At 51.8% G+C, this 68146-nt stretch overlaps 6 protein-coding genes across 8 annotated transcripts in view; 4 read left to right on the forward strand and 2 right to left on the reverse strand.

Annotated features, from left to right (window-relative positions):
* Positions 1-650: 650 nt before the first annotated feature.
* CHPF2 (chondroitin polymerizing factor 2) lies at positions 651-6023 on the reverse strand. The gene is made up of 4 exons (XM_030446465.1): positions 5367-6023; positions 4182-4746; positions 3055-3237; positions 651-2161 (listed from the first exon to the last, which is right to left on the reverse strand). Exons 1-4 carry the CDS (start codon positions 5639-5641, stop codon positions 899-901), a joined length of 2286 nt encoding a protein of 761 aa, XP_030302325.1. The 5' UTR covers positions 5642-6023; the 3' UTR covers positions 651-898.
* A 285-nt stretch (positions 6024-6308) lies between these two features.
* Positions 6309-16369, forward strand: LOC103525554 (ATP-binding cassette sub-family F member 2). The gene is given in 16 exon segments (XM_008490514.2): positions 6309-6376; positions 6611-6779; positions 9103-9315; positions 9941-10123; positions 10455-10626; positions 10764-10859; positions 11903-12005; positions 12089-12184; positions 12292-12359; positions 12361-12409; positions 12961-13050; positions 13287-13397; positions 13662-13724; positions 14151-14279; positions 14765-14968; positions 15763-16369. Coding segments are annotated over 15 exon segments (1869 nt in total). The 5' UTR covers positions 6309-6376; positions 6611-6625; the 3' UTR covers positions 15901-16369.
* A 4047-nt stretch (positions 16370-20416) lies between these two features.
* LOC103525566 (late histone H2B.L4-like) lies at positions 20417-21460 on the forward strand. Its single transcript, XM_030445051.1, has 2 exons — positions 20417-20536; positions 21224-21460. The coding sequence occupies exons 1-2, from the start codon at positions 20417-20419 to the stop codon at positions 21458-21460; spliced, it is 357 nt and encodes a 118-aa protein (XP_030300911.1).
* A 10132-nt stretch (positions 21461-31592) lies between these two features.
* ASB10 (ankyrin repeat and SOCS box containing 10) lies at positions 31593-42204 on the forward strand. Of its 2 annotated transcripts, none has more exons than XM_008490513.2 (5): positions 31593-32012; positions 36438-36705; positions 37314-37818; positions 38994-39107; positions 39334-42204. In XM_008490513.2, the coding sequence occupies exons 1-5, from the start codon at positions 31703-31705 to the stop codon at positions 39517-39519; spliced, it is 1383 nt and encodes a 460-aa protein (XP_008488735.2). In that variant the 5' UTR covers positions 31593-31702; the 3' UTR covers positions 39520-42204. The 2 variants fall into 2 exon arrangements, with proteins under 2 accessions (XP_008488735.2, XP_030301244.1); XM_030445384.1 differs by lacking the exon at positions 31593-32012 and adding an exon at positions 34540-35265.
* Positions 42205-50998: 8794 nt separating this feature from the next.
* Positions 50999-57132, forward strand: GBX1 (gastrulation brain homeobox 1). The gene is made up of 2 exons (XM_030445671.1): positions 50999-51458; positions 56514-57132. Exons 1-2 carry the CDS (start codon positions 50999-51001, stop codon positions 57032-57034), a joined length of 981 nt encoding a protein of 326 aa, XP_030301531.1. The 3' UTR covers positions 57035-57132.
* A 6779-nt stretch (positions 57133-63911) lies between these two features.
* The window catches only part of AGAP3 (ArfGAP with GTPase domain, ankyrin repeat and PH domain 3), a 120779-nt gene continuing 116544 nt past the window's right edge, over positions 63912-68146 (reverse strand). For both annotated transcript variants that reach the window (XM_030444850.1, XM_030444851.1), the window contains exons 14-18: positions 67833-67987; positions 67247-67337; positions 66703-66925; positions 65397-65652; positions 63912-65163 (exon numbers count right to left, since the gene is read on the reverse strand). In XM_030444850.1, coding sequence (XP_030300710.1) covers positions 64939-65163; positions 65397-65652; positions 66703-66925; positions 67247-67337; positions 67833-67987 — 950 coding nt within the window. In that variant the 3' untranslated portion in view covers positions 63912-64938. The remainder of the gene's footprint in view (positions 65164-65396; positions 65653-66702; positions 66926-67246; positions 67338-67832; positions 67988-68146) is intronic.

Raw genomic sequence — 68146 nt, forward strand, 5'->3', positions numbered from 1 at the left:
GGTTCCAAAACCATGTGTAACAAAGTGGTGTAGAGCCAAAGGCCACAAAGTATGGCACAACCAGTTTCTGTCCCTCAGAACAGTTGCACAGGCTCACTCCTCCTACAGGCGCAGGATTTACCAGGTTATCAGATGGAAGCTGTTAACTCTGCTGGCTGTGCAGCCAGTCTGATGGGAAGGGACATATCTGTTGTTTTAACAGAACTGCATCACTGCAAGGTAGCTCCTGGGGACCTTCACCCAGTTCCTGGTTACTACCTAGGGCACACAGCAGTTGTGTGTCACACCATGCTGCTGAGCCAAGCACAAGTGAGCTCAGTGCACCCCTAAGGGAATTTTCTGTTCCAAGATCACACCCCCAAAGGGATGTTCTGCAGCTGTGGAGGAGCCAAAGACAGCAAAGTAAAAGAGCATTGAATAGCTTTGTCCAGCAGCAAACTAAAGCAGCAGCTTGTGCCTCTCTGAAAAAGAAATGCATGAAGACACAAACACACAGGAGGGTGCAACACCTGGAAGGAGCATGGTCAAAGTAACTGTTCCAGTACACAGCTCATACTCACCCTCTCTGCACTGCTACAGATTGCTTCACATCCCTCACCCCAGAGGTTCTAAGCTTACAAGGAACCACATAAGTAACCACATGGATCTGCCTGGAAAAAAACTTTTATTTATTTTAAAACACACAAAAAAACAACTCCAGAAAAAAAAACCCAAAAAACAAATAAACAAAACCAAAATCCAGCCTCTCTCCATAATCCAGGCCTGTGCCTCAGAGCAGGGCTGGGGAAGTCTTCCTTCTCCCTTGACCTCACATGCCCTTCGCCCATGGCAAGGCTGGGAAGGGGATGCAAAGTGCCGAGTGTTAAGGTGCTGAGAAGCTCTTGGTGTTTCCAGTCTCTCAAGTGCTGTTGGCCTGCTCCTGCTCGAAGAGGGCCATGGCTAGATGGGAGCGGGACGCCAGCCCTTCCAAGTTACTGAGTACACAGCGGTGGTACAGCTCCTCGCTGAGCCGGGGGTTGCAGCTCCTCAGGGCATACTTCTGCACCAACCCAGGCTCCACAGCCCTGAAGAGGTGCAGGCCAGAGTAGTGCAGGAAGACATCAAACACCTCCATGCTCTCAAGGACCTCATCTCGGTCCAGGATATCAGCTGCCAACTTGGTTCGTGCTGTCATGTAGTCAGAGTTGTAGAAGCAGGCCTCAGCAAAGGAATGTCTGTCAAAATGTCCATCCCGCAGGAAATCAGTGCCAGAGGATGCAGTCTGCTCCCCCCGGTACACCAAGGCAGGGTTGAACTCCTGGAAATGGACTGGGAAGAAGACCTGCCAATTGCTGATGGTGTTCATGCGGCAGCGGTTCAGGAACTCCATGTTGATTTCTGTCCAGACACTGGCCAAGAAGAACAGTGTGTCCACAGGGTGCTTCTTTGAGACTATATCCATGAGTTTCACCTGTGACGGCACCTCAGTTTTCACACTAATCCAGGGGATTTTAACTTCTGCATAGCGCTTCTCCAGCTCTCCTACCATAGCTTTGACTCCAGCAAAAACATCCACCTGACTGACTCGCTGGGCATCATAGGGATGGTAGATGAAAAGCAGAGTCAGCAAAGCATTATCACGTGTGTCCAGTGTGTTCATAGCAAACATATCCAGGAAGTTGGCCACAAAATCCAGGTCCTGAACTGTCAGGGGCAGTACCAGTTGCACCCGAGTGGCCTCTGTCACATACGGCATGGGAATAATTTCCACTTTACTCAGGGGACGCACCAAGCTCACCCGCTTGGCCAGAACGTGATTGTGGCCTTTCTGGGTGACGGCCTCCAGCAGCAGGTCCAGGGTGTACTCCATGCCCCGGGTGGGGTCGAAGCGCCGGTAGCCATTGAGCAGTTGCTGCTTGCTGAAGCGGAGGAGGGGTTGGTACCGGCGGTTCAGCTGCTCCACTGCTGACTCAATGATCTCATTAACATCAGCCTTGCTGGCCCCAGAGAGTTCACACTTCGGGGAGCCATCAGGACAGGAGAAAAGGTGCTGCTCAGTGAAGTAGTCCCAGCTAATGACCTCAAAACGTGACTTTGGAAGGAAAGGGGCATTGATGCCCACAGGCCAAGTCAAGCCTGCCTCACCTGTGGGGGTCAGGGACGTCAGGTTCCTGATCTGCATCTGTGCAAAGAGAGAGCACACACTGACCCCACCACCTGCTCCAGGGGGTCCAGGCCATCTCCCAACCGGGCCTACTTAGAACTGTATCTTGGTAGTATGACACCAGCAGTTTTGGGTAACACAGTGTTAGAAACACTATTTCTGAGACAGAGGACTATGTCCTAACATGAGCCCGCAGCCCAGAAACACAACCGAGTCCTGGGCTGTACCGAAAGAAGTGTGGCCAGCAGGGAGAGGGGGTGATTTTTCCCCCTGTGCTCTGCTCTTCTGAGACCTCTCCTGGAGCAGTGTTGAGTTCTGGAGCCTTAAAATAAGTAGTAAATGGAGCTGTTCGAGACAGTCCAGAGGAGGCCCTGGAGCTGCTGGGAGGGCTGGAGCAGCTCTGTTCTGGAGCCAGGCTGAAAGACTTGGGGGTGTCTAGCCTGGAGAAGAGACAGCTGCGATGGGGAGACCTTAGAGCACCTTCCAGTGCCTGAAGGGGCTCCTGGAAAGCTGGGGAGGGACTTTGGACAAGGGCATGGAGGGATGGGATGAGGAGGAAGGGTTTCCAGCTGCAAGAGGAGAGATAGAGATGGGAGGCAGAAATTCCTTGGTGTGAGGGTAGTGAGCTCCTGGCCCAGGCTGCCCCGAGAAGCTGTGGCTGCCCTATCCCTGGCAGTGTTGAAGGCCAGGTTGGATGTGGCTTAGAGCAACCACAGGAGGGATAGTAGCAGTTAGCCCTGCCCATGCAGGGGGATTGAAGCTAGATGATCTTCAAGGTCCCTGCAAAACTAAACCATTCTATGACATCGTGTCTGGCTCACTCATCTACAGACAGCAGGAATCACCTTCCTTCGCTGGAAAGAAAACATGTTTGATGGAGGAGTTCCTGCTGATATCCCCCCACCACATACCTGGAGGTCCTGGATCTCCTGGTAGGCTTTGTCCAGCTGGATCCTGCTGAAGTGCTTGTGCAGCCGGTACATCAGGGTCGTGTCAGACACAGGATGCACAGCAAGAGCTGTTTGGAACTCCTCCTCTTCCTCCTTCTCTGGCTCAGTATTTTTGGCCAATTCGTAGGTGCGATAGTGCTGGCCCTGAAAAAGACAGGATACAGAGAAACTGGGAAGAAACTGAAGCTCCCAGAGAACCCTTCTCTCACATGCATTTGTCCCTCTTTCTATGCTGACTGCAGTACTCAAAGACTGTCCCCTCCCACCAGCCCATGTGCACATCCACTTGCTCCTTGTACCAATGTGCCCTTCACCCGATCTCCAAAATCCTGTGGATCAGAACCTGCTACTAGGCTGAAAGTTAAACACTCTCTGTGCTCTCTCTCCCCCAGCATCTCAGCCTTGTGGTAGTTAAGGTTTGCAGTGTGGTAGTTTAGGTTTGAAATGTGACAGTTAAGGTTTGGCGGCCGGAAGATATCGTGCTGTACGGAAAGTTGAGATAAGGCTTCCCTCCTGACAACCAATAGGTACGGGTCCCTAACACAAGCAGACGGAAATGACGATGTAAACCTAGGCTATAAAATGCGGTGTAACATAAACAATAAACGCCATGTGCCGTCCATCATATTGATGTCTGTGAGCTGATGGCCCGGACAACCTGGGGTTGGTTGCTGAGTCGTTCTTGAACCAGGTCGCCACGCCTCGTCGGAGGCAGCACAGCCTGGATCATGGGCTGCTCCCCAGTGCTGCCACAACACACAGCCCACTCCTCTGGAGCTCACAGAGAAGCCCTTTACTATGCAGCAAATAAGAGGATGAGTTCTGTCGGGCTCAGCTCACAGAAAACCTTGTGAAGGGAGAATCACAGAATCACAGAATGTCAGGTTGGAAGAAACCTCAACGATCAGCTGGTCCAACCCTACTAGTACTATAGTTTATATGAGAGTTCTCAGCACCCCAAACTTAGACTTCAAACTTTTTAGAGTGGGGGAATGCACCATTTACCCTGGGAGACCATTCAAATGTGTGACTGTCCTCAGAGTGAAAAATTTTCCTCTGTGTCCAATGGGAATCTCGGGAGGTGGTACCTGGATCTGAGACACGCAAGTGATGCCCAGAAAGTCAATGATGCAACGTCCCAGCCACTCATCTGGCCGCACGCTGAGGATTTCATTGCGACAGCTGTCCAGGTGTGGATGGAGCTTCAGCAAGAGGCTGCGGGACAACAGGTACCCAAACCCCCCATGACAGTAACGGGCCTGCTCGTCCCCCCCAATAAACTCCTCGGCTCGTCCTAGGTAAACATCTTGATTAATACTGAGATGGGTCACCAGAGCCTTGACCTGCTCAGCCTGGGCATAGGTGTCATCCTGCATGATGTAGAACCAGTCATAGTCAGACCCAAAGTGCTGGTGGATGTAGTGCACAGTCTCGTACATGAGCCAGATGGGCCGCTCGTCACCGTGGGCCACCAGCACCATGCCATGAGGCACCTTGGCACTGCGCAGCCCCGTGAAGTACAGCAGGCGGGGGAAGTGGTGGGCCACAGTCTTGTTCACTGCCACAGCCAAGCTGTTGAGGGTGGCCTTAGAGGTCAGCACAGCCACGAACAGGCGTTCATGGAATCCCAGCTCTGTCTGGATGTAGCGAGTTCTGCAAAGAACAGGGCCAGGTGAGAAACAGCTGGGTAGTAAAAAACAAAGGGTTGCAGTAACTTGGAAGAAGCCTCTGCCTGCTGGAGTTTACCAGCAGTTAAACAGTAAAGCCTTAAGGTGACACTTCAGTGAAGACTGACTAGCAAAAAAATCCCACCTTGTAAAAACACCCTTCCTTCCAGGAAACTACAACCCCACATAACTGATCTGGGATAGGAAACTATGCTTATACAGGCAAAACAAATAAAACCACAAGAGATAACTACTTGCAAGCTGCATACATCATTAATAGTTCCTGACAATTTTCCTAATGAGCACACAAGCTAATAAAGTTTTGAGGAACAATTCAATGTAGTCTGTTAGACATGAGCAGTAGAAGAACAAATATTCTCAATATTCTTGGGCAGTTTTATTGCCTTTAAAAAACAAAAGTTAACTTCTGGTTCACTTGTCTTGCAGCCCCTCAAGGTAACGATCTTGGTGTTGCATCACGGTGTCACCACAGCGCGTGTGCAAGCAGCACATTGCCCCGTGCACCCATTTACCTCACCGGAGATTCAGCGCACCAAGCGCCCCACACACACGCGGTTGTTGCCCCCTGGAGGGAGCACGTGTTACCTGAGCACTTTTTTGTAAGGCTTGTTGGGGTCCCGGTAGTATGGAACGATCCGAGGCCTGAAGTCTTCCTGGCCCGGGCCCGGCATCCCCTCCGCCGCCTCGGGCCGTGCTCCACCGGGAAGGGCCGCGGCCCGGCCCGACGCCCCCAGGCACTGCTCGTCCCCGCTGCCCTGGCTCCAAGAGGCGCGGAGAAGGCTCAGACTACAACCCAGGGACAGCCCCAGCAGCAGTGGCAGCGCGGGCCGCAGCGCGGCCACCAGCGCAGCCAAGCGCATGGCGGCGGCACCGGCCGGGATCCAGCCGTGGGCGGGCCGGTCCGCTCCGGTGCGAGCGGCTGCAGTAAGGCCCCTAAGCGCGGGGAGGGCTCGCGGAACCGCTCCGGTGATCGGAAATCCGGTGGCCGCGGGGCATGGCCGGCGCAGGGAGGGCAGCGGCAGGCGGCCGATAGAGCGCGGCAACTCCCGCCGGGGCGCACGCGTCAGCGGCCCCGCAGCTCTCCCACCTGCGGCTCTGCTACGCGCAGCCCGGGGGCGGCCCGGAGCTGGGCGCCGGAGTACCGGGGGGACACAGCGGCTATCGCCCGCCCGCCCCGCCGGTGCCACCTCAGCTTCGGCCGCCGCATCGCCGCCCGCGCGCGCTTGCGCTTCCGCTTCCGCCTCCCGCGGTGGCACTGGGACCGGCCGTTCTACCCTAGGGCGCCGTCGCCTCTATGGTACCGATGACGTCACGTGCAGCAACCCCCGCCTCCCTCCGAGAGCGAGGCGCGGGGTGGGCGGGGTCTGGACCCAGCGGCGCGCGGTGCAAGCCGGAAGGCGCAGTACCAGCAGCCGGCGGCGCGCGGCCGCCCCCGCGCGGCGAAGAGGGAGCACGGACTCCACTTCCCAGCGCCGCGCGGGCGCCTGGCGCGACTGACGCTACGCGCTCTGATTGGCCGCCGCTCCTGGGGGGCGGGCCGTGCGCACGCGGTAGCAGCTGTCCTGCTGCGAGAGAAGGAACGCGCCGAGCAGCCGGTGCGGGCCTGGCCGGGCCGGACGGCGGGGGTGGGGCAGGAGAAGCGGGCCGGGCTGGGTTGGGTTAGGCAGCGCGGGCGAGCGGAAAGCCCTTCCTCCCTCGGTTGGGCTCGCCGGTGCCGCGTGCTCCGGGGCGGGCGGTGCACGGGGCCGTCGAGGCGGGAACTGGGGCGGGGCGAGGCGGTGCGGGCCGATCGGCGCGGCCTAACGGCGCCTGTCGTACCCCCGCCGCAGCCCCTCCGCCGCGCCATGCCCTCGGACCTGGCCAAGAAGAAGGCGGCCAAGAAGAAGGAGGCGGCCAAGGCCCGACAGCGGCCACGCCGGGCCGCAGAGGAAAACGGCGATGGCGGGACGGAGCCGCAGGAGGTCCGGCCGCCGGAGGCCAACGGAATGCTGGTTCCAGGTGAGAGGCTGCCCAACCGTGTTGCCCGTCCCGCTGCGCCGGCGGGTGCTGGGTCGTGTCTCTGTGCCCCGCGGAGGTGGCAGCCCGGCAGCCCCGCGCCTCCCCCCAGGGCTTGTGCACAAGGTCTTAAACCGGGAGATGTGCTCTTCCTTCGGTGAGACCCCGTGGGCAGGGACCAGCGGCCGGTAGCGTCAGTGTCGCTGGCTTTGCCCCACAGGACTCTACGCACTCCGGCGGCGCTCTGAGGTGAGGGGCGGGCGGAGTCCTCGGCCCCTGGATGGGAGTGCTGGTGGTGCGTTTTCAAACAGATCCTGACCTATCTGCTCTTACCCGATGCCCAGACCTGATGGTTTTGTAGGGGTTTTTTGTCAGTTTTTTCGTTTTCCTGCTGCAGGAGCCCCTGTAGTGTCTGAACTCTTAACTGTTGTCTCGGCTTGTCCCTTCCCTGGGGCACACACGGTGTGCGGGGACTGAGAGCCCGGTTACCTTGATGAGGCAGACTTTGTCAACAAAGAGCTGTTGAGCGCCCCAGAGCAGGCAGGCGAGGTAAAGCCTACAGAGTGAAGAGGTATTTTTTGTCCTTACTGCAGCCCACCCGGTAACCCCGGTTGTTGGACACAGACCTCCGGGCGAGCTCACGGTGCTGTCGGCGGCTCTCGGTGTCTGGCAGAGACTCGGGGCAACTTCAGGGAGGCGGGGACGAGGTGACGGGGCTGCTCTTCCCGATGCTCCCAGGAACGCTGCTGGCGGACGAACTGGGCCCACAGACCAGGCCCTGCCGGTGACCGATCGCGGCCCGGTCCCGACGAAGGGGGCAGCCCCGGCACTGGTCGCAGACCCGGACGGCTGTGGGCGGGGTCTCTGCGCCCGCTGGACAGAGCCAGCCAATGGCCGCGAGTTCCTGGGGTCATTTGCATACCGTCCTCCTATTGGCGGAAGCTGTGGGGGGTGGGGATTACGCGTGCTTGTGCTCCCGGGACGGGCTGTGGGGCTTCCCGGGAGCTCTCGAACCGGGCTGGGCACTGGCGGGGTGGTGCAGGCAGGGCAGGTTTTGTGGGTCGGCACGTTCCTCTTTGCCGATGTTCGGTGAGGTGATCCCCTGATCGGCTCCGCTTTGAACCGCTCTGTTTGTGAGTGTCAGGTTTCTGTGCGGCTCGTGCCAGTGTCCCTGGCAGTGTTTGTTCCTCCTGGGCTGCGGCACCTGACTTGTAGCGGCTGGGTGAGCTGGAGGTCTTGAGCCTGGAGCAGAGGAGGATGAGGGGAGACCTTGTGGCTCTCTGCAACCCCCTGAGAGGAGGTTGGAGCCAGGGGGGGTCGGGCTCTGCTCCCAAGGAACAAGGGATGGGACAAGAGGAACTTTGGGCACAACTCAAGTTGTGCCAGGGGAGGTTTAGGTTGGAGCTGGGGGACAATTTCTCCCTGGAAAGGGTTGTCAGGGCCTGGCCCAGGCTGCCCAGGGCAGGGCTGGAGTCCCCATCATCCCGGGAGGGGTTTCAAAGAGGTGGTGCCGAAGCACATGGGGCAATGGTGGCTTTGGCACAGCTGGGTTAATAGTTGAATGATCTCGAAGGTCTTTTCCAACCAAAATTAATTCCATGATAATGATTTTTCTGAGTGAGTGATTTGCCAGGCGCAGCAGGTGTTCACAGACAGGGTGATAACTCTCTCAGGCCTAAACATGAACAATCTGAACATCAGGCCTCTGCTCTGAGGCATCTGTTTATCAGATCTACAATGCCATTTCTTTCTTCAAATGGCAGTGTCACACTGAAAAGTAATAACTGGACTGTAACTCAGGGATGCAACAGGAGATTATGACAGGGAAGATTTGCGTATACTGTAGGAGGAAAGGAAGAGGTGGGATTCAAGTGGACATACTAGGTTCTCAAAAAATTTGTAAGGCCTGTTACAGTGCTGCTGCTGCTTTCTTCATCTTGGCTTTCACTTAATTTATTTTCTAGCCGAGTTTTCTTTTGCCCAGCCCTTTCCTTAAGCTTTCAAGCAGTACTCTGTAAGATTTATTCCCATGCCAGTCCTTACAGCAGTGAGGGTTTGTCCCTTCATGCTTGGGTAATAATCTAGCTTGTTATGGCTGCTCACTTAGCATATTTTGTTTAGAGAGCAGGTTGAAATTCCTGTTAGACCATGTATATCCATCTGCTAAGCTGAAAAGCTGTGTTGTTGCCTCTGGAGTTCTTCAACCTGTCTGCAGAAATGGAGACACACAAGTTGTCTTTGTGACCATGGGCCACTTTGTACAGGGTCTGGTGGCTTCCCTTGTGTTTGAAAAACAGTAATGTTTCTGGTCTGTTGCTGTGTTTAGAGGTGGATGCTCTTACAAAGGAGCTGGAGGACTTCGAATTAAAGAAAGCTGCTGCCCGTGCTGTGACAGGAGTGCTGGCTTCCCATCCTAACAGCACTGATGTGCACATCATCAACCTCTCTCTGACCTTCCATGGCCAGGAGCTGCTGAGTGATACAAAACTTGAACTGAACTCTGGGAGACGATATGGCCTGATTGGACTCAATGGGATAGGTAAGCTGTGGGGCAGTGACATGGGCTTCTTGGAGCTGGGTGAAGATCTTGTCCTGAGAAGCTGGGCAGATGCTGGAAATCAGAAAGGTGGCTGGTAGACAGACATGGCTGGGACACAGCAGTTCCTGTTCCCTTGTGTCCCCACCCAGGAAGAGGGATTGTTAGGATCAAAGTATGATGTTGCTTTCTAGTTTTTGACTGTGCATTTGAATTTTTTTCTGTGGAGACCTGGGAGAGATGTCTGTAATCTGTGCATCTGTTTGATTCCTGTTTGCAGCATTTGTTTAGCAGTTTCTGTAAACACTGGTGCTGTTGGTCAAAGAATTTGCACATAGCGGAGGAGTAGGGAGTGGGGGGTTTGGCCTGAATGGGGCAACAACTGTACAATCCCTGGAGAATCCATGGAGAGGTGCAGGGTATGGGTGGGAGGGCAGACTGTGGCAGTGAGGCAGTAGGCTCTGCTGAGTCTCTTAAGTCCTATGGCCTCTTGGGCAAGAAATTCCCAAGGATTTTCTGGTTTGGGGGGAGAGAATTAACGGGATCTGACTGCATCTCATGCATATCTCTGTGACATTGTATCTCGCTGTATCCAACAGTTAATTGTGGAGTGTCTGTCTGCACACAGGGAAATCCATGCTTTTGTCAGCTATTGGGAAACGAGAAGTGCCCATCCCAGAGCATATTGACATCTACCACCTGACCCGAGAGATGCCTCCCAGTGACAAGACCCCTCTGCAGTGTGTGATGGAGGTGGACACAGAGAGGGCCATGCTGGAACGAGAGGCGGAACGCCTGGCTCATGAAGATGGTAAAGCTTCTTGGAGTCCCTGTGGACAAGGGGCATTTCCTCCATTTCCCTTCCCACCAAAAAAAAGATCTTCTTTGGGTTCCTTGGCAGAGTTGTTGCATGTTAAGGCATCTGTTTCCCCCAGCTACCCTGGAGTAGTTGAAGAGTCTTGTGGGATTACACTTCTTTGAGTGAAATTTTTCCCTGCAACTTTTTAGGAATTGTCTCAGGCTTAGGAATGGAGGGGGATAACGGTGGCAAAGCAGATGTACTGTGAGTTTTCCCAGCTGTACAGAGGTGCAGCTGAGAACCCTTTAGGGTCAGGAGTGCTGACAGGCAGGCTCTCTTTCAGCGGAGTGTGAGAAACTGTTGGAGTTATATGAACGCCTGGAGGAGCTGGATGCTGACAAGGCAGAAGCACGGGCCTCACGTATCCTTCATGGCTTGGGGTTCACGCCAGCCATGCAGAGGAAGAAGCTGAAGGACTTTAGTGGTGGCTGGCGAATGAGGGTGGCTCTTGCTAGGTGAGTGGTGCGCTTCCTGCTGCCTCCTGGGAGAATGCCTGACTCTGCAGAGCCACATACACAGTTCTAAGAACTCGGAGCAGAGATGAGAGGCTTTGAGTTACCTGCATTCACGGTCATCTCCCCTCTCCTTCCAGAGCCCTCTTCATTCGGCCTTTCATGCTGCTGCTAGATGAGCCCACAAACCACCTTGACCTGGATGCCTGTGTGTGGTTGGAAGAAGAGCTAAAAACGTAAGCATGAAGGAGTTTGCTGCTGCTATGTGTTCTGGTTTTCTGCTGTAACATCTTGTCAGCATGTGAGCACATGCCACAGGAATAACTCTATAGTTCTTTTGGCTTCATAACAATATTACAGTACAGTGACATCTTGTGCTTGCTGCTACGCCTGTCTACAGAAGGTTCTTGATGCAAGGAGCAATGAGTTCAAGACAAGTCCCTGTCTCTACCTCACTGAAGAAATGAGAAATTATGCTTTGAACTCCCTGGTTGAAGCTACTTCCTTGAAAGCCAGGAGCAGCCCTGGCAGTGTGTGTACTGACGCTGTGTGCTGTACCAGTAGCGTGAGCTTCCTAAACATGGCTTCCAGCTCATCTTTGTGCCTACTGTTCCTCTGCTTTTACAGAACTATAGTATCTGTGTGAGCCAGTATCATTTTCTAGTATGTGGGGTGACTGGTTTTCATAAGCAAAGGTAAAATGTCAAGGCTTAGGGCAGAAAGTTTAGAACAGTTGAGTTCTCTGGGTGGTGCATTAAAAGGACAGTATTGTATGATGAGCTTCTCATTTGCAAAGGCTGAACCTTTTGCACACTTGCTTTAGAAGTCACATATTTTCACAAAGTAATTTGAACCTATCTCTTTTGGGGAGGCTTTAATCAGTCATTTCACAGATTGGGAGCTGAGCCAAAGCATAGTGTACTGAGCAGATATCAGTCTGTGCCAAGGTTAACGTAAGCAGCAAAGACTGAAAGTTAGAACTGTGGTGCCAGAGGAGTAAGTAGCTCTGGTCATGTGGCACACGAGTAGCTCTTGACTCTTTGTAAGATGAGTGAGACTGTCTTATGGTGAAGAGTTTGCAGTATTTTCTTACTGCAGCTGGCTGTAGCTGCTTTACTTCAAATTTCTCAATGCATCTACAAAATGCTGCAACCTTTTTGTTCTTAATCTGACTGTAGACAGAGAGATCTGGTGCATGTAAATCCTATTTCACTATCAGGACCAATGAGCAAGAGTTCTTTTCTTAGCTTAATCTCAAACAATTTATGTGGTGCTGCAGGTTCAAACGGATCCTTGTGCTGATATCCCACTCCCAAGACTTCTTGAATGGTGTCTGCACTAACATAATCCACATGCACAACCGCAAACTGAAGTACTACACAGTGAGTAAATGGTGCTCTATGTGGCCAATAAAAACCAAGAGCTGTTCGTGAGTGTGCCTGATGTTCTGTGGGTCTCTTTCTAGGGAAATTATGATCAGTATGTAAAAACTCGTTTGGAATTAGAAGAAAATCAAATGAAGCGGTTCCACTGGGAGCAAGATCAGATTGCCCATATGAAGGTACCTGCATAGCTGCATGAACATCTTTCGACCCCTGCAGGTGGGCACCCCTGCCCCTCCTTACCCTTGTTACTGTGGTTTTCAGCTCACTCTGTGTCTTGTTGCAGAATTACATCGCGAGGTTTGGTCATGGTAGTGCAAAGCTAGCCAGGCAAGCTCAGAGCAAGGAGAAGACCTTCAAAAATGATGGCATCTGGCTTGACAGAGAGAGTTGTGAATGATAAGGTAGGATAAGACATGTGCATGCACCTAGAGATCAGTACTGGAAACATGGGCTAGATAAGCAGAATGATCTTTAGCTGACAGCAGGTGTGGCTGGTGCGTCTGGGAACAGTGGTGTATCCCTCCTGGTGCCATGGAGGGCTCTACTGGAAATAGTGTAATGCTGAAGAGTTGAAAGAGGAGGAGTAATTTTCTAGGGATGAGAAGGGGATTTGGCATATCAGTAAGCCTAATTTGCAGATGCAGAAATGAGAAATTATTGTCTTAAGGGTTGGAGAAGATAAGCGAGGATGTTCAGAGTAACTCCTACGTGTTTGAAGAGTGTAAGTCCACACTTGCTTCAAGGGGAAAGGAGTGGGGACTTGTTAGCCAGCAGATGAACTTGCAAGCAAATAATGAGAATAAATCTGTGAGTAGCTAGACAGGCTCATAAAAAGTCACATTCTGGTGCCTTGGTCTACAGATGATGTTTGTAGTGAGGCATGGTTGTACCAGAATTACTGCATTGTCTTGTGCTCTAGGTTGTCTAACAAGTGGATATTCTTTGTTAACAGACTTTGTCATTCTATTTCCCACCCTGTGGGAAAATCCCCCCTCCTGTCATCATGGTGCAGAATGTCAGCTTCAAATACACCAAGGATGGGGTGAGTAAGGAGCGTGTGGGCGGGTTACATGGAGATTTCTTGTATCCCTGCCTTGCTTGGGAGCTCAGCTTTCAGCTGAGCTTTCTGATCAGGCTGCAGTGTTTGACTAGTGGACCAACCTTCTTGGCACTGTTAATGTTGAGTCTGCTGAGGTCAAGAGCTTTACAGATGAAGCATGGAGGTTCTGGGTAGTAGTGGAAGAGTGTAATACATATCATGGCTTTTGTGCTTTGCAGCCATGGATCTATAATAACCTGGAGTTTGGGATTGACCTGGATACCCGAGTAGCTCTTGTTGGACCCAATGGAGCTGGCAAGTCAACACTTCTGAAACTGCTCACAGGAGAGGTATGATGTGCTCCCTACGTTGGCTGCCCTGCTCTGGACCTTTATTCTTGTGGTAGTCTTCAACAAAACTGCATTTAATTGCCAGAGCACCCCAGTCAGGCCTTGGAAATCCTAAGGTCCTGCTGCAACAGAGGGCTTTTTAAATCGTATTCTCTATTCAGGCTGTCTCCTCTGTGCCACAGTGGAGATGGCTGGACTCTGAATTTCTGGTATACATCAAAAGGAGGGATGTTCTGGTGAAATGCTTCTGTCTTCCATTTCTAGCTGCTTCCCACAGATGGGATGATTCGCAAGCACTCGCATGTGAAGATTGGTAGATACCACCAGGTACTCCCTACAGCGGCCACTGGGGATGTGAAATGCTGAGGAATGAGGAATCTTGCACTCTCTAACTGCTTCTAGGCCCCTTTCACCACTGCCCTTCTTTGTCTGGAAGTCTTCTGTTGTCTGAATGGGCTCTCACAAATGTTCAGCCTGAAAAGGGGCTCCATGTGATCTTTTCTGTGTAATCCCTCACCTTTTATGAGGGAGGGGTTTTCTTGTGCTTGGTGCTAAGTTTTGAAGCAGCAATCCTGCTCTTGAAATGGAGGCTCTTTTCATAACAGTTCAGCACAGTGGCTGCATTTAAGTGGGCTTTTTGGCTCTTGTGTTATGCTGCTCAGCTGGTACCAGAGGGACTTAAGGGGGGAAAGTACTTTTGGCCATGAACTGGATGGTCAGCACAGCCTGAAGCTGACTTTTCTTCTCTGGCAGCACTTGCAAGAGCAGTTGGACTTAGACCTCTCACCCCTGGAGTACATGCTGAAATGCTACCCAGAGATCAAGGAGAAGGAGGAGATGAGAAAAATCATTGGCAGATATGGTCTGACAGGGAAGCAGCAGGTGAGTGTGAGCTGTTGAGGTTTGTTTTCTGCTCATTAGGGAGGTTGAGCTGCTGCAGTTTCTGTTTCTTTACTGATGTCTGACAGTGTGGTAGCACACCACAGCATCAAAATGCTTTTTTCAAGTCCACCTTTGAAATTGGAGGAAAAAACCCACAACCATTCAAGGCTCATAGGAATTTTGCTTGCATTGCAGCAATGTGTGGGTTAGAATAGGTGATCTCCTCAGAATCTGAGTGAAGAGATGCCAAGTTGTTTCATAGTGCTAGGTCTGAGTACATTTTAATAGTAACTTGAACTAGGTTGTTTATCTCTCATTTTTGAGATGAATACCAGGCAGAAGCTTAGTCTAGGTGTAAGACTGGCTAAATATTATTCTCTTTTGACATGTAGCTGTTGGAAAGATGTGAGATGTGATACTTTGTGTTTGGGATGGCTGGCTGTAAGTTTCCCTGCAGAGCTGCAGGCAGTGTCTGTTTTTGCCAGGTGAGCCCCATTAGGAACCTCTCAGACGGGCAAAAGTGCCGCGTGTGCTTTGCATGGCTGGCCTGGCAGAACCCTCACATGCTGTTCCTGGATGAGCCCACCAACCACTTGGACATAGAAACTATAGATGCTCTGGCAGATGCTATCAATGACTTTGAAGGAGGAATGATGCTTGTCAGCCATGACTTCAGACTCATCCAACAGGTAAGAAAAGTAATGAGTTTTGTCAGAGCACCTCTATAACACTTTCTGTAATCAAAACAAGGTGTTTTGAACTGACTGGCTCTTACTCTTCTCCAAAAGATGTGTGAGTCAAAAAAACCCAAATCACTTACATGGACACGATTCCTTTGTCATGTTCACTTGATGCAGACTGAACTAGTCTAGGAAAATATTAGGTACTTGAAAGAAAAAAACCCAAACCAAAAACCAAACCAAGCAAAAAACCAAACAGAAACCAAAACCCTAGAAGTGAAGAATAACTTGAATGGAGATCATGACACACTGTGGAGGCCTTAACTAGGTTTTTTTTAATGATACTGGGGTAGTTCTAGCACAGATTTTTTTTAATCACTCAGTCTGCACAGGCAAAGGAAATCGGACCATGTACACACAAATAGCCAAGTGCTGATTTACCAGCTGTAGCTTTATGTGCACACTGAGGTATAATTGTATTTTTTAGTGTGTTGTACCCAAGCAGTTAAGATCAAAAACTACCTTTTTTTTAAAATTCCCAAGTTAGCAGGAAAGGTTTTCCTTGTTAGTGTACAAAAAATTGATGTTGGAAGATAAAGGATTCTAATATCCTGTATAAATTATACAGAAAACACCAAGTAAGATATTTCACTGCAGGTGTTTTTCTTTGGAAGTTGAGGTGTGAAAGTTATTAAACTCTTTTCTTACTACACTTCAGAGAGTAGCTTTTGGTCAATTTTATAATTTTGTTGCAATTGTAGAATGCAGCACTGTAAACCTCTTCTCCTCGTGATTGCGTTCAGGTTGCACAGGAGATTTGGGTCTGTGAGAAGCAAACCATCACAAAGTGGCAAGGTGACATCCTTGCCTACAAGGAACATCTGAAGTCAAAGCTTGTGGATGAGGATCCACAGCTCACCAAGAAGACCCACAACGTGTGAGCTGAGGAACAGTCGGTCAGGTTCTCTGGATGGAGGCTGGTGGCCGAAGTGACTCACCCATCTGCCGACTGGAACAGGACTCTGCTGCTATCTCTGTGGCTGTGTTCTAGGATTGCTGCAATACTGCTTCCCCTTGGTTTGCCTTGCACCTCTGTATCTGGACAGATCTCTTATCTCCTGATCTGGCTGCATTTGGACAACTGTTTCCCTATTTAGATGATGTCCCAACAGTGCCAGGCCCTGGAATCTCATGGTCTGGGGTCATGGGAATGGTAGTTAGGATGTCCAAGCTGCAGTGATACAGAAGTGGAGACCCCAGCCCAGCTTCTCCCGCCTCTTCCCAATTTCTGCTTCAGTTTAGATACTTCACTTCAAACTCCTCTGGCCTTGGTTTGTTTTTAACTATTATTTAACAGTATAATTAACAGATCTGCCTGAGAATCCATCAGTCAATAAAGAGGGAAGAACAGTCCTGTGTGTGTGAGCTGTCATTGTTACTGGGGCATGCTGGGGCAAATGGGCTAATGCTGAGCCTTGAGTCAGGATGCAGAGCCCCTTCTTGTGGGGTGAAGGTTCAGTTCTTCAGTGCTACCAAAGTTATAACCAGAACTTGTGGGACAGTTGGACTCTATCATCTCTAGAGGTCCCTTCTAACTCCTGACAGTTCTGTGATTATGTGTTACACAAGGTGGTGAGTACAGAGCTCTGAAGGTACAGAGCAGTGAGTAGGATCCTCACACCTCAAACCTGCTCATCCACAGAGGTAACTGGGTTTTCCAGCTAGTAACAGGAGGGGGAGCAAGCCACCTGTGCTTCTCAGTTGTTCACAGAGACAACTTGAAAGAATTGGAAGTTAGATATAAAATAGCAGTGTGTGGTCTCTACAGCAGAGTGGCTCAGGTGTATTCTTTGCCCTTCACCTTGAAGGATTCAGTAATGAGACTCAATTCTTGATTTTTGGACTGTGAATTAGGTACCTGTGCCTTTTGTATTTAACTAAACAAGACTAATCAACTAATGATAGCGTCTATTTTTGTTCTTAATAGTGTTTGTTTGTTTTGAAATGTTGGTGTTTAAACCTCACCCTGTGCCACAGAAGCTTGAACAAAATACATCTTTCATGTATTTTTAAATTAGTTAAAAGGTAGCAAATCAAACCAAGTAGCTTCGTATGATCATGTTATTTTAATTCGGACGCATGAGGAATGGCTGCACTGGCCACGTGAAAGGTTCATGTAGCCCAGTAATGTGTTCTATCAGTAAATGTTGACAGGCAAATTGAAGAATAGGACAATTATGTAGTAGTTGTACTCTTGGAGTACTTTCTTAGATGTCAACTGTGGCTCTGACTTAGGGTGGAGTGTTTTTTTTCTCCAAGTTGTGACTTTTGCTATAGAACTGCTGTGTATTGCCCATAAGACAGATGTCACAATGGGAGCTGCTCCCAGGAGTGCAAGAACAATCAAGTTTTTCAGTGTTTTTAGCAATGATTTGAGGGGGGGGGGAGTATTTTCTGATAAAATAATGAAAATTTGTTTAAATGCTGTTCAAATTCTGCAGAAAATTCTCAAGTGCGTTGAAAAGTGACTTAAATTAGTATCTCACAGTGTGGTACTCAGAAGTTAACAATGATGGAGGAAAGGCAATCAGCACATAAGTAATTATTGCAAAGGCTGATTGGTGTCACAAAAATTGAAACAAAACTAGATGAATGCATCTCTCTTCAGGTTTTTAAAATGGTGGTGAGTTGGAAAGGATTGCACTGGTGGTGTCCTGCCTGGGGCTAGAGCTGTTCATTCTGCTCTTCCTTATTTTGCAACGATAAGGCAACAACTCTTAGCGCTGCAGTTCAGATCTGTGTAGTTAAGAGACATGGTGGAAATAATAAATGTAGGATATGATCTTACACTGAGTTTTTTGGGAATGGTAAATACTGAGAAGGGCATGAGAACACTGGGATCACAGTCAGTAGAGAATTGATTTAAACCTGTTTTGTGGCAACAGTTTACTAGACTGCTGGGAAGCAGCTGTGGCAGGCCCATGTCCTGGAGGGAGACAACCATGAGCTGAGGCTGTAGCATTTTGAACTGCTTCAGTTAAGGCTTTCCTGGATATGCACAACAGCAAAACTTGAATCTAGGGAAATTATGAGAATTTCTCCTTAGTTGCTAGGATGGTCTGTGTTCTGCACTGTGTCTGCTGCTTGTAGTGTAGAAGTGAGGAGGTTGACTCTGACATAGCTACAGCCAGAAATGGCAGATACTATGTCAAGAGGAGGTTGTGGGATTCCCTTTGTGTTGCAGCACAACAAATGTAGCACAAGGATGAGTCAATCCCAGCACACAGCTTTCACAATGGACAGCCTCCAGCACATGCCATCTAGGGAAGCAGCTGGTAATTCCCCAAATCTGGGAGTTCAGATTTGACTTTATAGCTCAGTAGATGAGCCTCCACCCTCACTATGTAATGGTTCCCTGTGCTTAATGCTGAGAGGCCTGCACTTCTCCTTGTCCAACAAAAGGCTTCTGACTAAGCATTTGGTCAGAAAAACAAATTGTGAGTGTACACCTGCTGGTGCAGAGCACAGCTGCAGCTGTGGAGAGATACAGTGGCCAACAGCTCCTTTACCATGAGGGAGCCTTTGTGTGCTGTGGCCAGTGGAAGGGGTAAAACACCTCAGTTGCAGCAAACAACCACTGCAACACAGAGATCTCAGCTCCCTCCACCTCTAAACTAGCAGGTGGGTGGAATGTACAAAAGAGGGGAAAGCCCTGGGATGTTCCCTATCAATGCCTGGTGTTGCTTACTCCTTACAGCCAGTATGAATTGTCCACTAACACCTCTTGACGTTGTTAAGAAATCACAGATACCATTCCTGTTTACCAGGATAATCCTACTACCCCATACCTTCAATGCCCAAGCCATCACATATATGCTGACATCACAATTCCAGCCTGTCCCACCTGATCACCAACAGTTCATTTCTGGGGTGCAAGATCTCTGTGATACTTAGACCCCATTTGTCATGGTGACACTTGTTTGCAGTAGGGGTGGCTGCTCAGGAACCTCCCCCTGAGGGCAGGCCCAGAATAAAACTAAATTAATCAAAACGCTCTTGGCTGTACACTGGTAGAACTGGAGAAAGTCCAAGGGAGAGCTATGAGAATGATGAAGGGACTTGAGCATCTCTCCTGTGAAGAAAGACAGAGAACTAAGGCTGTTTAGCCTTGAGAAAAGAAGGCTGAGAGGGAATCTACTGAATGTCTATAAATATCTGAGGTGTGGGTGTCAAGTGGAAGTGGTACCCAGGAACAGGACAAGAAACCATGATTTGAAGCTAGAACATAGGAAGTTCTACCGCAAAATGAGGAGAAACTTCTTGCCTGTGAAGGTGAGGAAGGCTGTTCAGAGGGGTTCTGGAGTCTCCTTCTCTGGAGACCTTCCAAACCTGCCTGAATGCATTCCTGTGTGGCCTGCCCTGGTGATCCTGCTCTGGCAGGGGCGTTGGACTGGCTGATCTCTAGAGGTCTCTTCCAACCCCCGACATTGTATGATTCTGTGAACAACTGATGTGTCAGTCTCCCAAACTAAGTCCTTGCACGGTGTGATTTGCTAAGGACATGTCAGCATGTGTGTCCCTTGAGCAGGAGGCCCTGCCTGGCAGCACAGATACCAGCCTTCCCTTCCCCAAAGGTACATGCAAGTTTTGCCCTTTCATGAAGGATCTGTTGTGCTTGCTGAGTAAGGCTTAATTTTCTATCAAAATGACATAAAACTTCCTGGTTTGTTCACTTCTCTGTTGTGTTGCAGCATGTTTTTTTTCCTTGTTTAACTTAATTCCTGCATTATAATTACCATCAGAATTGTGATCCAATGATTGTTTCCAAGACAGATGGAAGACGTGCTCAGGGTGTCAGCCCTTCCACTGCCTCCCTTCTGTCCTCAGAGGCCCTGTTGTGTGCAGCTAGCAGGACTCCTAAGAGTAGGGTGGCTGAGATAGAGGGAAGAACACTGCCTTTTGGGATGTTTATAACAATATCATTCAGTCACTACACTTATGTTCCCTCCAGTTATGATGCTAATGCACTAAGCATTAACTGCTCCATAACACAGAAGTGGTTCCATCTATTTGATTCTGGAAGCAGTACCTTGAGTGCTTCAATTTACTCCATTCCACCAAAGCAGGAACCTCCTTTCACCAACCCCCTGGATGAACCTAGGAACAGCTCTTCCCTGGCACTTCTGCCTTATGTGGAGGAGATGCTACTGCTCTTGCCTACCTCTTTGCCCATCTTACCTTCAAACTTTTCCTCAGGTCTGAAAGTTTGAATGAACCAGTTACTTCCAAACTCCTCTCAGCCAGCTGTCCTTCACTTAGTGCCAAGTGGAATCATCAATCACAGATGTGTCATCATCCTGCTCTTTGGGCGCTCCACCTGGGGTGGGTCAGGTGCTGCTGCCTTTGCTATATAACCAGCCCCATGGCAGCTCCCAAATTGCTCTAGTAGAGCTCAAGATGAGTGCAGAAGGTAGGAAGAAGTGTGGTCATTCTCCCACCTCTGGGGACAGGAAATCTAAGAAAAAGCCAAAGAGAAAGGAAACCTATTCAGTCTATATCTACAAGGTACTGAAGCAGGTGAGTAGATGGTTTTTTTCTGCTAAAAACTTATTCATATGTGAAGTTGCTTCTGCCCATGACATGTTAACCTTATAAAGAGGAAGAAAAATATGCTGCTCAGTGTAATTAAAAAAAGAGTGGGTACAGTAGACCCTCAGCTGAGTCTCAGATTACATGTGTGTATTCTTGGGGCAAGAGATGTATCTACATCAGAAAGGGTTTCCTAGAGAGAATAAGCTCTAGTGCATGACTCTGTCTAAGGAAACAGAGTAGAAGTTATTAGCCCCAGAGAAGCTGCTGTTGGCCCTATGAGTAAATACTAAAGTATCTCTGGTAACTTCTGCTTGGAAGATGAGAAAAAGAATTTTGAGGTGTGGTCATGAGTTGCCTAGGCCTCTGCTGTCTCTGTGAGCTTGTAGGCAGGACTTGCAGCCCAAATTACCACCCCTCACAAGCGATGGTGTGATGTTCTTGCCAGCCCAGTCCCAAAGCCACAGCAGTGTCCTGGGAGCCTCTCCTCAGCCTGATGCAAGGGGAATGCAACTTGGGAGCCTCAGGGTGGCAATTGTGCATCCCCTTGGGTTAGGATGCCCTGTCTGGGGTTAAAGGGAGACCTGTTTTTCTGATGTCTCTGTGGCTGCTGCTCTTGGGGGGTGTGTGGGTGGCGATGGGTGTGTAAGATGGTGCTGGGTTACTATCTGGCAGGTGCACCCAGACACCGGCATCTCCTCTAAGGCCATGAGCATCATGAACTCTTTTGTCAACGACATCTTCGAGAGGCTGGCCTCTGAGGCCTCCCGCCTGGCCCAGTACAACCACCGCTCCACCATCACCAGCCGGGAAGTGCAGACAGCCGTGCGGCTGCTGTTGCCTGGAGAGCTGGCCAAGCACGCCGTTTCCGAGGGTACCAAGGCTGTCACCAAATACACCAGCAGCAAGTGACTTCCCGGCCGCTAATAAAGTCCCACTGCACTGACCGTGTCTGTTATGGCAAAGGGGGGGGGAGGGAGGGGGCAGTGGTTACCATGGCGATGGGCAGGGCCCAGGCGGGCAGAGGCCTCGTCCTCAGGCCTCGGAGGGACCCGGGGGAGCGGATTGGGGTGCCGGGGTGTTTGCTCATCAGTCCCTGTGGAGTGGGTGCTGGGGGGGCGGGGGGGTAGCCTGCAGAGCCTGCAGGCTGTGTGAGAGGCTCTGGCTCTGGTCCTGCCCGCCGCTGGCTCAGTGTGGAGCGGCCAGGAGGGAGAGAGCTGCCTGGGCTGGTGCTGCGGAACGAAGGTGCCACTTTCCTGGCGGGATGCAGGCTGGGTGAGGAGCTGGAGGAGATAGAGCTCCCATCTGCAAAAGGAAGCAGCGGGAGAGCTCTAATTCAACCCCTCCTGTTCCAGGACAGGCTGGCGAGTGTCCCCAGAGTTGAAGCGGCAAGGGGACAGAACCACCAAGGATGGGGGCTCCAAGGGCTTAACTGGCGACTCAGAAAGGTGATGTAGCACAAACCTATCTTAGTTCCAGACCACTGGCTGATTTCGCCTTTCACGTCTGTTAAAAACACTGACTCTATGTTTAAAACTTTTTATTGAGAGAGATATGAGTAAAGCAGTGAGCTGCAGCACGCTGGACAGCCAGGGAGCCGTAGCCCCACCACCGGCTCGTGAGTTCGATAAAGTAAAACCGGTTCTTTTATACTTTTCATAAACCCCTTCCCCTCAGTCTCTTACCAGTTTATCATTGGTTTTCATTTTGCGGGCTCTCCCAGTATTGGTTCTTGTTTCGCAGGCTTCGTTGTGTTGCTGAGGGGAATGGTTTCATGTTTCGCGGGCTTCTCTCTGTTGCTGAGGGGAGTGGTCACGTGACGTCCCTGCTTCGAGGGCCCTGCGCTCGGCCCCTCCTCCGCTTTTTCTGGCTTTTCTTCCTTATAAGTACGCTTAAACATACACCCCAAAACAACAGGATACAACATGCTATCTCAACGAACTGACCAAACAAACATTATTAAATTGAAAGATACACTCAACAAAACAATAAACTACAATTTTAAACCCTTGTTTTTCACAACGTCCTCTTCAGGAAAGCCATGGGGAAGCTGTGGGGAGCACAGTTTGGAAGCTTGATACAAACTGGGGAAGCTGTTACAGAGCCTTGCTTTCAGCAGTTTTCCATTAAAATCTTTTGCAGTTTAAAGTTACCTGTAGTCTTGCCCCTTTACAATGAATAAGCAAGCCACTGGGCTCTGAGGGTAGTTGCTGTTACTCTTTTCCTCAGCACAAGGAGATGGAAAACTTTTTTGTTAACCGTGTCACAATTTAAAAGAAAGCTAAAATCTGAAGTTTTCTGCCAAATTAGTTTCAAGTAGGTGGGGGGAGGGGAGAGAAAATGTTAAAGAGTTTTCTAAAACTTTTCAGCTGTTCATAGGACTAAGACTGGTTGATGAAGGGGGCCCAGAGATGGACTGAAAATCAAACATGGTTCACAGAAAGCTGCAACTGGGGTGTCAGTGCACGGACTAACAAAAATGGAGCACAGATGGTAAATAATGACTTGACTGTAGACATAAAGGAGGTTAAAAGCATCTGTAGATGGCCGAGAAATTAATACAAGATTCTATAAATAAAGAACAACAACAACAAAAATCTTGGAATGACAGAGAGTGCAGTAAGTACAGAAATGCCATCTGTTTCTAATCTTTCTTGTATTTGATTAAAAATATTTTTTAAAAGAAAAAAGTTACTTCCTTGTTCATTTATAGGTTAAAAAGCATGCTGTTAAGCAACAGCTAGATGAAACATCTGCTTCAGGATCAGTATGTCCACAGCTTTTACCTGTTTTTTAAAAAATTGGGCTGGAGTTCTCTGGTATGCTGGCATTGATTAAAAAAAATAATAATGGAGTAGCAGGAAATCAGAAGTAGATGATCAGGGAGGAAGTATGTATGTATCATTCTGAAAGGAGAATAATGTCAGGTGTGGGTCAGTTAGCCTAGAATTCTCCAGACTAAATAAAGGAAACTTGTTCTAAGACTTGCTTGATAGTAAATGAAGGGGTTGCAGCATAAGTAATAGAGGTGTTTTATGTAGAGGATATTGTATTTTACCAAATCACAGGCTTGATTGTTTATGTCACAGACTTATCCTGTAACATTTTTAGAAAGTTTCATTTTGGTTTTAATTAACTCTGTATGTAAACTATGGAGCACCTAATATCAGGTTGATTTTTCTGAGCTATCCAGTTCTCAGCAAGCTGTTACTAGGGATCATAGGTGGAGACTTTTCTTCTTGTAGAATCCTGCAGGAGGTGGTATTCAGGCTTGTGAAGCTGAAAAAGCAAAACCTTCTGTTGGCTGCCAGCAAATAAATGAATAAAAATACGGATCATATCTTTACTCTTTGCAACATAAATTGTAAGGCAGTTTGAACTGTGGCCATCTGGATTGGTTGGTAGGACTGTATGAACAGCTGCTGTTTGAAAATAACCAAATACAACTAGGAGCAGAGATGACAGGGCATCATCCTGGGTCATTCTGGGAAGCAGGGTGCATTCTTCCGCAAAGTTCCCCAAACTCCTTATTTCACCTTTCGGGTCTTGCATTATTAGAAGTCTCTCGTGTCAGTGGGGCACATTTAACAGCAAATAGAAGTTTTTTTTTTACATTTACAAACTGTTTTCAAAGATGTTTTGCTTTTTCTGTTGGGTTGTGGGTTTTGTTTCTTATTCTGTTTGGTGTTCATTTTTTTTGTTTGTTTTAACCTCCTGGTCAAAATGGAGCCTGTGCAGCTCACAGGGCTGAGGGAGTGCTGTGTGGCCACCTGGTCTGTGGGGGGACAGCTGGACTGCTCCAGGAGTGCAGAACCTCCTTGGGATGCGCAGAGATGTCCCTGGGTTCCTGCATGGAGGTGACACTTCAGGGATTGTGGTGGACGGAAGGAAAGACACGGGCTATCTTTTTGGGTGGAGATATGGTGGAAGTCCTTTGTCAGCTTCACATTGTCTAAGGTCTTCTGGTGGCAGCAAAAATTGGATTAGGAGTGCTGCGAGTATGTGAGCAAGCCTGGATGTTGTGAGGGGATGCTGAGTCTCCTGGAGCTGTGACAGGTGCTTGTCTCTGATCAAAGTCCTAAACCATCCCCTTAATCCATTGGTCACCTCTCATCCAGACCTGGTGGAGGGAAAGATGTGCAGCCATAGAAGAAGATGCAGCTCCTTAGATCTACCTGCGGCGGGACTGTCAGCAGACTGACGTTCCCATCTAGAAGGTGAGCGCTCCTCCTTGCCACACTGCCCGTGTCTACTCCGTTTCCTGCAGCAATTACGTTTCCTCAGCCCGAGGATGTGCGGTCATGCTTTCTGTGGCATGCAGAGTGCCCGCGAGGCGTTTGGCACTGCAGTTCTGCTCCTGCCCTGGAGGTGGTTCCCTCCGACTGTCTGATGTCAAATGTATTCCAGCTGCATAGACAGGAGCCCGGCGCTCCAAGACGGCTGCCCGTGGACCACGGAGCTTCCTTCTGTGGTATCCTGGCTGTCCCAGCAGCGAGCTGGCCCTCTGTGTGGGTAAGGTGCTAAAATTTATGGGGCAATGAGCAGCCGCATCCTGGAACAGTCTGATAGAACACCTAGCACTGAGTGGGCCAAAGAGCAGTGAGACTGTAGTGGTGTGCAGGTGCTTGATTCTCCAATAAATTTGTGCATTCTGATTCCTGTCTTTCACCTCACAAAGACCAGGAGGATGGAGCTGGTGACTGGCCTCATCTCTCTCACTAAATGTCTGTTTCCTTGCAGATCTGGCAGGGCAAACCTGTGATGAAGATGCACCAAGCCTGAGAGACAGGAAATGGTTGATCTTGGAATGGTGAGTTCTGTACTCAACTTGCCTCATTGGTTTGGTTGTTTTTGTTTTGTGGGGTTTTTGTTGTTGTTGTTGTTTGCTTTGTTTGTTGGTTTGGTTTGTGGGGGTTTTTTGTTTGTTTTTTGTTCTTTTTGTTGGCACTTCCCATGTGGGCACAGGTTCCTCTTTCCCTGTACAGGAGTTGTGCTGCTTGTTTCCCCACAGTATGTCCCCATGAAGCTGCCCTGATACACCTGCACAGTCCTCCATTCCATGGGTTCACTCTGCATGCTCATCACAGATGAGCTTTTGTGAGGGGTGGTACACAGCTCAGCATCTTCCAGACTGGACTTGTGGCTTCATGCCCTGTTTGTGCCATGATGCTCCAGTGGGTCAGAAGAGATGTGAATAAAGTCACTTTCAGAAGAGGGGGAAGATGGTGCCCATCAGCAGGGATTCACAAGAAATTGCATACTGCAAGAATGAACCAGAAGCACTTGGGTTACAGTAAAAAGCAAACCTTAACTCAGAACCCACGCAAGCAATCTTCTGAAGTATCTTGGGGCTGTCTTGGTCTGTGTGAGTCTCTTTCCCTAGGTCTGCTTGTGTTCTTGCAACTCTTCCTGTGAGTTCTTAGTGCTGCAACATTTTCTTGTTGCATGACCCTGGCCATGTATCCATCTGGTATGTTATACATGCCCATGGGCTAGAAGCAACCTCTTTTTTTTGTGAGTGTGTCTCTTCAAACCCCTCAAAAATAATGCCATAGTGACAAACTGAGTCAAAGTGTTCATTAAAATATCGTTAATGTCTGTGTTCTGTCTTCCCTTTTTGTAAGAAAGCTTTTTGGTAAGTGGAGGCTGGTACCAGTGTGTAGACCTATGTGCCTTTCTCTTCCCATGTTTCTCTGTCTCTTGGCAGCAGTGCTGCCAGGTGGCTGATCTGGTGCATAATTAGACACTGTTCCAAATGGCACAGGCAGGAATGGTTCAGCACTCGGAGGAAAATGAGCTGGTGATGAATAGCTCTGGTGATGCCAAAGCTGTTAAAATATGAACCTCTGAAATGCAGCCAGGGTTCCAGCAAGGGATGCTCATCTTCTCTGTGCTCAGCTGCTGGTGTGTGAAGACAGTGCTGGTTTGTATTCCTTCCCTTTTCTGATTCAGCCTGAGGTAGGCTGGTGTCTGTGTGTGGTGGTAACAGAGGCCATAATCATGGTCTGTGATCCCTGCTTGGTGCATAGAAGATGTGTGGTGGTCAGGCAGACACTCCCTGGGAGCACGTGTTGCTCTGTTATCCCTGGTGCTGCAGCGCTGCAGGGGGACTGAGAGTCCCTGCTGTTCTTGGAGCAGTTCTCCATCTATGTTGTCCCTAGCAAGGACTGTTTCAAATAGTTTGTTTCCTTGTTTGCTTGCTCTCATCATGCTCTATTCACTCTGGAGCCCTGGCTGTAGCCGACAATAGTTCTGCTTCCTTCATATCCCCTGCCTGGGATTGTGAAGTGGGGGTGAGGAGCTATGTAAAAGTAAGTTAATTATGTAAAAAAGTAAGTAATATTTGGTATTTCCCAGCCAGGGCCATGTAACAATGGGTGTCAGAAGGGATCCTTGTGCTAATGTTCTTTCCTTGTCTAGCCCTGCATTACCTGCTGTTGAACACAGGGAGTGACTGAAAGACCTACAAGATACCTCCTCTTAGCTGTGTGTGGTGCTGCAGGCAGGGGCTGCTAAAGCCCCCATGACTGACTGACTCATGGTGCCCCTGATGGGACAGGACAGATTGCTTCTCAGGGGCCTGATGACAGTAATAAGATGGGGACAAAAAGTGTGTTCATGGTCTCCATGTGGGAAGAGGATGCTTCCATGTGGCCCCACCCAAGGTGTGGGGCTGGAGAAGAGGATGACATGGGCAGAATGGCCCCATGAGGAATGGCTGCTGCAGGCCACACGCGGTTTTCCCATTAGCGAGTGTTTAGTTCAGCGTTTTAAATAATTGTGTCCTCGGAATGATATTTAAAATCCATTTGGGAGGCAATGAGGCAGGAAAGTGCTTGTGCCATTGTGATGACGCTGCGCAGGCCGCACCACACATGCATATTACAAACTCGTTACAGGCTCGTTTACATGCACTGCTCACTCCTCACACAACCTCTTTCTGATGCTTCTAATGTTTCTTCCCCACTATGGCTACTTCTGCTTGGCACTAGTGAGAAATTGCCTTGATATGGCAGACCTGGAGCCACCTGCAGCAAGAGAAGCAAGGGGCATGGCCATGGCATTTGGGTCTTGGCCCCTGTGGAATGGGGATGTCATGAATGTGTCCTGTGGACCTTCCCACCTGGTAGCTGTGGGTGGTTTGCTTGAAGATGCAGAAGAGAAATGGAAAGGCTTTTGCAATTAATGGGGTTCAAGAACAGAACTCTCAGGTTTAGGAAGGTGTTGATGTTTCTCTCTTCTGGGAGAAAGTTCTATTTCCCATTGCTCTGTGCAACTTGTGTCTATGGTCAGGAGGGAGTTAGGCTGGGAATGGCCAGTGTGCTGTGGCCTCTAGAGATGGTGTTCCTGGTTAGAGCTGAAAAACTGTGGGGTGCTAGAGATGAACCAGGATCCAGCCAAATGCTATGTTGAAGTCTTTTCTTCAGGGTTTGTGATGAGTGGTCAAGAGAGGACCCACAGATGCAGAATGTGGCAGTGGACCAAGGAGGTGAGAACACAAGGCAGTAAAGTCACAAGGAGAGCCTGGTGTTTCAGGCACCATGTACCTGTGATTCATCAAGGTGGTGTGTGGAGATGGAACTGACTGTCTTCAAACTGACTGTCTGAGCTCAGTTTCTGCTGGTATTTCCTGCTCAAACTGCTACACCCCAGCTCTGGTTAGAGCCTGGCTCACCTGAATCTGACACAGCAGCTGGCAGTAATTTAGGTTGCGAATGAAGAAAAATAATTTTATTAAAAAATCTGGGGAGATGGTGGCAAGACCTAGAGAGCTGTTAGCTGTGTATTCAAGCTTCCCCTCCAGCTGGGTTAGAAATTCATCAATTTTTAGTAACACAATTCACACCCCCAGCCTTGTGCTATCCTTGTCAGGGTCTCTTCCAAGAGAAGCTGCCTTTCTTCTGTCAGAAGTTGGTGAGCTTGGAAAGCTCTTCTGGATGATGTTTCGCCATTGTAAGTTGCTCCTGAGCAGCAGAGATGGTGTTGCTGAGGGCAGCTACTGCTCCACAAAAGGAGTCCTGAGAAACAATGGACATCCTCCTCTACCCACCAGAGGGTCTCTAAGCTGGTCCTCCTGCCTCATGGCCCTGCCTCATGGCCCCTCAATGATGGGTTCAGCTCAGTTATGTTGTGTTGAAGATCAGACATATTCTATTTATTTTTTCTTTGGAGCCTGGTCTGAAGTTATGCGGGTCTTTCTGCTGCCTCTGCTTACAGAGAAGGGACTCTCTGCGCTTGCGGGGGTAAAGGCTTTCCCAAAACAGCAGCAGCTCATTTCCACAGTTATTGCATTAACCTTTTGCAGACTAGCAGGATCTCTTGGATCGTTCCCCTTCTTCTGCTCAGGTTATAAGTTCTTTTGGATCAGTATTTTCTGTATTTGCTGTATTGTGGAGGTGTATATGTACTTTGCTTTTGGCTTCAGTCAGGCACAGAAATTCTGTATACCCAGCAGGTTTAACAGTAAGACAAAACAGGGGTTTATTGATGCTGAAGCTAGAAAATCAAGAGCTCATAGTTCAAGACTTGAAATTAAAGTGCACAGTATTGTCTCCAGTGGCTTATTGTGTGTGATCAGAACATACTGAGGGCAGCAGCATTCAATACATCATGGTAATGTATATGACCAGCTAGTACATGCATAAAATCATGGCTTCCTGGGTGGTCTCTGATCTGACAGGCTTGCAGCTTAGATGACTCTGACAGTAACAGGATAGTCCCCCTAAATCTGTCTCTTAGGGATAGATACACTTTATCATGAACAGGAGCATGGTAAATGGACACACTCATTACTGTTGGGTATGGATTCCAGTTCCAACCTTTCCTCTTTCCCATACCACGAACAGATTTCTACCTTGTCTCTTTGCACCAATCTGGGTTGTTGCCATATAGCTGATTACCTTGGGTTTAATTTAACATCTCTATGATGGGGAGATTGATAGTTACCCACTCCACCTTCTTGTCCTTGCTTTGTTCTTAATTGCTGCTCCTTGTGGGGCAGGTGTTATGTCTGGAGATGAACCAACAGTCGCTGGTGTCAGTGGTGGGTGCGTTGGGATGGCTGCTTGTACAGAGTGTAGGGAATGCCTTCACAAAAGCCAGTGACCATCAGTCTCTGGTTTAGAAGCAGACAGGTAAGTGAGAAAAATTGCAGAACTTTTTTTTTTTCTTCCCCAATTATGTGCATCCTCTTCCCTCTGGTCATCCTTGGGTCATGGGATTGCATATGATCCCCTTAACTCTGACCTTTAGGACCCTCTCCTTCATCACAAACAGATCCAAAGCATTTGAGAAAGGACATACTAAAGGCCCTGAAATCACTGGGGTCAGAGGACTCATTGCTGCTGACCTGTGCATCAGGCAGGCCTGGTGCTCCTGATGTGAAGGTTTTGTGTGAAATCAGTGAGGAGGAGCTTGTTTTATTTTGTTTCTCCACCCCGACTATGTAGCTCACTATGGAGTGTGCAGTGAGTGAGCTCAGTAAAATGTATTTGAAGGTAAAGCCTTGTGCCAGTAGCTGGACAAGTCCTGAGATATGACAGTGCTGAGGGGGCAGATGGCTCTGACTTCCCTCCTGTGACCTACCAGGCAGAGCAAGCAGACGACAGTTTGCTGTGGGGCCAGGGCAGATGCCAGAGCCTAAACACGAAGGGAAGGAGGGGTGTGGGTGGTTGGCTGTCTTGTGGGTTTTGGTCACTGTCCTTATAGATGGGGGACAACCCACTGAGTAGGGAAGGGAGATGTACAGAAGAAAAACTTGGTCACTGGGCATGTGGGATATACCTACGGTGTGGCTCTGTAGTGAGCATGGTGAATCTTGCCACGTGTGAGCAAGGCTGGAGAGGGTTCTGCCAGGGTGTTTGGGCTGTGGCTGTGTCAGGAGGGAGAACCAGTACTTGTACAAAAGTCCTTACAGTAGTAGCATCTGCTGCCATGCTTAGTGCCTACATCAGCCTAGGAGACCTAAGCACCATCCAATCTGTCCCTGAACCATGCCATCTCCTGCCACGGTACAGGAGAAAGTCAGTCTAGCAGCTCCAGGTAGGTATGTGGTCTGGATGTATGCCTTCCCAGTAACCCTTGCAAGTCAGGCATTCTTGCAGGTCTCTGCTGTGTCACCCCAGTGATCCCAGACACTCTCGGTTGTAGGACTGGGTAGAGAACATCAGCTGAAATGCCCACAGCAGCCCAAGAGTCCCTGCTACCATTGCTGGCACTTGCAGCCTGCCCAGATAGAAGCATCTCATGTTGGCAGGGATGTATCAATCAACAGGTTAGTTGCTGGACAGTAATTTGAGGGTAAACAAAGTTCAACATGTTCCAAACCCCATGTCAGGCTAGCACAACATCCCAGCTAAAGGGATCTGCTCTATGGCCAGCAGTGAGCTGTGCTAACCAGGGCAGGGCAAGGGACTTCCACACCTCTCATTCCTCCAGGTGTGACCCCTGTGGCTGCTGGCCACCCCCTGTGGTGGATAGCAAAGCTGGGCACACTCCCCTCAGAAGCCTAAGGATTCTTGCCAACCTCTTAAGTTTTGCATAGGATACTGTCTGTCTTACTGCCAGGAACTCTGGTCCATGTCCTGCACACCACTTTCCCAGGGCTTGCCTATGTGCCTGCCTTTATTCTGCTCAGCCATGTGAAGATGCTGGGTTCCTGGGTGCAGCATGTGGAGGTTGTGAGGGGCTTTTGGTCACTGTGGAGCTGCCTGTGGGGGAGGCCTCTGTACTCAGTCCCTTATGACTTCTGGCATTGCTCCTGCTGCAGTCCCCCCTGTCATTGCCCCCACCTTGCTCTGCTGATTTCCAAATAGGAGCACAGTGCAGAGCAGGGACTTAGCAGAGCTGACTAGCAAGCATGCAGGGAGTGCTTTAAGGCTGGCTGCTACCCCTCTCCTGTGCCTAATCTGTGCTGATGATTGTCATCCAGCAGCTGAAAATAAGCTCTTGGATGAAGGGAGGTGGTGAATGGGAGCTGCCAAGCAGGACTATTTATACTGTGTGAGTCAGGGCTGTGCCTGAATCCAGCCAAATACTGGGGAGCTGGAACCCAGAACCCGGGAGCAGCCTGCAAAGGACGTAGTCTTGGAGAAGGGGCTGTTGCCTGCACCAGCGTGTTAACTGCAAGGTTCAGACTTGTCCTGTTGGTTCCTCATGATGGACTACACCTTCAGCTCTGCCACACAACACTTGCTGGAGCTGGATGAGGAGCAGCAGGATCAGTGGAAGCACTCTCAGTGTACAAGGCACCAGTACCACCCTGGTGAGCACAGCCTGAGTCCCCCTGTTCAGAGACACCAAAACAGCCGCTTGGAGCCACTGGAGTGCCAGGATCTGCTGGTCCAGAACGCACTCTTCACTGGGGACCTGGAGATGGTGCAGAAATACTTCACCAAGAGCGCAGCCATCAATCTCATCATTGAGACTAAGGGTGATGAGCTGCGTTGGACTAGCAGGAAACTTGGTGGGTGCGCAGGGCTGGGATATGGGGGATGGGAAATGTCCAGGATGGGGACTAGAAAGGAAGGACAGACACTGGAGAAAAGGGTTGAGAGGAATTGTCAGTGATGGAAGAGGGACTGGGAAGAAAGGCTTTTAGATGAGGAAGGAGGGTTCCAGGGCTGTAGAACAAGTGATAGCAGGCTTGTTGAAGGTGGACAGAGGGAGAGCTAGTGGGAAACAGTGAGAATTAGGCCCTTGAAAGGGCTGCTGGAACAGGACAATATCAGGACTGTCCAGTTAGATGTTGCTGGGAAAGATGTGAAATAGTGTGAGGCAGTGCTTGTGTGTGAGGCATCAGGTGGCATAGGGATCCCTTTCCTGCCTTAAGTTGGATCTGTTACTCCCATTCCTTAGAAACTGGAGTCTGGGACATTTTTTGGGAACAACCGAGAGGTCTCATCACTGTCCTTCAGGCAGACCTTTGCCCCCATTCTGGGGAGGTGACATGGCTGTGTTTCAGCCTTGCAGGCAGCTGCTGAGGGACTGAGCCACAGCTGCTCCCTGTCTACCTATTGCTGCTGCTGTGAAATCCAGGTGTGAAATGGCCATTGCCATCTCTGCTCAGAGAACCTCCAGGGGAGTCAATGAGGGACCAGCTGCAGGAGGGGGGCTTTGCTCCAGAATAAAAGCATTTAGTGTTTTGCTGTATTTCACACATGGGCTTTGTACCCTAAACTGTGAGATGGGTTGAACAAGGGGAGCAGAAACCAGTCTGCCAGAGAAAGCAAGCCAGGGAGAGGTCGTCTTAGCAGTCTGGAGGGACACATGTCCTTGCCACTCTCTGCTAGCAGTGTGGTGTGGGCAGAGTCCCAGAAGTTAAGACAGGGAGTGTCAGGTGTATAGGGGCCACAACTGCACCACTCTCTTCCACAGAAGGCTAGTGGCAAAAGCCCCCACCGTGCCAAAATGGAGGAGCTGCTGAAGGAGGCCACGTCCCAGGGCTGTTGGCTCCTTTCCAGCATCCTGGCACGGAGGTGGGCAGCACAATGATAGCTGCACTCATGACTGAATATTTGTGGGGATCCATGCTAGCAGGAAAGAAACAGGATGGGCCTTCAGATGCAGGTGCTGCTACTTGTGGGTGGTGAGGAATATTTACTGAGTTCCAAGATTTGTATAGCCCAGGCTTGCAATTTTTACTGTCTATGTAGGAATAAAAATACAAAAGGTATAATTACCTTTTTTGTAACTGAGATTACTTGTCAGAAAAATATTAATTGCATGTTTTATCTCCTGTTAACTTATGCTGGGCTGACTGACACTTGACCAGAAGGTCAGTCTACTTGTGAAGATTCATGCCCCCCCAACAACAGAACAGCTGATGTAAAATAACTTCATACAGAAGCCACTGTCATCTCCTAAGTTTCAAGATATGAAAAGTGCAACCAAAAGACATCCTTTATCAAGCACAGACCAAAATGTGCAGCCAAATTTATCAGGAAAGTGTATAGAAACAAATCTTCATGCCACCTAAGGTGTTGGTTATGCATCTCACCAGCCTGCAACAATGCTTTCATAAAACTTACCCAGATGAAGACCTTAAAAGCAGATTCTGGTGACCTATTTCCCAAGTCAGGTATTTTTAAGCCTAGAGGAAGTGAAAATTTTCTGGTACTACTGACACTAACACAGCCTTTTGTCTTCCTGGTGATGCTTTTGTGATTGGGAATCTCAGGATCTTGTGGGATACTTGCTTACATCTTTAGGGATATAGAGGATCCCATCAAGTGAGCAAGCCTGCCAGGTACTACCTTCTTTTTACCCTTTCATGCACTGTATTGTACCTAGAGCAGGTGGAGACAGGATGCTGGAGACTGTCATTACAGAGCTTGACCATTTATTTTCACTACTGAGAAGGTTGAAGTTCCCTATCTTGCACTCTTCTCTGGTTCCCCAGGTAATTGTTGTTTGGTGGCCTCTTAGGGTCACTTAACTTGGTTTAGCTGCATAATCTGAACAGTTCCATGGCAAAACTAAATGCTACTAGTCTTCCATGCAGTTTGATGTGTTCCTCAGAACATCTGGTCTAAACAAAGCTCACCAATGCTGTGAGGAGATGTGAGCAAAATGTGCTAGCCTGTAACCACAGGAGGGGTGGTGGCGTGGGTGCACACAGCTCAGGACATTCTCTATTGGGCATTACAGATATGATTTATTAGTCTGTGGGGGGTGTTGGCAGTTGGACACTGTGATCTTAGAGGTCTCTTACAATTACGACAATTCTGTGATTCTGTGGAGACAAGGGAAAAATGCCATCTCAGCTGAAATCACAGCAGTGAGGGACTTTGAGTGAGGGTACTGTCAGAGGATGGGAAAGAGACTTCTAAAACTCCTAAAAGTTCTCTGCAAGGCTGAATTTAAAAAAAAAAAAGTAGGAAGGAGTCTAAGGCATAATTAACTTCTACATTTTTATTTCACTTGCACTGCACTGTTTTCCCACCCTTGTGCCCATTTCTGCTGAGCCTTTGATTTCAAGCTTGGATTTAAAAGTACTTTCCTATGGCTCGTTTAAAAACTGTTCAGTGCCGAGGGCTCAGATGGACAGTGCAGTGCTGGAGATATGCAAAGGAACCAGGGGCTGGACAAGGATGTGCTGATAGTGTATGGAGGCAGCTGAGGCCTGGTATTGGGGTCTGGGCAGCAGCTGGGTGACAGCAGGCTGGCTGGCTGGGAGACCATACTTCCCTTTCTGCTTTCTTAGACATGGTCTGTTCAATGTCTGCCCTGCCTTGTGCTTTCCTATCATAGCCAATGACTGCAGAGATTGTGCTGCCAGAGAGGAGTGTCCTTAACAGCCTCTTGGCCACCATGTTTGGTCACAAGGTCTCCCAGAATAGAACAGTTGAGACCTGAGCCTTACCCAGCCTGTGCCAGAAGTGATGTGACACATCCCACCTCCCCACAGGGCACTGGTGGGGCTGTACCTGGAACTTGTTTCTGTACCAGCAGCAGGTTCTGCCCCAGTTCCTGTGGGGGGTTCAGGCCCTGTGCCATGGGTAGCATCAAAGGAAGAGGTGGCAAGAACCAGGAGGCCATTTGCACATGGAAGGTGGATGGTCCTGCCCAGGACTACTGGCAGGCCCTGATGACAGGGGATCAGGGGATTGTGGCCAAGATCCTCAGCAACCCTCAGAACAACCTGAGTCCTGATGCTGTTTTTGACACCACTGACCTGGAAGAGTGGAAAAACTACTGCTTCAACATCCGCCAGCTGAGTATGCGGGGGCAAATGAGCAGGGCTTAGAGCCTTGTGCTTGTGCGTTACCATTACTGGGACTGGGTGTTGTGGGTGCTGGTTGGGTTATGGAGGGGTGGGGATGGCAGTGAGAGCATTGGGATGGTGCTGGGTTCTCCTGTGCTGCTTGCAGGACAGTGTATGTGGCTGTGGTGGGAGGTTGAGGTTCATCCAGGGGATCTGGACATTCTAGCAGGGTTGTGCAGGGGCTTGGCTTCCCCACTGGACAAAGGAGATTGAAGCTCTAGATTGTGCTCCTTCTGTGGCTGGCCCTGTAGCCTGTCTGTGTGCCTGCTCTGTCTCTGTACAGCCTGTTGTGAGCTGCTGGTTCCTTTTGGGGGTTGTGCTGGGCAAGGAATTGTCATGTTAGGTCCTCAAGATGGTGCAGTTTTGCACCTGGCCCTGGGAAACACAGCTGACTGCATGCTGCTTTGTCAAGAGAGGCAAAGGGAATGTGGTGTTGAATGTGTCACAGCCTGGGACATGGTCCTCCAGCCCAGCCTGGGTGGGCAGCAAGAAGGATGATTTAAAGAGCCCTTCTCCTGTGATAGCTGCAGGCTGTTTGCCAGCAGACTTAGCAGTGGTTCCAGCTGGGTCAGCATCTTTGACGGTTGGCAGGTTTCAGCCCTTTGCTTTCTCCTAGGCCCTAGATGTCCATCTCTGCTGAACCCTGCTTGTCTGCTCAGGGCTCATGTGAACCTCCTGTATGCCTGGCAGCCTGCTCCACTGCTGCTCTGTTCTACTGCCTGGTCCTGTATTCCTGGTGCTTCCTGCACAGTGCTCTTCCAGACACTGTGCTGCTCTCAGCTCTGCCCCAGGCCCCCATGTCCACAGGGACCCTGTACTGTGTGACTTGAGCTGTATGTGGAAAGCAAACTTCCTGTGAGCACTCTCTGCCCCAGGGCTCCTGTCCCTTCAGCTCCCAACCAGCATCGCTGCACAGTCTGGGTCACCCCAGATCTTTGACAGGCCAGGCTGAAGGCAGGGAGGGACCTTCTGGAGAAGAGACTGGCATCAAGAATCAGTCCCTTGAGGGGAAACCTGGGCTCTGGAGGGGGTGTGCACCAGGTACCCTGTGGACAAGTGCCAGGCTGGTCCTGGTGCCATTGTGCCCATGTCTGGAGTTGACTCCCTGACCTCTCTTCTCTGCAGGACTATGGTCTCTGGGCTACAAGCAGGAACTCACCACTCCTCTGCACATCACATCCAGCCGGGGCTACACAGAGTGCCTGCGGCTCCTGCTGCTCCGGGGAGCTGACCCTGACTTTGCACCGGGGGGCAAGACCGCCCTACATGAGGCCTGTGCTGCTGCCACCACCGACTGTGCCCACCTGCTCCTCACCTTTGGCGCTGACCCTGAGGCAGTCTCTGAGGATGGCTATAAGCCCCTGCATCTCTGCAAGAGCCCAGGCTCCATCCAGTGAGTCCTGCTCAAGGGGGTAGACTGGGCCTCCCTCCCCCTGCACAGAAGGGATCCCTGCTTGCTGCTGTGGGTGGGTTGGTGGTTGCAGTAATGGCTGCAGAATGGGGTGGCCTGTTCCTGTACTAGGATCAACTCTGAAATCCAATAGATGACTGCAAGCTCTAGTCCTCAGATGATTGTAGAATAGAATAGAATTGTTAGGGTTCGAAAAGACCTCTAAAATCACCAAGTTCCACTGTCAACTCAGCACCCTCCACCAACTAAACCACGTTCTGCTCTGTTGTAGCACCAGCAATGCAGAACTGATGATCCATGTGGTGAAGCTCAGGAAATGCACTGAGCAGAGAAGCCTCCATGGGTGTGGGGGCCACAGACTCCACATGTGATGGCACCTTATTAAAGATCTATGCAGAATTTCATAGAATTAGGATGACAGCATCTCAGCTTCACAGTCATCCTGGCTTAAAATCACTGTTCCCAGGGCATGAGGAGCAGGAATTTTGGGGCTCTTGGAAAAATTGAAAGTACAGAAATGAGGGGCAGGTGGGAGGTAGGACAGGAGCTGGAGAAGTGAGCCTGTCACTGAGTCATCTTGGCCCATGCAGGTGTGTCCAGCAGCTGCTGCAGCATGGTGCCAGTGTGAACAGTCAGACAGAGGAGGAGGGTGACACAGTGCTGCACATCGCTGCGCGGCATGGTCTGACAGACCACGTCCAGCTGCTCCTGCACCATGGGGCAGAGCTGGAGGCAGAGAACAGGGAGGGCCAGACACCACTGAATGCTGCCTGTGCTCAACCCCATCCACCCCAGGACATGGACCGCTACTACCGGGTCTGCCAGCTGCTGGTGGAGAGTGGTGCCAGCATCAACACCTCGGACAGGGACCAGCAGCGCCCTCTGCACCTGGCCTGCAAGAACGCCAATGCTCAAGTGGCAGAGTTACTGCTGGCTCGGGGTGCAAATGTGAATGTCATGAGCTACAGTGGCAACACGGCACTGCACAACATCCTGCAGACAGCTGCCTACAAGTTGGAGCACCACCCGGAGCTGGTGGTACAAGCCCTGCTCAACCATGGGGCCGTCCGCATCTGGCCTGGCGCCCTCCTCAAGGTGAGGGCCCCAGAGTTTGCTGAAAGAGGAGGCTGTGGGCATCAGGGCTAACTTGGTGCTAGCCTACCTGCTGTCCTGCTTGTCTCTTCCCAGGGCTGGGGAGGTGGAATTGGCATTACTGAGGATTTTCTCCTGAGGAATGTTATCCTGTACTTAGTTCCCATGTTCACTTGCCCTGGGAAGCACCGGTTCTTTTCCTCTCAGGGGATGTGCTCCATCTCTGGGGCACACCCTCCAACTTGTGCTGTCTCTGCAAGATGCCAGCAAACCAAGGGTTAATTTCCTGTCTTAATTCTTGAGCAGTGTAATAATTACCCAGCCCGGAGATCAGCAGATTGCTCTCCCCTTTGGGAAAATACAGGAAAATCAACAATTAACACTAATTAATCTCCTATTAACGCCAGATAATGAGGATCACTGGTACAGCCGGAATAGACTCTGACAGTTACTGCTGGCCTGGGCCACAGGGAGTGGGAGCTGGGGGATATGCCTCAGTGCCATGGGGCACGGGTGGGGTGTGTTCTGACAGCTGCCTTGCTGGTGAGACATGGCACCGTGTCTCTTCCACCTGTGTGGAGGTGGTACACAACAGAGATTTGTTGCATAAAGCATGTTTGATGGCTTCTTGGGGCTCTGTGGAGCAGCTGATGTGGGGGCAGGACTTCTCAGGACACTCATTGCATGTGACACAGAGATGAGATCTATCTGCATCCCCAAGCCCAAGATCCCTGAGACCCCTGTGTAGCCCTCAACAGAGCTGGGGTATGACTTAGTCTTGCTGCACACAAAATAGGTGTCAGTCCTTGCCCCAGAACAGCTCATGCTCAAGCTAGAAGAATGTGAGAATAGCAGTCTGGCATAAAGCATAGTATTGGCTGCCTATGGGTGTTTTGCAGGAGTGAAGCAGATGAAGGAGATCTGCATCCCAGCTGAGTGTGTTCCCTGCACTCTTCCCTGCACCTGAGGAGAGGCTGTGAGGGCCCTGCCATGCTGGGTGCTGCTCAGTCACCCTCACTGCCCACGTGATGCTCTGGCATTTTGCAACACCAGTGGATTTGCCCTCCTGGGACAACATGAGGGAAGAACATCTGTTCCCTGGATTTTCCAGGGATGTTTTTAAACAGCTCTGGAGGTGGGGCTGGTAGGACCCTGCCCACCCACTGTCTCTCTGCCAGGTGCTGCGGTACTGCCATGCCTGCCCGCGGATCATCGAAGCCCTGATCAACAGCTACGATCGTGTCCATGTCACTAAGGACTGGGTGGGAGCTGTCCCAGAGGAGGTTGTACAGGTGAGGGAATGCTTGCTGCCAGCCAGGGAGCTGTGGCCTCGTGCCATAGGAGGTTGTGGGGCTTGGGGCAAGGCTGGGGGAAGAGCTGCAGGACACGGGTGATGTTGAATGGTAAGGGAGGATGCACCATGGTGACAAAGGTAAGGGGGATGTCTGGTTCTACTTCTGCTGCCAGGGTGATACCTTCAGCTTTATTGGCCTCTGGGCCTTTCTTCTCTCTCTGTAGAAATACCCACATTTCTACCAGTCTCTCTTCTTGCTGGAGCAGAGACCTCGCTCCTTGCAGCACCTGGCTCGCTGCACCATCAGGACCTTCCTGGAGGGACGGTTGCTTCTGGTTCTGCCACAGCTGCACCTGCCAAGTGTCTTGCACCGTTTCCTGCTGCTCAGCTTTGAGGATGTTCTCTACTAAGGGCTGTAATTCCAGCCCTGCCTTTCCTTTCAGGGCAGATCCATGCATGCCAGAGCAGTCTGTGCCTTCCCAGCTAACCCCTGTGCATTGCCACTATCTCCTCTAAGGCCACATCAGCCCACCTGTGCCAAACCTGTAGCTGTTTCTCTTCCTTCTGCTCTACCTCCTGCACCTGTTCCGGAGCATTTTGTTTACCCATACTAACCAGAACAATCTCTAGACTCCCTAAGAAAAGCAAGATGTGGGGATGAGGAGCATGTACAAACTATATTGATCAGTTTTAGTTGTAAGGTATTAGTATCCCTATCCCAAACTCAAACCTGAACCAGGCAGCTGTGGTGCCCCAGGAATTTGTTGGAATTCCATCTTTAGTCACTTCTAGACAGAAGTTTTCAACCTATCTGCAGCCACTGGATCTTACTCTGACCCTCTGTGCAGGCAAAGCACTGTCTGTTCCTCATATACCCTTCCTTGAGCTGAAAAATCCCCTGCATCAGCATCTTCCCACAGGTTTCCTGGCTCCAAATACCTGCTCAGCTCTTACTTGCTCTCTCCCATTCCTCAGTAAAGAGCATGACATGCCATAAGGGGTGGGCTAGTAAACCACAATGGGAATAAGGACAAAGCAGTCAGAGAAGCCTTTCCTTCAGATGTCCATCCCAACTGCTGAGCTCTGTAAATTCCATTTCAGGTACTTTTGAGTCAAAAGGGCATAGTTGTATTTAGCAGTCCTAGATTTATATTTTTTTCTTCCATAAATCTGACCAGTCACTCCTTGGAGTTGCTTACAGTTTGTACCTGAAGGTGCTTGAAGAAACCCTAGTTTTTCTCTGTATCTACCAGAGCCCAACTCTGCCTTGCCTTTAAGTCTGTCATGACAGAGCTCACCCATGTGATATGCCATGCACATTAGCATGTGCTCTCTCAATCCTGTACATCTGTCTAGGAAAATGTGTGGGGCCAAGGTCTCCCATGCAAACATTTCCCATGCAGGTACAATGTCTGGGGCTGTCTAGCTTTGCATCTTGACCAGGACAGCAATGCTCGTGCCAGCACTGTGGAGTTTGACATGGGTTTTGCCCCAAGAACACTGTTCCCCTGGGCACAGAGCAGACAGCCCAGCCGGCATCTCCCAGTGCTCAGCACAAGTCCACATGCTGCTCCTGGGCTGCACCACACTCCAGATAAGGTAAAGGGTACTGTTTGTTCAGCCATTTGAAGAAATGAAAGCACCAACCATCATTTAAATATTTGCTGTAAGCTGACTCCATTCCTGCTTCTGACTTGAGGAGTGCCTGTGCTGCTACTGCCTGGTAGAGTGTGCAGGAGGGCTGCACCACAAGTTGTTCGCCTTGGTGCACTGGCCTTTCTAGGCCTCTGCTAAGGTCCACACCAGCAACAGGACACTTGACCATGCAGATCTGGAGACTGAGCAGTTTGACAAATCCCACACTTCCGTCTTTTTCTGCTAGTGGGAGACAGTGGCAGTGTATTTACACGTTACAGGCTTACAAAAGGTGTCAGGAAACTAGTAAAACTCTTGTGGCAGACAGTCTGTGTAGGTGCTACTATTGCGATGTTACATCTCAGAAAGGTTTAATAATGTGCTTTATGACATCCATGGGCAGAGAGGTGAGATGTGGGCTCAAAGTGACATACCAAGACATCTGCAACAGGGATGAAGGGAGCAAGGGAGTTAAAGTTTTTAACATACCTGGATAATCAGTAGTGCATTTTCCCAAAACCAGCGCAGGAACCCAGCGTGAAGTCACCACCTTCCTGCTGGCTGAGCTTGTGTGTCTGTTTGGGGGATCCGTTGATGGGACTGGGTGTCTTTGTCTCATTCCCAAATTCTAATCACACTTTAAAGTGTTCAATTTTAGCCCCATGGTGCCTGTGGCTGGAGGAGGAACAGGTAAAGGAGTGTCTGTCCCTTTTGGTGGCAGCAGTGTCTGGGAATGCCTCAGCCTGCATGGATCTGTGGTAGAAGGCAGTCTGCAGTGCAGCGCATGTAGGGCTGCTTCACTGGCCCTTTTTTTCCAGCACATGCCTGCAATAACATGTGCTAAGTAATGTGTACTCAACCACTAAGACAGTATGACCTAAAGGACAGGGAAGGATTGTATTTAATGGTTTGCTTTATTTTATAATTGTTTGTTGCAGCTGTTAGACTCAAAGCTGTGCCCCAGGCCTCACTGATCACTTCTGCTGATCCTGAAGTCTGCTCTGCATGTGGGTGGTGAGGGCAGCTCAGGCTGAGAGCTGAACATGCAGTGTTTTGTGTCTGTAAACACATGTGGCAGGACAGCTCTGGGCATGGCCCATTCCTCTTTTGACGAAGGTGCCTTGGCATAGGCAGGTCCTCTCATGACCGACCCGTGCTGGGTCCACAGGTGAATTTCCAGGGCTCCTTTCCAAGCTAAAAGGTTTGCAGGCAGGAAATCTCAGAGTAAGTGGCGGGGCTAAGGGCAGCATATGCTGAGAGGAACAATCCATCCTGGGGCACAACTCTTCACAGAGCAGATTTCATCTGTGTTCCTACTGAAATTGAAATGCCATGGTTTTGCTGTCTGTAAGAGGGAACCATTTTCAAGGAATATGAGGACAATAAGAAAAATAGTTTTTTACAGATTGACTGATTTAACTGGTGGAATAACAGAGAAGAAAAAAACTCACAAAAACCAACAGAGCATAAAAGCTTTTAGGCACTCAGGCCCTTTTTCAGAACTGGAACAATCACAAAATTTCCAAACTAAGCACGTGCAAAGAACAACAACTCTGAGTTTCACTCAGTTATGCTAATCGATAAGCAATTGTTTGTGGGTTGTTTTTTTTAAAAGTATTTATAAGAACAGAATTTGAAAGGTTTGATATTCCAAAGCACATTTTGTCAATATAACAAGATGTGCTACTTTTTCTCAGGTTTCTGGAGGGTAAATTTCTATAGCAGCATTGAAGGTACTTGCTGGGACAGGAGTTATGCCAGGGAAATTTATCTGTCCTGAGTGAGGGCCCTGGTCTCAACCAAGGGCAGCAAGCATGTGATATCAGCACAGGGGCATGTTGGTTTCATGTGTTTTTACCAGCTGCCACAGGGACAGGGAGCTGCTGAGGGATACCCTGTTCCAAGTTCAATGGGAATATCTCTGGCATATGCTGCTGTTCCTGCTTCAGCATCCACCTGGGTTTTTTTTGGCAGAGCCATCAGCAGGAGACACCCTCATAATCAGCTGGCATAAACCAAGTCCACTGCCACCTTCTCAGTGTGGCTGTCCAAGTGATGGGCTCAGAGAAACAAATATCCATCCCACTTCTAGATAGAAGTTTCCAACCTAGCTGCAGCCACTGGGTCTTACTCTGACCCTCTGTGCTGGCAAAGCACTGTCTGTTCCTCATATCCCCTTCCTTGAGCTGAAAAATCCCCTGCATCAGCATCTTCCCACAGGTTTCCTGGCTCCAAATACCTGCTCAGCTCTTACTTGCTCTCTCCCATTCCTCAGTAAAGAGCATGACATGCCATAAGGGGTGAGCTAGTAAACCACAATGGGAACAGGGACAAAGCAGTCAGAGAAGCCTTTCCTTCAGATGTCCATCCCAACTGCTGAGCTCTGTAAATTCCATTTCAGGTACTTTTGAGTCAAAAGGGTATAGTTGTATTTAGCAGTTCTAGATCTATATTTTTTCTTCCATAAATCTGAACAGTCACTCCTTGAACCTATGTGTCTTTGAGCATTCTGACACCCCTAGTGGTGCACTGCACACTGTACTGATCACCTTCTGTTTGTCTTTAAACCGTCACCTTCTTGTTTCATTTGATGACCTTTAAGTCTTGTATACTAAGAGTATGTGGGCAATATGTTTGTTCCTCTTTATCATATTATTCAAAACCATATAGATGCCTGACAATTGTCTCCTTACTCGGGCTGGAATTCTATTCAACTGTGTCATTCCTTGCATGGAAGCTGTACAGTTATGCACAACATTCAAAGTGTGCTGCTCTACAATTGTGTAAGTGTTATTCTCACCACGTGGATGTGAGATCTACACAAATGCCTCAGGAACCCTAGGTTCACATTTGGAATGACTTGTCTCTTCACCCAACATAGGAGAAGGATGGGCTTAGCAGCCCTGCCCTCCTATTCTCCACATTCTGTGTTCTCAGATGGTGTTGCAACCTCTAAATGTTTTTCAGACTCATGCTTATACAGGATGCCGTCCCTCTTTTAAAATTAAGCCCACATTCCTTCCTTCTATCTGTTGCACCTTGTACTCAGACGTGACAAACTCGGTTTTCCATGAACCTGGTGTTTCAAGCCAACCAGATTAAGTTGTCTTGAGCAAGTGCCACCTGTTATTTTACCATCTCAACAATTAATTTTTATCCACCCCAGTAATTTTACCAGCAATTGCTGTTTATTTTCTTTCTGATTGCTAATAATGTATAGCATTGGTATATACATAGAATACAACAGAATGAGTCTGGCAAATCTGACAGATACCTACACAGAATAAATCTTCTCAGTTACCCCATTCTTTTGAATCTGATAACACTGATCACACCAACTGTAGCATACAACTATTTTTTCATATTAGAATATCAAAATATTAAAATATTTCATATTTTCATATATTAGAATGTCATGCAGAATTAAGTCAGACAACTCACAGGAATCTAAGCAGGCCATATCTACCTAGTTAGCTCCATCAAATTTGTAGCCTTACAAAAAAGTTACATAAAATTATTTAAAAGTACCTCTTTCAAATTGCATTAATTTGACGTCTAGTTTTTACTAATTTACCCAGGAAAGTCTTTGCCTGTTTGTCTGTGGTTGCTTGGGACATATGTTGAATTAACTGCTCTATATTTTCCTGGATATCCATGTGAATACATTTAAATGCTGGCAAGACGTTGGACTTCTCTTTTCCCCAGCTATCCTAAGTTCCCCAGTGTGCCTCCATTTGTTATAAAGAAAAAAACAGCGGTTCAATGAATTCTTTAGTCAATGAAATATTCTTGGATGTAACTTATCCTCCTGCAGATCATAAAAACTGTTATTTAAACAATTTCTGTCCAGCATATTTCTTAATTACTGATGGGGTAGAAAGTATTCTATTACCACTGTAAAATCCCTTGTTTAAAATACAGAGCAGAAATACTTACTGAGTTCTTGGTTTTCTCTCTGCATGTGAACTTGGGGGCAAGCGCCCAGTGATGGCAATTATTCGTACTCTGTTGCTGGAGCATCCTTCTCCAGAGTTGACATTTCAAAAAAACTAAGGAACTGGAGAGGGTTCAGAGCAGTCATAAATGAGCCATGGATTGCCAGTGATCCACTGTCGGTCCGCGCTTGCCCTGACCAAACCGACTGATGGGCAGGCAGCAGAGTTCATTCAGCATTGAACGTTCTGGAATAGCACTAAGAGGCAAAACTAGAGCCAGTGGCTGGAAATTGAAGCTAGGAAAACACGTATTAGAAACGAGACGTTTTTAATAGCAAGCATAATTAATCTACCGGTTAATTGCATCTTAGAATAGCTTATCATGGTGGATAGAGATTTCTCATCTCTGGCTTTTTTAAAAAATCACTGGAAGATCTGCTCCAGCCTAGACTGAAATCCATCCTGCCTGGTGCTCAGACCAGTCCCAGAGAGATCAGGCTGCTTAATTACATATCGAGGATTCATTATCTTGTCACTACACCACACTGGTCTGCCACTGGCCTCTGTCACCACTGGGACTGTGTTTGGCCCCAGGGTAATGAAATAGTCTCATTTTTTCCCTGAATTGTCCTGCTCACTGAACTGATGTTCCACTGACATCCCTGACTTCCCCTTCGTTTCCTGCACTGTGTGACTGCTGGTTGGTAGTAGCTCCATCAGCTCCTTCCTCTGAATCTGCTGCCTGTGCTGCGGTCTGAGAGACTCTGAAAGAAATGGTGATGCTACTTATAACTGTGTTTAACTATTTGATCTTATTCAACTTCTCTCACAAGCTTCATCCCCTGCACACAAGGACCTGCCTTCTGAGCCACATAGGCTTGGGCCAGACACAAGCACCAATCTGATAGCAGCCTGTGACTTCTTAAGTTGGGTCCTATGCCTGCCCAGCCTTACTTCAGTTCTTGGAAAATACTACAGAAATTACCTATGCAATTTGTAAGTGGCTGCATGCATGCAGAGTTGGTCAGACCAGCCCTACTTCCTTCTGTATCAGACTAAAGGGCTGGTGGGAGACGAAACAGCAGATGTTGTATCTTAAACATTTTAAATTCATGCTCTTTCACATAAGCTTCTCAGAATTAAATTAAGACAAGAATACAGAGTGAACTATTAGGTGAGAGTGTAACTATTCAGAGTCAGTTATCAGTAGGGAAAGTGAAGTGACACACAGAGAGTGTCACCTGGAGGTCTGGCCTGCATCTTCCACTCTTTTGAAGACTTACGTGAAGGAACAGACATGAGGTTTACTGAATCTGCAGAAGACACTGTGCTGGTTGTGGCTGTGGCCCCAGCTGCAGCTCAGGCAGACAGACAAATACTAAGTTCTCCCCAGAACCAGCAGACCCCAGCTGCAATAGCCTTGGTGAGGCCTGACCTGCCACAAATGGTACAAATTTAATATGCAGAATCAAAGGTGCCATGTAGGGCCCATGACTAGCCACATGTGGCACAGAACAGGCTCACTGGTCAGGGCACCCACAGATCAGGGTCTGGTGTCATCCTCTGGAGGTGTGGTGACCACAGAGAAGTGGGTGGGCTGCAGTGGGACATCAGGAATGGTAAGAGGATGAAGAAATGACCAACGAAAACTGCTCTGTGTAGGAAGTCTCCCTCCCCAAGGGAGATTTTCTGCCAGGAAAGCTTTTGCTTGTCAGGGAAAATGAGCAGCTTTTGGATCAGGAAGATCCAGCTTGGTGGATGCTTCCAGGTGCTCTGTTGAGCCACAGAGGGCATAGAGGTTGGTACACAGGAGAGGCCTCTGGCACTGCTGGCCTTGTGCAAGGCTCATCAAGAGATGGGTGTGAGGAGTTAGTCTGAGTGGTAGCTCTGCCCTTAGGTCCTGAGATGAACCACTCCAAGTTTTCCTTTCTTTACGTTACAGTCTTTCCCTGTTTTGGAAACGCTAGTTTGTGAGAGGTCCTTGGATGTGTCCTCTTTCTGTCAGCAGTGAAACCGTGCACCTGGGTATGCTCTTTCTGCTGTTAATGAGGATCCTGCACTCTTACTACTCCAACTACAGCTCTGCCAGGGCTACCTCTAAAATACATTCCCCAGGCACAAGAGGGTGCTACCTCAGCTGCTGCATGTTTTGCTGTAGGAAGCTGAAGACAGAATCACATGAAACAAGTTGACAGTGGAGTGACAGTCTGTGAGATGCAATTTGAGAGGCCAGTTGGAGCTACCCAGGTGCCCCTTGCATCCGGGCTGGGGCAGGACTCGTGTTACTGTTGCTCCCCTGATGCTCAGGCCAGGACTGTTCCATGTTGGACTTCCTGGTGGGTATAGTCAAGTCACAGAGTCCAGGCCTGGCACCAGACTACCTTCTGCTAACACCATCCCAACATCAGCCAGTCCATTCTCTAGACATCCCAGACTTTAACTGTTGTGGCTTTGGTTTGCCATGCCACGTGCCTGGATCAGACTGAAATTTTCCTGTTACAGCTATAGCAAAATTTACTTGGCCTCTGCTTAGCCTGCAGCCTGTGTACCAGGGGTACACTGCAGACTCCCTGCCTTGGAGGAGCAGTGTACAGTGCTGAAAAGAGACCAGGCCTGGATGTCTCTTCTTCTGCACAGGATCAACTTTTCCTAAAGTACCAGCTCCTGAGGGTCTCATTTTTCATGTACCAAGCAAGGGTATTTTAAGGGACTGATAGTTTTCCCCCAAGAATGTGTAATTGTTGCTTTCCATATACCTGGTGTACTGGATGGTGTGTCTTCAGGCACGTTAAGGGAACGCACCAGCTCCTTGTGAGTGACGGACGGAGCCCAGTAAATCAGACCCAAATGTGGGAGCAAGAAACACCCAAGGAGCAAAGTCAACAGCGGAGGTCTGAGCCTCAAGTGGAAGCCATGGAAACTGCATTTCCACTCAGTGAGTGACTGGAGAAGAGTAAACAGGGGATACAGAACCTGGGAAAGACCCTGGAAGTCTAAGGGGTAGTAAAGCTGTTGTGTGCATCATAGGTTTAACAAGGCCAAATGCTAGGTCTTGCACCTGGGTCATAACAACTCCATGGTAAACTACAGACTTGGGGAAATGTGGTTAGAGAACTGTAAGTTGGAAAGGGACTTAGGGGTATTGGTTGATAGTAAACTTAATATGAGTCAACAGTGTGCACAGGTGGCCAAAAAGGCCAGTGGCATCCTGGCCGGTATTAGGAATGCTATGGCCAGCAGGAATAGGAGGGTGATTGTCCGTCTGTACTCAGCTCTGGTGAGGCTGCATCGTGAGTACTGTGTTCAGTTCTGAGCACCTCACTGTAAGAGGGACATAGAAGTGCTGGAGCGTGTCCAGAGAAGGGCAGCAAAGCTCATTAAGGGCCTGAAGCACAAGTTCTATGAGGAGCGGCCAAGGGAGGTGGGGTTGTTTAGTCTAGAGAAGAGGAGGCTGAGAAGAGGCCTTATAGCTCTCTTCAACTACCTCAAGAGAAGTTGGAGCAAGGAGGGAAACAGCCTCTTCTCCTTAGTGAACTGTGACAGGACCAGAGGAAATGTATGTAAGCTGCACCAGGGGAAGTTTAGGCTAGATATTAGGAAACATTTTTTCACTGAGAGGGTAGTCAGGCATTGGAATGGCCCAGGACAGGGGTGGAGTCAGCATCCCTGGAGGCCTTTAAAAGGTGTTTGGATCTGGTCCTTAAGGACATGGTTTAGTAGTTAGATTATGGTGTTGGTCAAAGGTTGGATTGGATAACCTTGGAGGTCTCTTCCAACCTAAACATTCTGTGATTCTATGATAGATCTTCACCCTTTCATTTTGGCTCACCCTGCAAAGCTGGTGGATGTGGGAGTCTCAACAGAGTACAATAGTATACAGTATTTACTTTCCTTTTTTTGCAACCCTTTTTTTACCCCAGTTATTTAACCTTTTGTTCTCTGGATCTTTGCTTTAAAATTTGGTGACTGGATGTCTACATTACTTTACCTCAAAATCTCATGAGACAAAGCAAATCAGAGCCAATTTGAGTTGTCATGGCCCTGAGTACCTTCCCATCATTCTGGAGGTTTGGCTCTCCAGGGTCAGGGCCAACTTAGATCATGCCATTGTCTGTCCTTGAGGAACCTCAGGAAGAGCCTGCCCCTCTTTGGCTGAGGAACTGCTTTTAAAGCTCAGGCTCTCACCCTTAGCTTCTGCCTGATCTAGGCTGGAGGTACACCTGATGTCATACCTCCTGCTCCTGACAGTGATCCCAACCCACTGATTTGATTTTCTGGCTTGCTGCAGAGACATATTTCCTTGAGACTGCATGGGCATGCTGTAGAGAAAGGCATTAAAGACATGAAAAAAAAAGAGGAGGGTCTGTGCAGGCCCTTGGTACAGATGTCATAGTTGGAACTTGGGGGGATTTGAATTGTGCCTGTTCAGTGGAGGGAGGCTGAGTCCCACTCTCTCAGCCTGGAGGACACATCTGGCCTCATTTTCATGCTCCACACAGGATTCTAGTGTCCAGGTCCACGGCTGGGCTGTCATGTCCCCCACAAAACACCTGATTCGAAGTTGCAGCCAAGTGGTGCCCCGCACAGACCTCCCTGAGGACAGTAGGAGGGGGTGGGGGGGGAGCAATCCATGTATTCACATAGCTGCCAATGCCAGCAGAGAGCTGGGGAGCCTAAGCAGCTGGTCCAAGGGTGAGTGCAGGCAGGACAGCATGGGTGTCCTGAGAGGGGGGACTGCCCGTTGGCCAGAGCTGGAGGTCTGGAGTATAACCGTGCCACTGAAACTGCAGTCAGAGTGAGTTTAGACAGGACTTCAGCTCTGGCGTTTCATGTACTTTATGTGGCAATCCTCATGCTTCTCTGAAGCAGAGCTGTGGTTTGGTCGATGTTCAGGCGGGTGAGCACCTCCCTGTAGACAGGAGTGCAGTGAAAATGCCGACCTGGGGAAAAGCACCCCATTTCAGCAGGGGGGGAAGTGTGGTCCAGACCACGCCATGCAGCAGGGCCGGGCAGAGCAGTGCAGCCCCTGCCGCAGCTCAGGACCACCCGGCTTGGTCTGCCCGTCTCTGTCAGTGATGTGTACAGAGCCCATCGGCAGCCACGAGCACGGCTATGCCACACGACAGTACGCGGGTGGGAGGGGCAGAGCCCGAGGGCTTTGTGCAGCTGCAGCGCGGCGCGGGCACGTTAGGAAAGCCCCGGGGAGCGAAGCCTCGAAGAGCGAAGCCCTGCTATGGCCGACATCGGGCCGTCCCGGTCTGGGCAGGCTGCAACTACTCCCCCAGCGCCCCGGGCTGTGGCCCCGACGGAGCTGGCGTCGGGACCCCCCTGCGATGCGCGGCTCCGTGGGAACAGCAAGGGGCGGGGGGCGGGCCGAGGGAGCATCAATCCCCGCTGCTCCAGCCCCCACGTTCCCACCCTGGCCCGGGCGCGTCTCCGGGCGGCCCCGCGGCTTACCCCGGTCCCGCGGCACCGAGCCCGCCCGTCCCGCGGAGACCCCACCAGCCCCTTCCCGACGGCCCACCCGAGCCCATGGTGGAGGCGAACGGCCTTTCAGCATGCAGCGGTGGCCCCAGGGAGGCTGCTGGGCCCAGCCGGTGCCTAGTGAGGGTCGTTCCGTCGGGGCGCTGGAGCCTGCCCAAAGCTGGTGGCCCGGAGTTGCTCCCCGCCAGGAGCCTCGGTCCAGGCCACATCCAAGAGGTGACGAGGCCAGGGTGGAACTGGCCCGGCTCGCCCCGTCCGCTGTCTCGGGCCCGGGAGCGGCCCGAGGAAGGATGTGCCAAGTGGGGCGGCCCCGTCCCGTCCCCACAAAAGCACCCTTGTGCTAGCCTCGTAATTGCTAATCATCAATCACCATTAATAACAGCTGATGAGGCGGGAGGGGGAGGCGCCTTCCCAGGGGCCAGCCGCGCCGGGGGGGAGCGGGAAGCTTTGCCCCGCCGGAGCGGGTGCTGAAGGAGGAACTCGACCGTGATGTGCGGAAGATGGATGAGAGCAGAGGGCAACACCCCCGCCCGCCTCCCCTCCCTCCCTTCTCTCCCTCCCTCCGCGGCCCGGCCCGGCCCCCCCGCAGCGGGGCGGGCGGGCGGGCGGCTCCGAGAGAGGCTTCACTCCGCTGCGCCGAGACAGCGAGCGAGCGAGCGGGCGGGCGGGCGGTAGCTCTCGTCGGGCGCCGGTGCCCACGGGAGGCGGTGGGTGGGGCCCGGGGCTGGGGCTGAGGCCGCAGCGGGGCCCGGCGGCGGCGGAGGAGCGGCGAGTTGGCGGCGGCCCGAGCTCGCCGGAAAGTTGTTGCCGGCTGAGCCGGCGGCGCCCGCTCGTCATGCAGAGACCCAGTGGTCAGGGGACCGCCTTCTCCATCGACTCGCTCATCGGGACGCCACCGCCGCGCTCCGGGCACCTGCTCTACACCGGGTACCCTATGTTCATGCCGTACCGGCCACTGGTGCTGCCGCAGGCGCTGTCCCACGGGCCGCTCCAGTCGGGGCTGCCACCGCTGGCCCCCCTGGCCTCTTTCGCCGGCCGCCTCACCAACACCTTCTGCGCCAGCCTGGGCCAGGCCGTGCCCTCCATGGTGGCCCTCACGACGGCCCTGCCCAGCTTCTCCGAGCCCCCCGACGGCTTCTATCCGCCCCAGGAGCTGCCTCCGCCGCGCAGCAACCCCGACGCCGGCTGCCGACGGGGAGCCGAGGGCCTGGAGGCGGAGGAGCTGCCCCCGGGGAGGGACAAGGGGCCATCCGAGCCGCCGCTGCACTTCCCGGACCCCTTTCCCAGCCTGGCAGGTAAGATCGGCGCGGGGCAGCACGGCTCGGCAGGAAGCGGCTCCTATGCGGCCACCACCGGCCCGCAGCCTCCGCGGCGGGCAGAGCCCCGAGTCCGGCCCCTGCCCGGGCTCTCCCCGCCGACCCGGCTGCCGAACCGCGGGTGTCCGAACTCGACAGGACGGGAGCTGCGGAGCCGGCAGCGCTGGGGACAGGGGCACGGCGGGCAGGACGGCGGAGCCTCCACGGGCCGTGGCGCTGAGACTTGCTCACCCCGCGCTCCCGGAGGGTTCCGCTGGCCCGAGTCGAGAGGACTGGGCCGTTTCCGCAGCTCCCGCAACTTTCGCAGGTGGGAGACAAACTCCGCCGGCCGCGCTGGGGCCGCAGGGAGACCCCTCGGTCGGGAAGAGACCCTCTGGCGGGGGCCGCCCGGGGCGCGGGGCCGATCCCTGCTGGAGCTATCCGAGGTACTGGCACCCGGCCCGGGTCGATCCGGGCGGAGCGCAGCGGGGAACCATGGGCAGCTGGTCCCGTCCCGCTCTGATCCCGGTCGCCGTCGGTGCAGCCGCAGCTCGGGGCTGCGCCTTGTCCCCAGCACGATGCCGCGGGGCTGGGGAGTTCCTCGCTCGCCTGCAGCTCTCCCCGGGCCGGGCTCCGCCGCTCCCGGCGCTCCCCTGCCCGCGGTCCCCTCTTCACTCTGCCTTTCTCCCTTCCCGTTCTCTGTCCGCGACACCGGCACCGGCTTTGCCCGACGGTGCGAGCAGGCGGCGGCTCAGATCCCGGGACCCAGCTTCGTGCTGGCCGGGGGCGGCTCCCGCTGCCCTCGCCTTTGTGAGCCGCGGCCGCTCCCCGAGCGGGAAGGCTTCAGCCTCGGTGACTTGTTGCTCGCTGTTTCTCAGCCAGCTCCAGCTCTTCTTCTCTTCCATGCCCGCTCCTGCAGCACAGGGCTGGGGGCGTCCTTTCCGTGGCGGGACGGAGACGAACCAGCTACCAGATTCTCTGGCATGGGCTGTGATCTAATCTATCCCTTCTGGTCACCCATGAGATCCACCTGTGTCTCACAGGCTTCCTGACATGGATGCTTGCTGAAAGGTCTCTGCTGCTGCTTGCAGTGCTTGGTTGTTTGTTCTCCATCCTCCCTTTCGCCTCTCCTGGGTAAGCTCAGATCTTTTCCCTGCCCTGCCTTATTCTTCCCTCAGAAGACTGTTTTCCTTACTCAGGTACCCCTGGAACATCATCCCTCAGCAGAACAACTGGAGCATCTTGTGTCCATCCCCCCTCTCCCTGACACTACCTTTGTGGGTTACTGGGGTTTTGGTTCTTCTCTGGTGTTTCCAGGCCTCTGTGCTGAGTCAAAAGCCCTGGCAAGCTCAGTGTAGTGGTGAAAGTTTCCTCGGGGACAGAACTGCCCTGGACAAAACCAGCTGTCCCTGGGGTCACATCTTCCTTGTCTATGGGGGAATGAATGGCAATGTGCTTGATTTCCCTCTATGGCTCCTCTGTAGCTAAGCCCAATGTGTTCTTTTCTCCCAAGGGACTCAGATGAACTCAGTCACTGGCTATTTCTGATATCAAGAAATTGTGTTTCTAAGATGTGCCCTGTTGTAACTGGCTCGTATGGAGGAAATACACCCTGCTACAGATGTTTGTCCGCTGCTGCTGCGTCTTAGCACTGTGCTTGCCCTGGAGCCATGAAGGATGCTTGTCATTCTGCACAAGCAAGTGCCCATGTGGACCTGACTGTGGGCTGCTGTGCTCAGGTCCAAGAGGACTTGTCAGGCCAAATGTCTCCACCTAATGTATCTCTTGACTGTATCAGCTGAAGCCCTTGGAAAGTGGACAATAGGTTTTGTTTTACCAACCATGTCAGATGAAAGCCAGGATGGTTGCTGTGGGTGTTTTCCACAATTAAGGTAAAGAGAGATGATTAGTGTAAAAAGGGGGCATCAAAAACTATTTTGTGCTACCTTCCTATCTGAGGCCCTGGCCAAAAGCAATTGTCCAGGGAAGAGTAAGAGAGCACAATCTGTGCAACACCTTCCGAAATGGCACTTCCCTAGCATTCAGCCACCTGCACTTCAGGGGCTCCCTGAGCCAGGTGTTCTTCTGTGTATTTAGTAACCTTTGACCAATTCCTCTTCTGTGACCTTATCTAGAGTCCACAAGAATGGAGATAAACTTGTCATCGGCCACATCCTGGGGCAAGGTGTTCCACAGATCTCTTACCTCTAGAAGAACCATTTGAAGAAGAAATGTACCTTTTTGTCTGTTTTGCAGACATTGAGTGAATTATACCCAGAAATGACTATTTCTGTCCCTGGGCTCCATTAATATCTCCATTGTGCAGGTGTCTATAGGGACAAGACCAGTTGTGTGCTGGATCAGCTAAAGGAGTCAATGCTCTATTTTAGGACCTTTCTTTGCACCAAATGTGTTTAAAACGTGCTCCCAGCTGTTGTCTCACTTCTTGAGAGGGGAGAGGTAAGTAGGGAAACTGGTGTTAAGAAACAGCAAAGCTTGGAGTCTGGTTTGTTGCTACAGCTGCAACAGGGTATGGCCCCAGGATAGAGATACAAAACACTCCCCTCTCTACATCTCTCCTCAGAGTGCCTTTCTTCCTCAGCTGTAGAGTTCTCCATTGATCCAGGTGATGGGCTGAGAACCTCTCTTGGGCTGCAGTAACTGCACATTCAGTCAGGGACAGGGTGAGTTTTGTGTTGCGCCCTATTAACATAACAAAGACCTGCTGTGTGCTTATCAACACAGGTCTTTTCTGGCTGTCATGATTCTTGATCAGGATTCCTCTTGAGTAACTTTGTCACCTGTGACACCCAGCTCTCCTTATCATGCTTATCATGTCCATAAGATTAGTGAATAGCAGGGACTTTGTGAAGAGCAAAGAAATGGGTCAATTACAGCATTTATCTACTGCCACCTTGTTGATTTTTTCACTCACAATACTTTGCTTGGTGACAGCTTCACTTCTGCTCAAAGGCCTGTGGAAGTCTCAGTGTACCCTCCAACCAATTTTGTGGGTTACCCTGCCTCCATCTCTTCCTTAATGGGGACATACTAGGTGACAACAGACCACTATACCAGTTTTCTTTGTGAAAACCTCTGATTTGGGTTCTATGATCATATAGTTCTGCATTCCTTACTGCAAACCCAACCCTTTTATGATGTGAGACATGTTAGTCTCGTAGAGACCATTTAAAATTAAGGTTCACAAGAGTGTATCCCCAGATGGTACAGAGTGGCATACTGCAGTTGGTAGCTCAATCTTCCCCCAGTCTCTTGGGGCACAGTCTGGGCCTGCAAGAGCAAACTGTCCCACCAGCACTGTTTAAGAGTGTGGCTGCTGGGGAAGGGCAGAGTCAGAGCAAGACTCTCAGGTACCCTTGGTAAACACATTGCTATCCCCATAAGAGCTGTCTTACCTTGTCAGGCCTTGTGCTCCAACACGGAGAAGGTACACAAGGAAGAAAGCTCTCCTTTTTTTCAGCAAAGTGTTTGTGTGAGACTGCATTGGTAGCCAGAGTGCTCCAAGCCACCTGCTCATCCTCAGCCCCATAAGCAAAAATTCTCTGTCTCTACCTTCCATGCATATGGGAGATTTCTCACCCCAACCCTCAAGAAGAGGTTAGTGTCTGTTCTGCAGCAGGATACAGATGGTCTTGCTTTCCTGTGGTATCAAGCAGGAGCAGGTAGATGATTCTAGATCTCCACAGCCATCCACCCACTCTAAGGAATCTGCAGACTTGCTGCAAGACCAGCAAGGGATGTGGTATTTCCACAGCAGCCAGGCTCCCATGGATGGCCCCTGGGCTCAAGCAGTTTCTTGCAGTTGCTGCTTGTGTATTTGCAGCGCTTCACACTGGGTTGAAGGTGTCTGGATATCCAGCTGCTCAGGGTGTACCTGTCAGTACCTGGACACTGCTTAAGAAGCTTGGAGAGCTGGTGCTCCTCCTTCTGCATGTAGGATTATACTGAGAGTGGCAGTGCTTCTGAGCCAGCTGCTTCCAGCAGTGATTCCTGCTGTTGGGTCAGACTTGGGGAGTTTGCTGGTCTCCTCTAGTCTCCACAAGACAGAAAAGCTTCTTCATCTGCTTGTGCATGGCCATGAGTCCTGTCTCTTCATGGCCCATGGCCATGGCCATATCTTCTTGCTCAATCCCCTTTGAGGAAGGAGGGGCCTTTGTTTGGGTCCCTCTACCAAGAAGTCACTGGCTTCCAGGCCACTTTCCACTCTGCTTTGTCCTCCCTTGTTCCATGGCTCTTCAATCCCTCAGACAGCAGTCAGGGAGACAAGAAGCTTGCAGGAAGGAGATTCATTCCCCTATACCCTATCGGTATCTTTGCAGGGAGGTCTAACAGAGGTGTCTGTGGTGGTCCAAGTGCTGCCACCTGTCTGGGTGGCCTGGGATGAGGCTTGTTGAGTGGTGCTGGCAGCCTCCAGCCTGCCCCTCTGCACAGACTGGTTAGGGGGGGGGAGCTGAGCCTGGACCTGCCTAAGCACTTGGTGTTGTGCATCCTGGGGCTAGCGAGGGAGAACTGGCAGCAGGACACCTCGTATTCTGCAGAGGTTTGCTGGGCTGGAACCAGCTCAGGTTGCTGTTACCAGGATGGTCCTTCAGCTCTTCTTGGCTGGCTTCTTTCTGTGTGAACAGCATCAAAGATTCCGGTGCAGTGGGGGGGTTGAGCTGAAAAACGAGGTACAGACTTTCTTTCTGGAGCAGAGGTCCAGACAAGCCCTAGAAGGGTTAAAGTGATTCTGCTACAGCTGAGTTGTGGGATGGGGATGGTGGTAGCTGCTGTGGTGAGTCAAACCCCCACGTGCCTGTGGGTGCACTGGGTTTGTGGGTACTGCCCAACAGAGGGGCCAGGCTGGGGCAGCGCCGAGCACCTCCGCCGGGGCAGCAGACCACCACAGCGGAGCCAAGCACTCAGATGCTGCTCCTGGGGAGATCGCGGGGGGGGGGGGGGGGAGGGGGGGCGTGCTGGCGGTTCTGGGGTGGCGGGGGCCCTGGGCGGGTCGGGGGTCCGCCCCGGCAGGCACTGACGCTGTGTGCCCCGCAGACGGGAAGGCGTACAGCTCGGACGAGGAGAAGTTGGAGGTGAAGTCGGCGGCCACACCGTGCAGCGAGCGCGAGGAGGAGAGCTCGGCGGGCGACAGCGAGGAGGAGCCGTTCCTGGACGGAGCAGCCACAGCCGCGCTGGGTCCCAAGGCCAAAGGCAAGGGGGGTCCTGCGGCCGAGCAGCCCCCGCCGGGCTCCGGGGCTGGGAAGAGCCGCCGGCGCCGCACGGCCTTCACCAGCGAGCAGCTACTGGAGCTGGAGAAGGAATTTCACTGCAAGAAGTACCTGAGCCTGACGGAGCGCTCGCAGATTGCTCACGCCCTGAAGTTAAGCGAGGTGCAGGTGAAGATCTGGTTCCAGAACCGGCGCGCCAAGTGGAAACGCATCAAGGCCGGCAACGTGAGCAACCGCTCGGGAGAGCCCGTCCGCAACCCCAAGATCGTGGTGCCCATCCCGGTGCACGTCAACCGCTTCGCCGTCCGCAGCCAGCACCAGCAGATCGAGCAAGGCGCCCGGCCCTGAGCGCCGTCGGGGATCTCGGACCCTGGGGTGGCGGGGAGGGGGCCCGGGCACCCCGCTTGCATTCCTCTGTACATGTCCCTTATTTATTCTGTGTAAACTCTGTACATACGGCAGCGTGTCCGTCTGTCCGTGCCGCAGGGAGCGCGGGCTGCCCGGCCCCCAAGGGTCTCGGCTGCAGCCGCACCGGGCCGGGGCCGCGCTGCCCGCCGGCGCCCGCCCATGGATCGCTGTGATTTCAATAAATTATTTTCTATGGAGCCAGGCGATCATCTTCCAAGGTGCTGCTCGACCGGCAGCGTCCCTCGGCCCGAGCTGCCGGGCAGGGCAGCGCCAGGGACAAGAGTAGGGACGGGGACAGGAAGAGGGACGGGGGAAGGGAGAGGGACGGGGGCAGCGGCACCGATCCGAGGGGCGACCGGGGAGGGTGGGAGGCTCCGGGGCTCGCCTGTCCGTCGGCCGATGCCGGTGCCAATACCGGGGGCTGCGGACCCAGCGGCTGTGGAAGGACCAGCGGTGGCTTTACGGGCTCCATCGAACTCGGTCTGTTGCTGAGACACGGGAGGGAGAAGAGAAGGGAAGGGGCTGGGGGGAGGGAGGGGCTGCTCTGCCCCCAGACTCCCGACACGGCTATGTCCCCTGCCCCGCCCTGATATCCCTGGAGGGACCCTCCCTGCTATCCTGTCCGCATGACGGTAGGTTGCTACCGTCCCTGAAGGCAAATCCTCGCTCATCCCACGAGGCATGGCCTTTGCTGGCCGTGAGATGAGGAGAAGCCCGTGCCCCCCAGCCCCCTTGTCACCGATTTGCTGTCCCCGGTGCTGCCCCACACCTGTGCCAGCTCTGGGCATGCTCAACCCCACATAACCAGCGACACTATCAGTGTTCTCCAGCTCTTCAGGGCTGCACCGCCTGCTGGACTAAACCTGCCTGGGAGCTTTTCCTCTCCCCTCAGCCCCGGGGACCACATCCCAGCCCATGGGGAATGGAAAGAGAAATCCTCCTGCAGCTCAGGCACTTGATTCCCACTGAATCCTGGGGCAGTGCTGGATGCCAGGGCTACCCATCCCATGGCTGGGTTGAGGGGATGGTAAAGGGCTTGCCCACCCTTGGAAATTGTCAGCCTGTCTCACCAGAACCAGGTGCTATTTCTCCCACCATGGTGCTGAGGCTTCGCAGATGAGAACATGGACAGGGTGGACCAGGCACTGCTGGCACCCACACTGTGTGCATGGCTTGGTCTCTCTACAGGGATGCAGGAGAGGATTTTCAGGCTTCCTGAGCAGAGGCTCTCACATCTAGGCCACACTGGAAGAGTCTGCTCTCGAGAGGTAGGGAATATGTTGCTTCTGAAGCCAGGGGGTAACCCAGATGGCTGAGCCCAACCCCAGAACCTGATGAAGATCCAGTTTTGCACAGGGTACAGCTGCATGCAGGGTCCTGAGTCAACAGTGCAGAGGACCATGTGATTCCACCACTAATTAGGTGTCCGGCCATGAAAGCCTGCGTGGCTGGTTTGAGGAGTATCAGCAAGCCCAGCCCATGGGGCAAGGGAGCTGGTGTATACGTGCTGTAGTAGTAACACCCACTGCAAACCCACCAAAGATTCCTCAGCAGGGAGAAGATTCTCTTCAAGGGGATGGGTCAGGGTGCTGCTGGGATGCCAACTGCTTCTAGGTTTGATGTGGAGTTTGGGTCCCACAGGATGCAGTTACCCACTGGCACTCTTCCCTGGGAGACACAGGGATGTCATCGAGGCAACATCCCTGGCAGCCAGAGCTGACCTCACCCTCCTGGAGGCCCTCCTTGATGGCACAGCAAGGCCTGGCCCATCTATCTCCATGGTGCCTGTGGTGGAGTGCTGCCTCCCCAGGGCCCTCCCCTCTTTAGCAGGTGAATTATTTTACTTAGGAGGGTGGGACCAGTGCTCAGCAGGCACAAATGAGTTCTCCTGCAGAGTCCCCTACCCTTATGGAGCTGGTTGGCTCCCTGCCCTGGAGCTGCTGGATCCAGCTGGGCTGCATGGGGACAGCCACAACTCAGGGCAGAGCAGCTGTGAGGACAGAGCCACGCTCTTGGATGTCCCAGGTGGGTGCTTCTTCTACAAGATGTTTGTTGCAGGTCCTGAGATGGTTCATGGTGTGGATTCTGAGCACCTCCTGGGGCAGCAGAGCACAGCCAGCTGCCTGCAGCCATGGAAGGAGGAGCTCCTGCCCCTATCCCCTGCACCACCGACCTGGAAAAGAGAAGGCATCCTCAGGAGCCTGAGGTGGTGATGCTCACAGCATCCCCAGCATGAGTTTGGCCTGCTCAGGCAGCAACATCTGCTGGCATTCACTCTGGATCATGGGAGATAAATGTCCTTCTGTGCTCAGGGGAGCTGACAGGTCCTCCAGCATACAACAGCAGATCTGCCTTGCACCTGAGAACACAGCTCACATACTCCAAGCTTCTTCCTACTTGGGTCTGGGTTGGTCTGAGGCAGAGAATGGCACTTTACCTGAGCTGCTTGGCTGCAAAAAGGTATCAGAAGCCATGTGCAGCCATTACAGTAGCTCCTGAACATGAACTGGTGCAGCACATCTGGACTGAGGGTAGAGGAAAGGGGGCAGGACAAAGCAATTGTGCTGCAGTCAACAGTGCTCTGTCACTATAAATGTGTCCACATGAGGGGCCTGTGCCACTGCAACCCAGCACGGTACCGCAGGATGGGCTTAAGCACAGCAACGAAGAATGTCCTCAGCTCCAGGGCTGGGGCAGTGACAGTGAAAGGAGTTAAACTTTACTCTAGGGTCCAAGAACCCCCTTATTTTCACTTGATATTTCTTGCTGGCACTAGATATGTTCTGCCCCAGTGACAGCACTGGTTTATTGTGTTCTGAACCCATCCTTTTAACCTTTCCCCATGCCATCTCCAGCCATGACTGTGTGCGCAGCAGCCCTGCTCTGACTCCTCACAGACTGGGCTGGAGACCTGCAGCTTTCAGCTTCTTACAAGTTATTTGGCTTTTGGCACTGTTTTTGTTGTTGCTATTTTGTTTGATCAGCCCCAGAGTCAGTGCTCAATGCAACCCCACTAGAAGCCGTGTTGATAGCTGCCAGAGATGCAGCTCATTCTGGTGGAGGTGACCGGCTCACTGCTGTCACCAGGGCTGCTGGGAAGCAGCACCATGCTCCTTCAGAGCTCCCCTGCCAGCCTTGTGCATGGCAGAGAGCCTGGTGCCTCCTGGGCAGTGCAGAGCAAAGCACTGCAGCATGGCAGTGGGTGCAGTGGATGACACTGCCTGCACTGCACCAAGGAGATACAGCACCACCGCCAGCACTAGAGCCCGAAAGTAGAGGGTGCAGCTTGCCACACAGCTGGAGGTGCAGGTGTTGCATCATTCAGCTTGGGGTAGGTGGGTGGGAGGAGGGCACTGATAGAAAACAGGGCATTGAGAGACTCTGGCAGTACAGAACGAAAGGGACCTCAGGAGGTCTCTGAGCCAATACCTACTGAAAACTGGTCCCACTAGAGCAGGATGCTAAGGAACTTGCCCAGCTGACTTCCAGAACTTCCAAGGATCCTGGTTGCACCTCTTTGTCCCCTGACCCCATGTCTGACCACCACCTTCATTGTATTTTTTTTTTTCCCTTTTGTCTAGCTGGAGTTTCTTATGTGTCACTTTCTGTCTGTTACATTGTGTCTTGGAGTGAACTGGAGTGGTGGCAGTGGAGGGACTCTTACACGGATACGCAAAGGCACACACTTGTGTAGGTTTGGGTAGATACAAAAAGGTAGATACAGATGTAGACACAGATATGTATATACATGGACATGCATTTGTTTAGACAGATATACACACATACACGTGTACAAACAAGACTAATGTAGCCCTCATGAAGACAGTTTCAGCATTTTCAGGGGAATTCTCTCTACCCAGACCTGCCCAGGTAAATACCTGGACAAGGGTTCTTAAAGAACCAAGAATAAAAACATGACTACATTCCACAGGGGATTTATTGACTCGGTGGTTCCCTCTCAGGAAAGGGTTTTCAGTGCAACAAAGCTGGTTCCTAACACTAACAACGGGCTTGTAGGAAGATATGATGGGCCAAATCATGATGTTAGTTCTTCTGTTGTTCATTAGTCAGCCTCTCCAGGGCTTGCTCAGATACTTTGCTGATCTGCTGGTGGCTCATGCAGCAGTTCCCAGGAGGTCAGAAGAGGTTTGTTTTTTGGTGTTTTTTTTTCCAAAGTCAGTGCACAGTAGGGGATGTGATGGGACCTCAGACCCCAGTATCAGCAGACTTGAGGCCTGGCAGACGAAAGCTGTGCTGTGCTCTGAGGGAATCCCTACTGCTGTGGGTTGCCTTCAGAGAGCAGCTCACCATACTCCTGCCCTTGGTCAGGAGTGTCTGGCCATGGGGGCATGGCTGGCACTGCATGTGCCCACCTGAGGGGAGGGTTAACAGCCCCATCTGAGGGACAGTGGTCCAGGGAGCACACCCCTGGAGGTAAATTGCACTGTGCAACGTGAGTGTCTTCACTGCAGGAATGCTGTAACAAACCTGTACCTCGGTGGGGAGAAACTGACTCTGCATGAGGGCAGGAAAGGAACAATCTTCCTTTCTACCAGTCTGGCCCCTGTGAAGGGTCATCAGTTCCTCCTGACCACCTTCAATTCCTGTACAGACAGCTCCATGGCTGCACGTGGAGTCTGGGGTGCAGCTGTAGTGGCAGTAGGCTGGTCAGGATGGCCTTGACAGCAGAGTCCAAAAGGTGGAGGGTGCATCTTCAGTGTGAAAGGAAAATGACCCAAGATAAAAGAAGTGGTCAAGTGTGTGCTGGAACTGAGGCCTGGGAAGAGAGGACTGTAGCCACAGCCTGCTGTGCTGCTGCTTACTCAAATGCACACAAGTTATGAAGCACTTCATGGGAGTGCGATGCTTGGTGATCCCTGGATTGCCAGCACTGACGAAACTGTCCCCAGGCAGAGGTGTCACTGGCCTGCTCATGCTGGACCTTGTGCAGCCCACCAGCGTGTGCCAGTGTCCTCAGGCTGAGGGCTCTGAGGGGACTTGTGTGACACTTCTGCACCCACAAGCTGTCCAGACACTGAGATGAGGATGGGTGCAGGAGCTGCAGTGGAGCATATTGGTGACCTGTCTTGGTAAGCACAGGCCAAGGGACCTGGGACATTGTGTCAGAACTCTGTCCCCTTTAGCAAAGAGGCAGGGCTGGTTGGCCCCACTGCCAGGTGTTTTTTTTCCCTCCTTCAGCACAAACCCTTTCCTGATGGGAATGGTAACAGCATACCACAGCCTGGAGACTACCCATGGCAGGCACACCCCTTTGCACTGGGGCAGCTGGTATGGATTCCAGGCCACTGTGCCCCAGGATGGCTTTTCCTGCTCACACATAGCCTGGAGAAATGTGCTTTTAATTTTGGCTCTTTGGACCATGCAGTAGCACGGGGCACAACTGTTGGTGCTCCCTCCCCTGGACACAAGAAGGGGGGACAGCCCCAAACCCCCTGCAACCATTTACTGGCAAAAGCATCTGCCTCAACGGGGCTGTGTGCTGGAAGCAGGACCACCAGCAGGACATGGCCAGGGCTGAGGGTGTCCCGAGGGGGCTGCACACCCCCACTGGCACCCCTTGGCCTGGAGGGTGGGCTCAGTGCAGCCCCAGGGCTGACCTCACATGGCTCCTGGTGGCACACCAGCCCCGACCCTGCCCCGAAGATGAAGTGTGGGGCAGGTGAGGGGTCTGACTGGAGCCCCCAGCCCAGGCTATGTCCGGGCAGGGTCTGCTGGGGGGGGCCAAGACCGGGCTGGGATGGGAAGGGAGGTGCCAGGGCTGGACTGGGTGGGATCCCGCCTGGGAGATGATATATGGGCAGATGTATCAGATCGCACAAGATAAACAAGCAGTGAATTTCATCAGGGCCCATCATGGCTTTAATTTGGCTGCCTAATGAGTCAGATCCAGCCGCGCAGATAAAAGTTGTCAGAGCCGCAGCCCTAATGAATTTCTTGCCACTTGTAATCAAGGCAGCTTGTCTGAGGGGGATGATTAATGGGCCCCAGAGGAGCTGCCGTCCCTCTGCTTCCATTCCCACTAATGCAGTTGCCAGGAAATTAACCAAACCCAGCACTGGGCTGGGGTCAGGCCCATGAAGGGCTGGGGTCGGGCCCATGAAGGGCTGGGGTTAGGCCCATGAAGGGCTGGGGTTTGAGGATGGACAAGGGCCAGATATAGGCATAGGTGGGTTGGGCTGGGCCTAAGACTTGGACTGGGATGGGGGGTTGGCATGCACAGCCAGTGCACAGTGATGGATCCAGAGACTGGTGGAGGGGTTGGGGAAGGTGCTCTAAGGTCTCCCCATTGCAGCCTTCTCTTCTTCAGACTGAACAACCCCAACTCTCTCAGCCTGGCTCCAGAGCAGAGCTGCTCCAGCCCTCCCAACATCTCAAGGGCCTCCTCTGGACTGGTTCCAACAGCTCCATGTCCTCCTGGTGGTGGGGGCCCCAGAGCTGGACCCAGCACCCCAGGGGGAATCTCCCCAGAGTGCAGCAGAAGGGAACAATCCCTGCCCTGGCCCTGCTGGTCATGCTGCTGGGATACAGCCCAGAACATGGTTTCTTGGCTGTTCGCACATATGGCTGGCTCATATCAAGCTCATTGACCAGGGACACATCTCCCCTCTGTGTCCCCACACTCTGACATGTCCACCAAGGTCTCCACTTCAGCACAGGACAGCTCTTACTAGCTCCTGAGCTGAAAGAGAAAGGGCTGAATGTCAGTCTGGGCTGGAAATCCACTGGAACTTGTAGAGCAGGCAAGAAGGAGACTGGAGGCTGCATAGGAGGCCCCAAGGGCAGCACACAGAAAAGCTGGCCTGGCAGGAGGTGGGTTGCTTTATTGGCCTTTATCTCCTTGGCTGCAGATAACACACACAGGGCAACTCATGGCAAAGAAACAGTATATACAGAGTGTCCATATAAATATTTCCAATGTACATTTTATACACAAGTGACAGATACGTTCCACAGCAGAGTCCAAAGCCTTGGGTTTCCAGCGCTCAGCTGCAGGCTTGGCCCAAAACCAAAGGGAGACTCATCTCCTCTCTCCTCTGGCTCTGCCAGAGACCAGCCCCGCCTGGGCAGCAGCGGGAGCCAGCAGGGATGCTCCAATGGAGACACTGTGTATGGCTTTGGGGCTTGAATCTGGAAGGACAGTGACTCTACAGACAGACAGACACAGCTGGGGATCCTGGGGTGACCATCCTTCTCTAGGTCACCAGGGAGGCTGGAGAGGCCTTTATCCATGGGCTGCATGGAGAGATGCTCCCTTTGCATCAGCACCTGGGGAGCGATACCAGAGAGGGGGTCCCTCCCTGCACCCAACCAGAAGCAGACAGGAGCACAGGGGTGCGGGGGGGGGGGGAACAGGTGACTCCTGCTGCCCCCCACCTACCCCCACAATCAGGTGCACAGCTTGGGAAGGAGGGAAGTGCCCAAACTGCCCTGCGGTTTGGCAGAGCGGGTGCAGCCATCGCCCTCCCCAGTACTGGCTGTGCAGGGGAGTGAGGGCCCTGCATCATGACTGCCTCCAGCCTCACAGCACATTTGTGTGTGTTGGGGGCATGGAGAAGCTGCCTCTCCTCCCCCTGTACCGGTCATGAGAATGGGCTATACTGCAGCCCCTATCCCCTGGACTGTGAGGGAGCCCCTGGCAGAGCAGAGTCTGCACAGATGCCCCAGCAGCACAGAGAGCAGAGCTGCTGGCTCCTCCAGCCAGTACAGGGGTCCGGGTGGGGAGGCAAGCACAGCGGGTGGCCTGGCTGTGCTTCTCCTGTGGCCTCGGTGCCCCAGGCAGGGCTGGCAGGTGGCCGTGCGGTGATCGGAGGGCCTGGCAGGAGCTAGAGAGCCCCGGGGCTGGAGCTGAGCTCTGACACCAGAGCGCAGGAGTTGTTGTTGGCATTGGTGTTGCGGCGGGGCAGGCTGGGGGTCAGTGTGGTGACAGTGCTGTCGCTGGGGCACCCGTGCTGCAGTAGGATGTCGATGCACTCCTGGCTGCCAGCTCGCCGGGCATAGGCCAGCGGGGTCAGGCCCCGAGCATCCCGGCTCTTCACGTCCACTCCATACTGTGGAGGAGAGAAAGTAGCCAGATCAGCGAGACACAGCAAAAACACCAGCAGTGTGGCACTAGGGTGGGCAGAGGGAAGGAAATGGAGGGCAGGCAGGGCAGTCCCAGCGGGCACTAGGGAACCCAGGGGAGGGAGATGGATGAAGGGTGTCCCAAGACCTGGAAACAGGGACAGAAGAACCAGCACAGGGCCAGAACTGCTATAGTGGTAGCTGCAGGGTCCTGTCTTACCCAGATGAGCAGCTGCGTGAAGACAACGTTGGCCATGGCGCAGGAGAGATGCAGTGCCGTGCGTCCATCGCCGTCCCCATAGGTTTCGTTCACTTCCTCCTTAGTGCCATGAGCCAGGAGTGTCACCACAAGCCGCAGGTCATCCTCTACCACTGCCCGCAGCAGCTGCTGCCCCAGCGGGATGTCCGACTGAGGCAGAGGAGCCAGGAAGAGTCTCTGCTCGTACTTTGCCCGGATCCATCGCTCCTTCTCCTCCCTGCCAGATGGGACACTGTCACAAGGGGGCCAACCCCATATACAAAAGGACGTGTACCATTGTTGCCACCCTGAATGCACCCTGTCTGGCACACCCGGGCATATCCTGCATGGTCCCTGCCACAGGCACCTCCCCTGCTGTGCCCCCCAAGCACAGAGGTGTCCCTGGGGCTGTCACACTGCTCTGGACACACTTGTCCCACTGTGCCTCCCCATAGCTCCCCACATACCCTGTGCATGGGCAGCAGCTGGGTCACACACCCAGACCCTACACTGGTCACTGTGCACAGGAACACCCTCACCTCCATGATGGTTCCCCTACACACTCCTGCCAGCCCGTCACATGGCAATGCGGAGACTGTCTCTGTCCCACGCTTGTGCGTGGGCCATGGCCAGCAGCAAGAAAAGGTTAGCAGCCGCAGACGCTGGCCCAGTGCTGCGGGACGGACGTTATCGCCACTGCTGTCTCGCCTGGTGCAAACAAAAGCTGCAGCAGCGTCCATCCCGCCTGGGGCTGCGGGGCCGGGCGGATCGATGTGTGCTGTGCCGCTGCTATCTGCTGCCATTCTATCCATCTGCATCTGGCGGGTGGCCATCAATGCCCTGTGCCGAGCATGCTCACTGCTGCCGCCCCCTGACCCGCTCTTATCCGATGATAAGGCACAGAATGGGCTCTTGTTGGGATGAGTGACAGGAGAGTCGCTCCGATAGGGACAGACAAGGGCCTGAAAGGGACGCACCCTTGAGACCCCCCCCGGCAGCACACTGCCAAGCCATCTCTGTTAACCCCTTCTGCTTTGCATCCAGCCATGGCTCCAGCAGTCACCACATGGCCATGGCTGGCCATGGCGACCAGCTGGGCCACCAGGACAGTGGAACAAGGCTTCCAGTGCCCAGAGAGCTGTCAGGATCCCCAACACTGGAGTATCTAGAGGATCCCTGCCCACCTCTCTGTCTGATCGGATGGCTGCTCCCAACCTCCTGTGGTGCCCTCAAGCCTCCTATTGTGGTTGTCTGAAAGGCCATCTCTAAAGGTCCCCATTTCCCTTACCGACTGCTTTCAGGGGTGGGCTTCGGGTAGCCTTCCACTGCTCCTTCCCAGACAGCATTGGCCAGGGCATTGCCAATGGCCGTCATGACCATGAGAAGCTCACTGGGCCAGTCGTCCAGGTCCAGGGAGCGCACACGGGACAGGTGGGTGCCCAGGTTGCGATGGATCCCAGAGCACTCAATGCACATGAGGGAGCCCAGGTTCAGACTGGCCCAGTCTGGATCTGAGGGCAACAAGATCAGTGGAAAAGAGTACCATCATGAACACACCAGCCTGTTTCCTACAATCTAGGAGACCCACGTTTGCAGGCACTTGCCCACCAGACCCCTTCCAAGCCCAGTGCCCCAGCAGCAGAGCAGCAAGGACCCCAGGCTGGTCAGTGAAAGGGTTTTGGAGTAGCGTGGCAAGTGGGTCAGTCCCCCATCCCTGAAGAATGGGTCAACTGCAGGAGAGGATGAGAAAGCCCCACAGGATGGGTCTCTTTGGGGCCAGAGGAGGTGGCTGGGGTGATGTCCCCCTCCCTACCCAGTGCTGTGGTTCTTACTCGGAGCATCGCAGTCCACACAGAAGCTGTTCCCGCGTGCGGTCCGGACGGCCTGCATGGCTTGTGCATCGCTCTGGCTGCCCAGACGAGCCTGAGACAAAACACACGCAAACCCTGTTCAATGCTCCTGCCTCATGTCCTCTCAAGGCCACCCCACAAGCTTGTCAGGACCCACGAGCACCTCACTCATGTAGGAGGGGTGCCTGGGATGGGGGCTCAGAGAACAGGGTCCAGAGGGAACATGGATTCATAGCTGGGTGTGCACAGGAGATGCAGGGGATGGTGGGCCAGAGGTGGAGAGAAAAGGTGACAGAGGTGACTGTCCAAGGAGGGAGCAGACAGCAGAGGATCCAATGCTGGTGGGATGCAGAGAGTTATGTGGGGACAGAGCCAGGTGTGGGAGGGGACATGGAGAGATGTGACATGAAACCTGGGGAAGAGCAGCACAGCCCCAGGGATGGAAACAACCCTGATTGGGCAGAGGGATCAGGATGAGATACAGCCTGGAGAGAGAAGAAACGCTGGGACTGGGATGGATGCAGCAAAGCAGATGCCAGAACAAAGCAGGACTCTGCTGAGGCCTCACCTTGTTTTTGCTGCTCTCACAGCCCTGCAGGCTGGCGAGGATCTGGCTCTCAATGGCCTGGACCCAAAGCTCTCGCTCCTCTGATGTTGAGGCCTCAAAGAGCCACGTCTGGCCCGTCAGGGACACGATAATGAACTCAAATGGCTCATCTGGTTCTGGAAAAGAAAGGTGTGTGCTGAAATGGGTCCACAAAGGAGGGGGTCTGCCAGCCTTGCAGAAAGCTGCTTGTGCCCTGCTCTCTGTGCCCTGTATATCCCACCTTTGGAGAAAGCTGCTGGAACTCCATGGGGCCCACAAGACACAGCCACTCTTCC

The sequence above is a fragment of the Calypte anna genome, chromosome 2 (genome assembly GCF_003957555.1).
Source record: "Calypte anna isolate BGI_N300 chromosome 2, bCalAnn1_v1.p, whole genome shotgun sequence".
Taxonomy (NCBI): Eukaryota; Metazoa; Chordata; class Aves; order Apodiformes; family Trochilidae; genus Calypte; species Calypte anna.

Excerpts from the sequence above, each read along its gene's own strand:
- CHPF2 (XM_030446465.1), bottom strand. The coding sequence starts at position 5,641 with ATGCGCTTGGCTGCGCTGGTGGCCGCGCTGCGGCCCGCGCTGCCACTG. Across the intron at positions 4,747-5,366 it reads CCTTACAAAAAAGTGCTCAG|AACTCGCTACATCCAGACAG; the intron begins GTAACACGTGCT and ends TGTTCTTTGCAG. Across the intron at positions 3,238-4,181 it reads CTTGCGTGTCTCAGATCCAG|GGCCAGCACTATCGCACCTA; the intron begins GTACCACCTCCC and ends TGTCTTTTTCAG.
- LOC103525566 (XM_030445051.1), top strand. The coding sequence starts at position 20,417 with ATGAGTGCAGAAGGTAGGAAGAAGTGTGGTCATTCTCCCACCTCTGGG. Across the intron at positions 20,537-21,223 it reads TCTACAAGGTACTGAAGCAG|GTGCACCCAGACACCGGCAT; the intron begins GTGAGTAGATGG and ends ACTATCTGGCAG.
- ASB10 (XM_008490513.2), top strand. The coding sequence starts at position 31,703 with ATGATGGACTACACCTTCAGCTCTGCCACACAACACTTGCTGGAGCTG. Across the intron at positions 32,013-36,437 it reads TTGGACTAGCAGGAAACTTG|GACTATGGTCTCTGGGCTAC; the intron begins GTGGGTGCGCAG and ends TCTTCTCTGCAG. Across the intron at positions 39,108-39,333 it reads TCCCAGAGGAGGTTGTACAG|AAATACCCACATTTCTACCA; the intron begins GTGAGGGAATGC and ends CTCTCTCTGTAG.
- GBX1 (XM_030445671.1), top strand. The coding sequence starts at position 50,999 with ATGCAGAGACCCAGTGGTCAGGGGACCGCCTTCTCCATCGACTCGCTC. Across the intron at positions 51,459-56,513 it reads CCCCTTTCCCAGCCTGGCAG|ACGGGAAGGCGTACAGCTCG; the intron begins GTAAGATCGGCG and ends TGTGCCCCGCAG.